Source organism: Musca vetustissima, unplaced genomic scaffold, assembly GCF_032173495.1.
Source record: "Musca vetustissima isolate MV318-11 ecotype Yass unplaced genomic scaffold, APGP_CSIRO_Mvet_v1 utg10401, whole genome shotgun sequence".
Lineage (NCBI taxonomy): Eukaryota > Metazoa > Arthropoda > Insecta > Diptera > Muscidae > Musca > Musca vetustissima.
In genome coordinates this window covers 72,190-141,370 of record NW_026873045.1, presented here as the reverse complement: position 1 = coordinate 141,370, position 69,181 = coordinate 72,190, and the positions used below count along the sequence as shown (strand labels likewise).

The 69,181-nt window shown below is 35.1% G+C and overlaps 1 protein-coding gene across 1 annotated transcript; it reads right to left on the bottom strand.

Moving 5' to 3' along the window:
• Nucleotides 1-8,970: 8,970 nt before the first annotated feature.
• On the bottom strand, nucleotides 8,971-57,038 carry LOC133322268 (uncharacterized; the record flags this gene model as incomplete). Its single annotated transcript, XM_061531283.1, has 2 exons — nucleotides 53,697-57,038; nucleotides 8,971-9,116 (listed from the first exon to the last, which is right to left on the bottom strand). Coding segments are annotated over exons 1-2 (3,488 nt in total), but the record flags the coding sequence as incomplete, so codon positions are not given.
• Nucleotides 57,039-69,181: the final 12,143 nt, after the last annotated feature.

The following is a 69,181-nucleotide window of genomic DNA, read 5'->3' as shown; positions in this document are numbered from 1 at the left end:
AGTAGAATGAAATAAAATGTTAAATATCTGTTTTTACACCTTTCTGTATTTTTTTCATGACATTTTTTTCATAAACAAAGTTATGGCCCTTGGCTATTATAAGAAAAATAACAAGGAGAACAGCGAAAAAAACCTTTTGAAGTTAATGAAAAGTACACAACAATGAAATACATTGTGTGGTAGGTTGGAGGTTGGTAAATTTAAAAATAACCGAAAGTAATTACAGATAAACGTGTATTTTTGTTAAAGAAAACAAGAAAACCACATAACCTCTTTATATTCGAGAAAAACAAAATGTTCGACTATTTTACAAAATCGTTCGACTATTGTGCTAAAAAATTTTCAAATCACACTTTTGCAATCAGAGCTACATTTTCACCTACTAAATTTTCAACATTGCAATTATTTATTAAAAACCAAGTTTAATGTTTGTTTTCACTAATTAGGAAAACATTTATCAAGGCGGCATTGGCATATTTCAAGCATTTTCTTAGATATGGGGGGTGGTCCACATTTGACGCATGGTCCACATTACCAGAAGTTACTCTACTTTGTATAATAATATTTTTTTGAAGAAACTATTCTATGTATACGCGTAAGTTTTAAAGGACTGTCTGAGCTATAACACAGTGACACATTTTTCAACTTTAAAATCTTGAACCAATCGAGACCCCCAAAATCTTGAAGCTTGTGATGGTGGAAGAAAATCCCTAGCTGGGTTTTGCATTATTAGCTAAGGTTTTCTTTTAAATTAATTTTTAAAATATTCGACTAGGGGTGGATTTTAGCACAATTTTCGAATAATACGTACTTATTATTGAGTCTATATCTCGTGAACTATTCGAAATATTGATTTTCTCTCTTAAGCAATATTTTCCCTCTTAATTAGATCTAAAAATTTTCTCTTGAGATAAAGTCTATAAAATAACACCATCATACTGAAAATAGCACAACTGAAAAAATTAAAATTTCGACATACTTTTTCCATGTTTTTTCACACTTATTTCAGAAACTGCTACTGACTCGACCATACAATATATGACAAGAAGATAGCCAATAGCAAATCAAACAACTCTTCTTAAAACCCCGATTTCATTCGTTGACTATGTTTTTTTTTCAATAAATAGGTACAGTTCTATGCTTTTTATACCCTACACAACTATGTTGTCAGGGTATTATAGCTTTTTTATACCCTACACAACTATGTTGTCAGGGTATTATAGCTTTGTGCAGCCCCAAATGTTTGTAACGCCGCGAAATATTGGTCCTAGACCCACCTTTAAGTATACCGATCGTCATATCTCGACTAGCTGAGTCGATCTAGACATGTGTGTCCGTCCGTCCGTCTGTCCATTATAATTTGTAAACACGATACAGGCCACAGTTATGGACCAATCTTCACGAAATTTTGCATGTAGGATGGGTTCTGGGCAATGAAGACCCCTATTGTTTTTGGAAAAGATCGGTTAATATTTAGGGGATGAAATGGACCAAATACTAAATTTTTGTCGGTTTTTCTGGTCGCTCCAGAGGCCGCAATTGTGGCCCAAACACCGCGAATTTTTGCATGGAGAAGGGGATCGGGCCAGAGAATAAGCATGCATGTTTTGATAAAGATCGGCCAATATTTAGCGGGTCAAATGGACCCTGACTTTTGTGTGAAAAATGACAAAATTTGTATTCTATGGCATATATATTTACTCCTGGAGTATGTAGACCCCAGGAGTCCAAGAGGAGTGGTTTTCCTTTAAATTGATACCAAATATAGTGATGTATCTACTCAGATGTGGGAGTTACAGTCAAATATTTACAGGTGCTTACGTATTGAGATATAATTTAGTAACCCATTACCACATTAGAGGGAGAAATATCGCGCTGATGGCTTTGAAATTTTTCATGAAGTTCCAGTTATGGCCAAGAACAACGCCTACAATTTTCGGTGATGATCAGATTAAAATTTTGGGATGAAATGGACCGAAAATTTTTTTGTGTGTTTTAGAGTAGAGTATAATCCGAAAATCACAACCTACCGTGAAGGTAATGTGGACAAGTAAATAGAAGGATTGTACTGAATATTCGAAAAAAGTAAGGAAGAGGTATTGTTAACCTCTAATCGGACAAGAGGGGGCAAATATCACGAAATATTACTCAGACTCGGAATAAACATCCTCAGAAAGTTAGAGTTCGTGGTAGTTGTGTAGGGTATCGCATGGTCGGCTCCGTCCGACTATACTGCTCCGCTCACTGGTTTTCAATAAATAGGTACAAAATTGAAGTAAAAATTAAAATGTTTGGGCCCTTTGAAGACATGTCGCAGCGTAATATGCGGCGGCGGCAACAATATTTTACTTATATTTTTATTAGTGGCTCTGCTGTCATGTCTAATGTGGCATCTTTTACTCCTGACATACGTTTTTCCCAAGCGTGCGAGTAGTGATGGACTTTTGCTTGTGCGTCCCAATGGCACAAAAAGCAATAATACTTTGGCCATCCACCCTTTATGCCTTGCAAAATATTGACAAATTTAAGGTCGCACCTCCAGTTCCTGCGTTTACAATGTGCATATATCGCTGCGACATATCTTCGAAAAAAAAAACCAATGGGCCCAAACATTTTAATTTTTACTTCAATTTTGTACCTATTTATTGAAAAAAAGCATAGCAATTTTTATTTCTATAAACATACAATTGGGAGTGAATTTCTTTTGTTCATTTGGATGAATTTGTGAGGCTATAACTATGTGAAGGAGTCAACGAATGAAATCGGGGTTTTAAGAAGAGTTGTTTGATTTGCTATTGGCTATCTTCTTGTCATATATTGTTTGGTCGAGTCAGTAGCAGTTTCTTAAATAGATGTGAAAAAACATGGAAAAAGTATGTCGAAATTTGAATTTTTTTTCAGTTTTGCTATTTTCAGTATGATGGTGTTGTTTTCTTGACTTTATCTCAAGACAAAATTTTTAGATCTAATTAAGAGGAAAAATATTGCTTAAGAGAGAAAAGCAATATTTCGAATAGTTCACGAGATATAGACTCAATAATAAGTACGTATTATTCGAAAATTGTGCTAAAATCCACCCCTAGTCCAATATTTTAAAAATTAATTTAAAAGAAAACCTTAGCTAATAATGCAAAACCCAGCTAGGGATTTTCTTCCACCATCACAAGCTTCAAGATTTTGGGGGTCTCGATTGGTTCAAGATTTTAGTGCTGCACAGTGTAATTGGGGAATAGTTTACAGAAAAGTTTTCAAAGGACTCTCTGCGCTATAAACAAAAATTTGTTGGAGAAGGACAATTTTTAAATAATTTTTTTAAAGGACTATCTGACATATAAGCTTGATTTTTTTCAACAGGCTTTGAAAGAGGAAGGAGGAAAGCGAGGATTTTTTATGTTTTTTAAAATCTCCCTCAAATAAAAAATTACAGGTTATTAAACCAATGCTCTGCTGAAGCGTTACATATACATTGCAAAAACATGGGTGCGTATTATTAATATGTACAAAGATATATTTGGTCAAACATACGCTCCAATATATAACAATCATTTCAAAGTACAGTGTTAGAAAAAGTTTTTCTTAATATAATATTTCATATGAAATATATTAAAAATTTGTAAGCTTCTTTGAAAAAGCCTCACCACATTTATAAATTAGGTCAGTCTTGCGAAATACAAATATGAAACAAAGCCAGTGAGCGGAGCAGTATATTCGGATGGACCGACCATTAACATTTATAAACAAAGTAACGGTCATAGCTGTGAAACAATTGTCACGATATTCTGCCTATCCGGTTCTGGCCAGTGAAGACACTTAGAGTAACTTCGGGTAATGTGGACCACCATTTTCTTTTTTTGATATTGTGGGCGTAACAACGGTAAAAAATAAAAACAAATTGTTTTCACAGCATGGTAGATTTGTTGGCTAATTATATTCCAGGTCAAAAATTATATATATTTGTCCATAAAAATGTTATTGCATTATATTTCAAAAAACTCTAAACTGCAAATAAAAATAACTTGGCGGGTAATGTGGACCAGTATGTGTGGGTAATGAGGATCAGTAAGTTAAAGGTAGGTTGTGGATTAATTGTGATAAATTTCAATTTATTGCACTCTTGGGTAACAATGAATGCAAAAATATATGGGTCCATGTTTTGGAATAGCCCCCATTTAAGGGTACCACCCCATTTGCGGTATTTTAAAGGTCCTTGCTTCATTATCCAACCGAGGCACCTATAATTTCGGATATCGAGTTTTCAGAGGATAGAATACCTCCTCTCATATTAAATGCGCCCTTGTTTCGAACTCGTCCTCATGAAAATGTCCCACTTTTTTATAGTGGTCCACATTACCCGACATTGAATATTTTTATTTAAAAATAATTATCGGCTTCAAAAATGAATAAAAATTTAAAAATAACCGAAAATAATTACAGATAAACGTGTATTTTTGTTAAAGGAAACAAGAAAACCACATAACCTCTTTATATTCGAGAAAAACAAAATGTTCGACTATTTTACAAAATCGTTCGACTATTGTGCTAAAAAATTTTCAAATCACACTTTTAAAATCAGAGCTACATTTTCACCTACTAAATTTTCAACATTGCAATTATTTATTAAAAACCAAATTTGATGTTTGTTTTCACTAACTAGGAAAACATTTATCAAGGCGGCATTGACATATTTCAAGTATTTTCTTAGATATGGGGGGTGGTCCACATTTGATGCATGGTCCACATTACCAGAAGTTACTCTATTGTGTTTGGTAAAAACGGTCAATATTTGGCTGTTGAAGTCAACAAAGCATTTTATATTTGTTTCTGGTGTCTCTAGAGGTCACAGAATTGTACATGGGGAAAATACTAATGAATAAGCATATTGAGCTTGTCAAATTGACACAGACTTTTGTTTGAAAAAATACAAAATTTGCATTATATGCAAGAAGGGCAGGGACCGGGTGTGGGAGCTATACGTAAATATTTACAGGAGTATATCTATTCTAATAGTATTTAGTATTACCATTAACGCACTAGATTATAGCTATACAATTTTGCATAAAGTCCGGTTTTGTTAAAGTTCGACATGAAATAATACAAAAAAAGATTTTTTCTAAACACACTTTTATAACCCGAACACCAATAAATACGGGAAATGTAGTCAAAGAAAAAATGGCTACTTTGATAATGATCTGTCAGACATTGCCTTGCCTCCTTGGATGTTTGTTATTGTAAATGTTATATATCGGTCTATGTATTGGTCTAGCCCCCCATATAAGGGCAATATTCGGTATTTTGGACACATTTTTCAATCGAGCTGGCTGTAATTTATTATAAAGTTATAAAAAGTTCGGCCGTTAACACAGTTTTTTACTTGTTATATTCTGATAATGTAGTATTATTACAAAACCAGGAGGTGGATATTTCGCAAAATTTTTCACCAACACGGAAATTAGTTTCGCAGAAATTTTAAGTCTTGTTTTAGTTACGTAATGTATCATATGAATAGCCCCGTGCGACTAGAAAAAACATTGGAAAATCAAAACCACCATGTGAAACATACGGAAACTTCAATGTGTCGATGTGAAATCGAGAAAGTACAATTTTTTTTGGAGTGATACTAAAAATTTGGAAGAAATCTTGGAACAAATTAAAAATGCTAAAAAAAGTGCTAGGTGCTAAATCAATTTTTTTCGTGCTAAACGAGTTTAAAAAGTGCTAAATCTAGCACTAAAAGTGCTAAATTGGCAACACTGCTACACAACTACCACTATAACTAAATTTAATTTTTATTTAAAAACTATGTAAAGTGAATAACTGGTTTAATTTGTTTACAACATCTTTGTGTTTTTTTCTTTTTGTTTTGAGTACGCCATAGAATGCAACTTTTTCACACCGACCCTTCATGTAACAGGCATGGTTATTCGTTGATCAAACAAAAACAACAGCTTTGGTATATTTGATCCTACAACCACCGATCATCAGCAGAAACGATAAATGTCATCCTTGAACACCATACAGAACATGCAAATATTCACAATGATGATCAATCCACTGTACTGTTATATGGAGGCTATCATAAAAAGGTGCCACCATTTATAATTCTTGGATATGCCATCCAATGATAATTCAAAATACTAAACTACATAGCGTTATATCATCCCTAAAAAACTGATCAATATTGATAGTTTTTGGTGTACAGATGTTTTACCCAATTATAACCTAAAGTTCTAAGCCGACTATATACATATGTATCCTAACAGACGTCGCATTTTCGACATGAAATTGAACGAACTTAAATATGCGATCTTTATCTATAAGTAGAGCGACTACCATCAATCCCAACATATTCCATTCTGCAACATATTCTAAATTTTGTAAATAGATTTAAATCAAACTTTACACGCGCTATCATATCATATCAATTAGGCACCCATTGAATATTTGGTGTACAATCAACACGAATAAATTGAAATTATATACGGTAGCTATGTTATATCTAAATCTGAACCAATTTCAAGCAAACTTGCCAGAGATTAATTTATATTAATTTCAATTTTAATTTAATTTAATTTCAGTTCAGTGAATTCTCAGGAAACTATACCAATATTCGTGCAAATCGAAAGAAATTTAGGGACTTTGGTGCACCATTTACATAAAATCGGACGAAAATATGTATAGTTATATCTAAATCGGACCCGATTTTCTCGAAACTTGGCACACGTCAAACTAGACTCAAGTCAATACACTATGCAAAATTTTGTGCAAATCGAATGATGCATAGGGACTTTGGTACACCATGTACATGGAATCGGACTAAAATATATATGGGAGCTATATCTAAATCTAGACCGATTTCCACTAACCTTAACACACATCATTCTAGACATACTTTAGTCCGCTGTGCCAAATTTCGTGCAAATCGAAAGATATATAGGGACTTTGGTACACCATTTACATAAAATCGGACGAAAATATATTAGTTGGATATATCTAAATCTGGACCCATTTTCAGAAAACTTAACACACATCATTTTAGAGCTAATTCATTACGCTATGCCAAATTTCGTGCAAATCGAAAGATATATAGGGACTTTGGTGTACCATTTACATAAAATCGGACAAAAATATATATGGGAGTTATATCTAAATCTGAACCGATTTTTCCCAATTTCAATAGGGTTCGTCCTAGGCCCAACAAATGAGCTATGCCAAATTTCATCCAATTCTGATTACAGGCGGACAGACGGACGGACGGGCGGACATGTATAGATCGTCTTAAAAAGTGATTCTATGCATATTCTCAAAAGGAACCATGTGTCTACCTCGTTTCCTTTTGCCTGTTACAAACATATGTACAAAGACATAATACCCTGTACCACAGAGTGGTGAAGGGGATAATGATATAAAATTTGGTGAAGCGATCGGGCTGGAATCCTAAAGTTAGGAAATATGGTTTCAATTAGATTAGTACTCATGTGTACCAAATCATACTAAATTTCGTAAAATTAAGATTTGGGTGAATCTGTAGACATTGAATCATGAAATTTGGAACTAGTTTTGGAATTAAGTTCTACAAGAGTACGAAAGATAGTACATGGTACCAAAAAATTTATTATTTGTGTTGCGATGAGAATTGCTGTGTTGAGACATGGAAGTAGTTTTTGAAATACGTATTATATGATAACAAAAGAACTAAATGGTACTAATATTTTAATTATGCCCAATATTTGAATGTATGTTGATTAGCTTCAGACATGTTTAAATAATTCTCACGTCTGCTAACAAAGTAGCGGGCATATGCTAGTAACAAAATAATTAAATATAAATGGAAGAAACCACATCAATTTATATAAATGATCTGATTCATATAGAGCATCCCTCAAAACCCTCGAAGCTTCAATGTCATATTCTTACAGTCCTTAAGTTCACCAATGTATAAACTCCTTGGCTCATCAGTTCATCGTTATGAAGATTATGTACCTATTTTGACTCACACTCATAATTAAATATCACAATACGAAGTATTTTGGACAATCAAGCTGAGTCCTGCCAGGCTATCAAACCCACCATCATTAAATTGTTGGATGGTAAAACATCTATGGTAAAATTTATTGATACAGATCCTTGTTTTAAAACAGTCTTCATTTGAAAATGTAACCATTTTAGAGTTTTTAAGGTTTTAGTCCAATTTTTTAGAATTGAGAATTGTCTTTAAAAATATTATTATGTATATATCAGAGTTAGAATATTGGATTATTTAAAGAATAATTTTAGGTCCTATCAGAGTTGGAAGAGTGATTTTTTAACAACATTCTTATGGTCTAACGGATTTAAAATAGTAAAGATCTATAACCATTATCATTAAAGATCTATCAGAGTTGGATGGATTAATTATTTAAAGAATATTCATAAGAATGTTAAGAGAGTAAATTTCAAAAGGATACTATCAATGTTAGAAGTATGGCATTACATTATTCTTAAGACTCTCTATCAAGGACTTTTATGTTTTTTCCTTTTCACTTATCTCTGTTAGCCCTCTCATTTAACCCACATTTGTGGCAATAATTAATTCCAAGGCAACGATTTTTTTCTAGTTTTCAATTTTCTTAGAATTTCTTCACAACTCAGCTGGAGTCATTAAATTTCCAAGAATATCTTCCACTATCTTTTATTATTTAATGAAGCAAGTAATGCGATAAGTTAGGTATAAAAACTATTTAGATTTCACAATGGCCTTAACAAACTTACGATAAAACGAAGAGTAAGAAAATCTTTCAAGGATATAAACGAAAGAAATTGCAATGAAATGCCATTTCTTTAAAATTTTTCATTCATTATTTTTCAAAACAAAAACCAGCAGAGAAGACAAATAGTTGGGACCAAATGAGCAAAGTCTTTTCGCTCTCCTTTACTGTACTCAAATAACACTCCAATGGGGACAATCGAATGTCCTTGACTAGTCCAACTTACCTGGTTGTTAGATTTATCTCCTTTGGATTTAAGAGGGCATCGTTTATTTCAACAATTAATATATCTCCCGATTGGATTTCAGCTTCACCCTCCCATGAAACCATCATGGCTGTGCAGTCTTTGTCCGTTTTACAATTCTCGGGTGTCTATAAGAAATAGAAGAAGATGAAAAGAAGGATATGAGTAAGAGCAAAAGGATAACGATATAAATAAGTTGCATATAAAACATTCAGCATCGGGAAAAAAGGTAAAGGAAATTGAAAGCAAATAAAGAAAAATAAAAAAACGATGGCGGAAGTGGGTTATAATACTTAATGCTACTGCTGTTGCTGGATTTTCTTCAAAAGAAATTATTTATGGGGACACATATGTGGCCATGCATATCGAATGGTATCTACGGATTTGGATATTTGTTTTCTTGTTGTTCGTTTTTTTTTTGTTCCTTCTCCTTTGATTTCATTATTCAAATAAGCAGATCCTTGTCATAAATTTCCTCTTAATAAATATTCAATTCTTTGTTGTTGTTTCTTACTCTGATGTTGCCGATATTCCTATAAAAAAACAGCACAACTGAATGAAACAAACCACAACAACCTCAAGAAGGATAAAAGAAATAATGCGAAAACAACTGGATATGCCTTAGGCGAAATATTGAAAAGAAACAAAAAAAAAAAAAAAAACATATCGGCATATTTATCAAATATCCATCAGAAAATGGCAATGTATGTGGGAATATATGCCTTCCCCCACCCCACAACTCTCATTCTACCGTGCCAATAATAGGAAACATAAACAACTGGGAACATAAATCGAAATCCTTGATGACCTCATAACCTTTTTCCTGATTATTTCCTTCCTCACATTATGGCCGTTCGACAAATGTTTTTGTTAGGGATCATGTGTGTTTGCTTTTGTAGTTTGTAAACCGCACACACACATGTATACATATTTATATGTATATGCATTTAATATGTGTAAAAGTAAACATATGAACAATAAATTATTTATATAAAACAAGCTTAGAATTTAATATTTTAAGAAATTGGAGAAATATGTGGTTTATTTGATTTTCGAATAAGTTTTCAGGCCATTCATTGTGAAGAACATTTTAAGCTTCTGAAATATGTAAAATTAAATCTATCCTTCTACTCGTCAATTATAAGCCGTTTTACAGTAACCCAACATAAACATAGATTTCGGAAAATGTACAGCATTACATGTCAAAACCACACATGGTCATAATAAATGCAAACTGACGTAACTACAGAAAAATTCAAAATTTACTTTTTGTTTGATTATTGTTTGAGTATTTAGGCATCTAACGTCAAAAATAGCGACCTAATTAAAGAAATTCAAAAGGACGTAACTACAATATTATTTTTATTAATGCAAACAGACGCAACTACACTCCTGCAAATAACTAAAGCACGCAATATTGAAAAAATAAATTCTGAAGTTTTATTAACCCTTTGTGGCCCAATGTTGCCCACAGGCAACAAAATGTTTCAGTGCTTATATTTAATACACATCTAGTAGATATATATTGTTTGGAACTCATACATCAAGACCTGATTATAGACGACACATATCAAAAGAAAAATCGACAAAAGTTATGAGTTTTCAATAAAGAGAAGAGGGTAAATTTGTGTACAGTACTAATTTATGTATACAGTTCAAATTATTTAAATTGCTTCGTATTTGAATAGTACGAATTCTGCCATCAGAATTATTTTTGATTCTTGTAAAAATGAATGCAGTACTTTTCGGAAACAGTACTATTTACTAATATTTTTTTTCTCAAATTCATACAAATTATTTGTTCTTAAGTCCACTTCGCTTATACTCAATTTTCGTTTAAGGGGACACCCCATTCTCGGGGTAAAATTTTTTGTTGATATAATTCGAATCTACACTGATTAAAGAATGTCTCTACAAAATTTCAAGCGAAAATCTCAAGAACTCTTGAAGATATATCCGATTTATTGTGTCAGCATCAAGTGACGGCTAAAGCGCTTCTCAAAATTTAAACGCGTTTTTCTCTAAACATTTTTTTTTGCGAATGGCGGGCACGATAACTCAAAAACTAATAATCCAATCGGTTCCAAATCTGGGAGTGTATAGCTCTAGTATGAACTAGGATAAAGCCAATCGGTGAAGATCTTCCTTATTTTTTAACTTGGTTTTTGGTAAAAAATCGGCGATTTTCCAAAAATATTTTTTCAAAGGTCCACCATTTTGTTAATTTTTGAGCGAAGTCAATAATCCTAGTTCATACGAGAGCCAGACATGTACTCTTTCTAACACCGTTGGAATTTTCGGATTCCGATCATCCAGTGAGGAGTTATCATGCCCGCCATAAAAATAAGGACTTTTCTTTAATTACAAAAAACAACAACAAAACAATAACAAAAATTTTTTGTAAATTATTTTTCTTCTTTTTTAAATCTTCAAATATATATGTGCAAAGTTACAAACCTTAACAAGCATTGGTATTGATTTACCAGCCCATTGCAATTCTTGAAAAATTAAAATCGAGAATGGGTGGGGTTCCCTTAAAGGCCACATTTTCTGTGCATGCAAATCTAACACTGCATTGAACAAATTTTCATATAGTCCACCCTGTTTATACCCTTTACCACACTGTGGTACAGGGTATTATGTCTTTGTGCATATGTTTGTAACAGGCCAAAATAATCGAGATAGACCCATGGTTCCTTTTGAGAATATGCATAAAATCACTTTCTGAGTCGATTTATGCATGTCCGTCCGTCCGTCTGTCAGTTTCGGACGTGAAAATCGGTTAAGATTTAGATATAGCTCCCATATATAACTTCGTCCGATTCAAAGTAAATGGTATACCAAAGACCCTATGTATCTTTCGATTTGCACGAAATTTTACATAGCCTATTGAATTAGGTCTATAATAATGTGTGATAAGTTTCATGAAAATCGGTTCAGATTTAGATATACCTCCCATATATAGTTTCGCCCGATTTTAGGTAAATGGTGCACCAAAGTCCCTGGAAATCTTTTCATTTGCACGAATTTTGGCAAAGCGCACTGAATTAAGTCTAGAATGATGTGTGCTAAGTTTCGTGAAAATCGGTTCAGATTTAGATATAGCTCCCATATATATTTTCGTCCGATTTTATGTAATTTGTATATATATATATATATATATATTTTTTACACGAATTTTGGTATAGCGTACTGGATTGAGTCTAGGATGATGTTGCTAAGCTTCGTGAAAAGATCCATAGCTAGGTCGATTGACACAACGTACTGAAGTAATATAAATTAGTCTCTGGTTCTATCTCCCTCAAATCGGTTCAGATATAGATATATAACAAAAACGTGACGTCTGTTAGGATACACATGTAGAGTATACCCAAAGTGGTTAAGGGTATCATATAGTCGGCCTAGTCTGTTTACTACTTTCCTTACTGGTTTTATTGAAAAAAATACATATGTTGTGTATACATCAGTATTCAGTTATAGTGCATTAAAGAACTTTAATTTTTCCAAAAGAATATACTATATCTCCCGAATGCAAGGATGTATCGATGTCAAATTTTGTGCATATCCTATTTAGGATAGTTGCATTGAATATGTGAACAGAAATTTGTTCTAAGATTGCGGAACAAATCGGGGAACAAAGGGTTAATGTTATTTCTGGGATGTTTGGTACTGAAAATGAGTTGTATCGGCCAATTTTTTCGGTAGCACCCATATAGCGGTACCCCAAGATTCTGTATTTTGACGATTTTCTTAATTTTTTTAACTAATCACTTATAATTAGGTATTTCTCAATACTCGGCGTTCCATACTCCATAAACCACGTTGTTCAAAGTTCTATCGCTATCGGAGAAATATTTGTATGTCTTTAGTGCAGCATTTACAAAAAATCAGTCGAAATGTGTATGGGAGCTATATCTAAATCTGAACCGAAACTTAGTACGCCTCATTCTAGACTCATTTCAGTACGCTATACACAATTTTGTGCAAATCCAAAGAAATATAGGGGCTTTAATGCATAGTTTATATAAAATCGAAAATATATGTGAGAGCTATGTCTAAATATGAACCGATTTCTACAAAACTCAAGACTCTAGACGCAATTTATTACGTACAAATTTTAGTTTTAATCGTGTTGTAATTATGTCCTTTTGTTTCAGAAAATAGCAAGTCAAAAGGACGTAACTGACATAAAACTTTTAAAAAAATATTTTTTTTTTTTTTTGAATTAATAAATACGGCTCTACAGTGTAGTTAAACTAAAAAAAGGAGTTTTTCAACGGTCCTGAATCCAAAAGTTGCCTAGTTGGCTGACGCTTCTCAAAACAGACAAGCATTCTGAATGCAATCCAGATCTACTCGATCTAGAGCTTATATTTTATATTCTTGGACCTATCCTTATATCAGGCAGAGCCATCCTGATTCTCATGTAGAATTTCATACTCAATTCTTGGTTCAATCAACTGTTTCAGCACCACAATAAAAATTCCGTCTTATTTTACAAGGGGTTTTGTATGACACCTCGTGAGGTCAGTCACCATAGTATCGTTAAATGTAGGGATTTTGCCATATCCTCAATTTTTATTCGTACCGCTTCGACTGTCCTACTGTCCAATCATTTTTGATAACATCAGAAATTATTGGAAGTTTTCAAAGGCAATGGTTGGTGAACTTTCGGAATCCTTGTCATTTCATTTTCCGTGGTTAAGGAGGTGTTCAGTGGTGATGAAATCACTGGTTTTAAATGAAGTCAAATCAATCAGTAGGAAAGTTTACAGAAATGTACACCTTCGGAAAATCTATATTTAACACTAATATATATTTAAACACTACTTTGACCCAAAATGTTTAAAATACACGAAATATTGGTCCCAGACCTTGTAGTATACCGATAGCCACATCTATCCGGGTAAATGTTTCTGGGTAAAATATGGACCTATTAATTTAATTTCAATCAAATCAAACGCGATTTGAAATCTAATCAGTACACTTCTCAAACAGTGATCCTTTGAGACGTATAATAAAAACTTCGCAGAAACCCCAAAATAATAAACTTAAGGTTTCATTTTAATTTCCCATTTACAGTACCGATATCTGGGAGATACTTCAAAACCTGAATCGATATATCTATATAAATTCCAGTTTCGAATTTAAATTTTTAAAGTGTATTATATAATTTACATATGCATGAACCCCATTTACCTTGTATCGATTTAAATTCTTATGAGATAGAAACTATAAATAAGATTTAAGCACACACAACATATTCCTTAAAATATACATAAAATGTATTTTTCAGAGAATACAAGACATACAGTACGTGCTATTTTAGATAACCTGGCAATTTCCATAAGAGTCTTATAAATTGAAATTTGTCATTTCCAGTAAGGAGTTGAAATATTATTTATTAACATGTAAACCTAAATCAATATTTGTCTAAAAATGTGGCCACAAATATGGACAGATGTTTGCACAAACATTGTGTTCTACATTCAGAAAGGTGTTACAGGACACATACTCTAAATAAAATTTAGTGATTTATATTTGTAAAAATAAAAATATTTAAATGTTTGGTCTTCTAAGAGGTGTAATTATAATAATTTATATAACTTGTAATACAATCGAAAATATGAGTAAACTTGAAGAATTCAGATGGACCTATAGATGACCGCAACTTACCATTTGGGTTCTCAGAAGGTAGAAATTTTCCCTGAATCCAATTTTCATAAGGGTTCCTTTATTACAACCCCAGCCCATCATAGGCATAGCTAATTTATTTTGCCTAGGGACGGACCTTATTGAAATTAGGAAAAATCGGTCCAGATTTTTCCTTGTTCAAGTGGTTTTATGATAAGTGGCTAATGCAGTCACAAGATCTGTGTGTGTGCGCTGATAATAAAGAATCAATAGAAGTCCCCACACAAAGATATTGGTCCGCTCATTTGATGTAAACAAATGAACGCAACCCCTTATGCACTGTGGGAATTGATAGCTGATATGTGTATAAGATTGGGCTAAGTTAGATTAGTTTATGTAGTTCTTAAGTCAGACTATTTCATAAATAAATTAGAGTTGAAACTACAATCGAACAATAAGGTTGGTTTCAATATCTCACTCTAACAGCTCCCATATATAGTTTCGTCCAATTTTAAGTAAATGGCGCACCAAAGTCCTTATGTATCTTTCTATTTGCACGAAATATTGCATAGTGCAATAAATTGACAAATAGAATTATGTAGGGTAAGTTTCGTGCAAATCGGCTCAGATTTAAATTTAGCTCCCATATATATATTTCCGTCCGATTTTATGTAAATGGTGCACCAAAGTCCCTATATATCTTTCGATTTGCACGAAATTTGGCAGAGCGTTCTGAATTGAGTCTAGAATTATGTGTGCTAAGTTTCGTAAAAATCGGTTCAGATTTGGATATAGCTACCATATATAGTTTCGTCCGATTTTTAGTAAATGGTGCATTAAAGCTCCAAAGTTTGGCCGATTGACACACAATTTTGTACAACGTACTGAAGTTACTGAATGACATGTCTATAGATTGATTTAAGTCAGTTCACAGTTAGACAAAGATTACATATGTTAGCTTATACAATTTCATGGTCCTCAAAAAATTTGACGTCTATAAGGACTTTACTTCTTTTCTTACTGGTTTATATTAAAATAGTTAATAGTGTTGAGATTTTCCCTACATAGCCGTATTCCACTATATATTCTGAACTTGAATTTGTTTGTGTATACCCTATAAAGTATGACATTCTATGACGTTTTAACCATTTCTGTATACTACTTTCGGAGGGTATCAAATTACAAAAATTAAAAAGTCAACTTCGTAAATGAGTTATGTCCGTCCACATTTAGGCATTGCCGCCATATAATACTAGATTGGCGCATAATAATACCAGATTTCGGCATTTAAAATATATAGCGTAAAGAAAAGGATCAATAACAAAACATGAAACTTAAAGGTCTGGTTTGAAAATGAGATGTCGAATTTATCGGTCCATATTTAGGCATTGCTCATATACTTCTCAATAATATTAATACTATTACCTCTTTAAATATATCCTATGCCTCTAAATTGAAGTATATTGAGGATTTTAGATACTTAGGATCCTAACTGATATTTTGATGAACCACTTTTATCTTAAAATCAATTTGTATGTATCTTCATTGGCTGTAGTCGATATTTTATATATTCAGTTCCAAGAGTATATAAAATAGTCCACTATAGCTTAAAATTTCTTCCCTACAAGTTTGTTCACTTCCATTATTGGCGATAACACATTTTCATACCCAACACTAATAACTTTCAACATTTACTTTATATCAAATTATTGTCATCATCATCCCGAACCCTTCCCACGCCCATCTATAAAAAACAAATGTTTCTTTTTTCATAATTTTTAATTTCATTTTGTACCATTTCCTCGAAGTTTTTTTTCGTCAATTTCCTTATTTGTTTACATTTAATTAAGTATTTTTTATATTCACTTCAAGGGAAAAACAACGAAAAAACATAAGGCACAAGGATGAGTGTCCTTCCAAAGAAAAGAACAAAAACGACAACGGCAACATTTTCATTAACACTCTGCACAGGCCATAATGGGAAAATTGAAACATATCCATTAATAATACAAAACAATATGCTGTTAATATTTTCCCCAGTGTACGATGGTTTTTTTCTTGCAGGTACACAATTTTGTTTTAAAGTTCAACTTGTCAGGTGTTTTTTCTTCTTCTGTTTTTTTTTTTGCTGCGATATATGTATTTATGTGTATGTACGTATCACTGTCATCTCCGTTTGCATTGAAGGTTGCCAAGCATCAATGAAGGATATAAATAAATAATTCTTTTTTTATATTTTTTGTGGAAGAGCAACATCAGGATTTTATGACAACAAATGTGGCAAGAGCAACAACAACAAGAACAAACACATTGTAGTTAAACATAAAAAATATGAAAACTTTAAAAAATGTGTGTCAGTTTGTGGCTATGGTTGTGCTATGACGGTGACAAAATGCCAAGATGGATAAGTAACAAAATTTCGTTGTTAAAAATGACCTGGTGATTTTTTCGCTTTAAGATAAAATATTTATTTTATTTCTAAATAAAATTTAAATTTAGTTCCCTTGGCTTTTCATAATATTTGATATTGATGAGAAACAAAAATAACATTTTGTTTCTTCATAAAATTCAATAGCCCTGACCATGCCTTAGGCACCGAGGAAACATGTGTGAATGAGTACAGATAAACTAATGAATTATTTAATGGATTTACTTCATCTGCAGATGTTTAGGCAGCAATGTAAAAGTTGAGCAAAATATTTCGAAATCGTTAAGCAATTTTATTAAAAGTTTCCTGTGTCGTACAGGAAGAAGAAAATGTTCTCAGAAAAGTTATATAAATTGTATTAAATTAATTTCTATAAATATTGAATTTATTTTTGGCAGATTGTAGCATGGAATATTTTTAAAGGACATCAATAGACAAGGATGTGTAAAAACAAAAATTTCTTTTTTGGGCCTCAATAACCGCGGGTTTTTTAAAGAATATTTTTCATGGACCAACAGGACACTGTGGTGGGTTTTTAAAGAACATTTTTTCAAGGATCAGCAGACCACTAGGGGTTGATATTTTAAATAATATTTTTTCAAGGACCAACAGCCCAATAAGCGTGGATTTTTTAAAGAATATTTTTTCAAGGACCAACAGCCCAATAAGCGTGGATTTTTTAAAGAATATTTTTCAAGGGTCAACAGCCCAATTAGCGTGGATTTTTTAAATAATATTTTTCAAGGACCAATAAGCGTGGATTTTTTAAAGAATATTTTTCAAGGACCGATAAGCGTGGATTTTTTAAAGAATAATTTTCAAGGACCATCACAGTAATAGACCTGGAATTTTTTTAAGAACCGTCAGAGTAATAGTCATGGATTTTTAAAGAATATTTTTCAAGGACCAATAAGCGTGGATTTTTTAAAGAATATTTTTCAAGGACCAATAAGCGTGGATTTTTTAAAGAATATTTTTCAAGGACCAATAAGCGTGGATTTTTTAAAGAATATTTTTCAAGGACCAATAAGCGTGGATTTTTTAAAGAATATTTTTCAAGGACCAGTAGACCACTAGGCCTGAACTCTTCAACGAATATTTTTCAAGGACCAACAGCTCAATAAGCGTGGATTTTTTAAAGAATATTTTTCAAAGGCCCAACAGCCCAATGAGGCGTGGATTTATTAAAGAATATTTTTCAAGGGCCAACTGAGGCGTGGATTTATTAAAGAATATTTTTCAAGGGCCAACTGAGGCGTGGATTTATTAAAGAATATTTTTCAAGGGCCAACTGAGGCGTGGATTTATTAAAGAATATTTTTCAAGGGCCAACTGAGGCGTGGATTTATTAAAGAATATTTTTCAAGGCCAACTATTAAAGAATATTTTTCAAGGGCCAACTGAGGCGTGGATTTATTAAAGAATATTTTTCAAGGGCCAACTGAGGCGTGGATTTATTAAAGAATATTTTTCAAGGGCCAACTGAGGCGTGGATTTATTAAAGAATATTTTTCAAGGGCCAACTGAGGCGTGGATTTATTAAAGAATATTTTTCAAGGGCCAACTGAGGCGTGGATTTATTAAAGAATATTTTTCAAGGGCCAACTGAGGCGTGGATTTATTAAAGAATATTTTTCAAGGGCCAACTGAGGCGTGGATTTATTAAAGAATATTTTTCAAGGGCCAACAGAGGCGTGGATTTATTAAAGAATATTTTTCAAGGGCCAACTGAGGCGTGGATTTATTAAAGAATATTTTTCAAGGGCCAACTGAGGCGTGGATTTATTAAAGAATATTTTTCAAGGGCCAACTGAGGCGTGGATTTATTAAAGAATATTTTTCAAGGGCCAACTGAGGCGTGGATTTATTAAAGAATATTTTTCAAGGGCCAACTGAGGCGTGGATTTATTAAAGAATATTTTTCAAGGGCCAACTGAGGCGTGGATTTATTAAAGAATATTTTTCAAGGGCCAACTGAGGCGTGGATTTATTAAAGAATATTTTTCAAGGGCCAACTGAGGCGTGGATTTATTAAAGAATATTTTTCAAGGGCCAACTGAGGCGTGGATTTATTAAAGAATATTTTTCAAGGGCCAACTGAGGCGTGGATTTATTAAAGAATATTTTTCAAGGGCCAACTGAGGCGTGGATTTATTAAAGAATATTTTTCAAGGGCCAACTGAGGCGTGGATTTATTAAGAATATTTTTCAAGGGCCAACTGAGGCGTGGATTTATTAAAGAATATTTTTCAAGGGCCAACTGAGGCGTGGATTTATTAAAGAATATTTTTCAAGGGCCAACTGAGGCGTGGATTTATTAAAGAATATTTTTCAAGGGCCAACTGAGGCGTGGATTTATTAAAGAATATTTTTCAAGGGCCAACTGAGGCGTGGATTTATTAAAGAATATTTTTCAAGGGCCAACTGAGGCGTGGATTTATTAAAGAATATTTTTCAAGGGCCAACTGAGGCGTGGATTTATTAAAGAATATTTTTCAAGGGCCAACTGAGGCGTGGATTTATTAAAGAATATTTTTCAAGGGCCAACTGAGGCGTGGATTTATTAAAGAATATTTTTCAAGGGCCAACTGAGGCGTGGATTTATTAAAGAATATTTTTCAAGGGCCAACTGAGGCGTGGATTTATTAAAGAATATTTTTCAAGGGCCAACTGAGGCGTGGATTTATTAAAGAATATTTTTCAAAGGCCAACTGAGGCGTGGATTTATTAAAGAATATTTTTCAAGGGCGGAGTGGATTTATTAGCATATTGAAAATTTTTAAAAAAAAAATCAAAATTTTATCAAGGGCCAACTGAAATATCGTGGATTTATTAAATTTTTCCAATATTTTTCAAAGGCCAGCAACGTAAATGACCCAAACTGTGAAAATTGATTTTTAACATTTTATTAGCCCCAAGGGAATGATGCTCCAGTAAAGTTGTAAATTAAATATGGGGGGAGAAAGGATGCGAGGTTGGCTACCATGGAAGGAAGAAGGTGTTCCCAGCGCAGAGTGAAGAAGGTATTCCAGGTGTTTAGTTCAAATAAATAATGAACCAGTAAACACTGTAAACTTAGCAAATGACTTGTTCGTGATAATTCGTGAGTGAATTTTTAAAAACGCAGGAGTTTTACTTCGCGGATAACAATGGTATCAATATTAAATTTACAGCCTGTTTTTGTAAAATTCCAAACGAACGAATTCGAGTGACTTACGACCAAACTCCTTGGTTTTGAAAAATATGTCATTTATTTTTGTTTTGAATCAGAAAATATTTATAAACATAAATAAAGGTTTGGTCGTAAGTCACTCGAATTCGTTCGTTTGGAATTTTACAAAAACAGGCTGTTACTTTTTTTGATAAGAATTAGGAAGGAGGGAATAGTTTTTATGGTTGGCCATTGGGAAGGCGCTAGTTACTTGTACTGAATGGAATATTATAAATAATGAATGTGGACCGTTCGAAACGGTATCAACCTTTCAAAATTAGTTGAATGTTTCCAAAAACGTGGGAAACACAGATCTGTGTTTCTGTTGTAGATGAGAGAGTGGACTGAAATAATGCTACATAGAAAAAGATACACAAGGGGTCTCTCTGAGTTGATGTGAGTCAAATTACCCAAACTTTGTCAATATTCCGAACCTATAATGAAAAATTTCTTCTAAAAATGGTTTTATTTTCTGAAAACCCATGAATAATTTTCTGTGAAGAGGTCCCTAATCCTCTTACAATATAAGATTGTGTATACATTAGTTTGAAAATTCGGCTACGACCTCTTAAAATCTTACGTTGAGCCTTAAAATTTTATGCTATATATAATACTCCGCTTCAGTTGGAAAAATTAACTAATATTGTGGCTATGTCATAGCATGGACCTACATTGACAGTTATCTATTAAGAGACACTTTGGAAAGGATACACTATTTTGCATTCTAGAATCGAACAATCTAATCAGATTTTCACGTTGGATACAAATATGATGTGAAAACGCAATAACGTCAGTCTAGTCTCAATTTGATATGTCCTGCAAAATTTCGTGTCAATCGGACAAACATAGGAGTTTAGTGCACCATTTACATTAAATCAGATGAAAATATATATGGGAGCTATATCTAAAACTGGACCGACTTTCACGAAACTTAACACACATCATCCTAGATTTAATTCAGTAACCTATGCCAAATTTCGAACAAATCGAATGATATACAGGGACTTTGGTGCATCATTTACATTAAATCGGCCGAAAATATATATGAGAGTTATATCTAAATCGGAACCGATTTCACGAAACTCAGCACACATCATTCCAGACTGAAGTCAGTAAGCTATGCTAAATTTTGTGTAAATCGAAAGTACCTAGCTGCACCATTTACATTTAATCGGACGAAAATATAAACAAATAAGCTGTGCCAAATTTCCTGTAATTTGTTTACAATATAACATGGTCAGACAGACAGATAGACGAACGGACATGCACAGATTGCACAGAACGTGATTCTATGTATATTCTCAAAAGGAACCATGTGTCTATCTCGTTTCCTTTTACCTGTTATAAACATATGCACAAAGACATAACACCTTGCACCACAGTTTGGTGAAGGGTATAAAGAGAAAAGAAGAAATGTGCTACCTATAGAGCGATAAGTCTCATTCACATCGCTTATAAAGTGCTATCCAGCGTGCTGTGTGAACGACTGAAGCCTATGACCAATTATATTATTGGACCATACCAATGTGGCTTCAGGCCTGGCAAACCCACCCACGAAAATGACATCGACACATTTCACCTATTCGTCGACTATAAAGCGGCATTTGACAGCCCGTTCAGAGGTGTTTAAAATCAGGGCTTCGTTTGCCATTTCTTTAAAATTAATATGGCTATGCAAGATAACATTAAGTGACACAAGATCAGCAGTTAAAGTCGGAAAGGACCTCTCGGAGCCCTTCAACACCGAACGAGGATTCAGACAAGGTGACAACCTGTCGTGTGACCTGTTTAACATACTGCTGGAAAACGTCATACGAGATGCAAATGTGAACAGAAATTGCACTCTGTACACCAAACAGCATATGTTACTCGCCAACGACATCGAAGCGGTAACAGTGACCTTTGAACGAATTGAAAAGGAGTCTGCCAAAGTGGGACTGGCAGTAAATGGCGAAAGACCAAGCTGATGGTAACAAAGCGCAAGACGTTTAGTAGACTCGGAATAACTGTGAAACTTGAGAACTAAAGCTTCGAGGTAGTGAACGATTTTATATACCTCGGTACCGCCATAAACAATAATTATAACATCAGCTTTGAAATCCACAGGAGTATAGTGTTGGCCAACACTATGGTCTGAGTATCTAACTCAAAAGCAAGGCCACCAGATCATACTCACAATCTACAAGCCGCTGAGTAGAGTGCTGTTGTATGATTCTGAAACATGGGTACTTGCGCAAGCAGATGAGACAGCACTTGGAGTGTTTGAAAAGAAAAATTTTCCGGAAGATCTATGGGCCGATCTGTGTCGACGGTGAATATTGTTGTTGGCTAGGTCATGTTGGGCGAATGGATGAGGATTACTTACTCAAAAGGCATATAAAAGCGAGCCAAGTAATATACTTTTTATTAAAGGTATCTGAAGAAAATACCTAGTAATTTTCTTTAGTGCTATACAGATTTGCTCTTATTTGCAATTTAATTGCAATTACTAAAAATTATAAGCTGAAAACAGGCCCAGAATATTTAAAATGATTTAGGTATATTTAATATTAGCTCTGTGTTTCAGAAATTTTTAGAAATCTAATTTCTTTGCTTACCAAAGTAAATCGTAGGCATTTGTTCGGTTTTCTAAATATCGTTTAATTAACTTTGAATAATTTCAACAAATTATTCATATTTCTGCTGAAATACTCTGACGCCATTATAAAAATCAGCTTCGAACATCTCGAAAACAAATTTCACAAAAAAAAGTGTGCATAAAGTTTTAATTCACATCTTATTTGTTGAAATTATGCAAAGTGGAAAGAACAGCAACTTAATTACACCAAATAAACTACTATTCATAGTTTTAGTTTTTTGTATATTTTTTCATTCACATAAAAATAATTTATTGTTCAAATGCACTAAATGCCAGATTTTTCTTAGTTCTTTTTTTTCTAACTTAATTTAAATTAATTCATTTCGAAAATTGAAATTACTGCACAAATTTGTTCTTTTCAGAATACGAAGTCTTTACTTCCACTAAGATTTAACGTAATTATTATTATTTTTTACTTGATAAAAAAGCCAGAAGAAAACAAAAAAAATCGAAATATATGAAGAAGCATAAAAGAGAAACCCGGAAAAAATAGCATGGTACTCCACACAAAACCAGAAACCAGAATGAATATGAAAGACATAAAACAACCCTTGAAAACACATTCAACAAAATGATGTTAATTAAACATCATTCAACGCTTCAACAATCAAACGAAGGGCTTTTTTAATCTACTTTGTTTGTACTCAATTTTTTTATAGAATTTTCATATTTTTTTTTACCAAGTTGGTTTGTTATGTTGATTCGAATGAAGTTGCTCAGAATATTAGCATTGTTTTCTCCTATTCGAAAACTTGATTCATTAATTAAAAATAAATGGTTTAATTTTTATTAAATTAGCAATCGTATTAAATTTGTTAAACAATAAGATGCATTAGAAAAGAGAAACTAAAAAGGAATATAACATGGATTTCAACCAAGAGCTTTTTTCAAATCACTGTAAAAAACACAAAAAATGTCCCAGAAATATATATAGAGGCCCCGTTTAAATGAAACCTCACCAGACTTTGAGGTTTTGGCTACATTATGGCCACTACTACAATTAGTCATTAAGTAATAATAGAATAATAAGTAAATGATCCGATTTTGAGCTTTCCCCTACTTCGAAAAACCACTCTACCATCGATCACATGGCTATAAAAAGTTTGTCCCTCTTTCGCGGTGCTTTAAACACTTTGAAACAAAGTGTTGCAACAACGTTAGATGTTCAATTCTGAGTGCTACACCACAATTTGTTGGTCTGAAATCTTCGGGAAAATTCGAAGAACGAACAAGAGTTGACAAGCCATTGTGCATGATGGCAGTGCGAGGTCCCACACATGGGCTCGAACAAACGGCTTACTGATCAGCCAATAAGTGGAAGTTGTGGGCCATCCCCAATTTAGCCAAACCAAGCAAAATTATTTTGTTGCAATAGAGTAGGCTACTGTACGGAAATCGTTCATATAAACATTTATGATGTTTTTAAATTAACATTTTACCGGACAACTTTCTGAACTTTAACTAGTTCACTGGCGCCAACTTGCCACCAAATGACTTACTTTTTATTTCCGCACGTCAAAACCAGTAAGGAAAGTTCAAAAGTCGGACGGGACTGACTATATGACAGCCTTCATCACTTTGGTTACATACAAGAGATGTTAATATCTACAATATACTGTAGATCGAATAGACATAGAATCTTTGGAGGACCATTGAGATCCAATCGGGCGAAATTTAATGTGCTATCTAGATAGACGGACAAACTTGGATTCTTCGGTGTACCAGTTTTATGAAATCGAGTAAGGTTATTTATGGGGGCTATATATAAACACATGGACCTTATTGAGCAACAGTTGCATACAACATTTGCTTTTGTTATCACTCTATATTCAATTTAATACCCTCTGCCAAATTTCGTGTAAATCGCACAAACATAGGCTCTTCGGTGCACCATTTACATAAAATCGAACAAATATATATATATATATATATATAAGACATATATCAAAATCTGAACGGATTTCCACAAGCCTTATCAGACATAATTATTTTCTCAATTGCATTCGCTATGCAAAATTTTGCTGAATCAGACAAATATTGGGAGTTTGGTGTATCATTCCCAAAAAATCGGAAGAAACTATATATTGGAACTATATCTATATCTGAACCGATTTTAACAAAACTTCGCAGACATAAGTCCGGACCTAATTCAGTACCCTGTGCAAAATGTTGTCCCATTTAGACAAATATTGGGACGAAACAAATATCGGACGAAACTATATATGGGAGCTACATCTAAATCTGAAACGATTTTAACAAAACTTTGCATACAGTGCGCTGGGCAATCGGACAAATATTGGTAGTTTGATGAATTATTTACCTAAATTCGGACGAAACTATATATGGGAGCTATATCTAAATCTGAACTGATTTCAACAAAACTCGCAGACATCAATCTGAACCTAATTCAGTAGTCTGTGCAAAATTTTGCCCCAATCGGACAAATATTGGGAGTTTGGTGCATCATTCACATAAAATCGGACGTAACTATATATGTGAGCTATATCTAAATCAAAACCGATTCCATTAAAACTTCACATACATAAGTATGGACCTGATTCAGTGCGCTGTACACAATTTTCTCACAATCGGACAAATATTTGGAGTTTGGTGCGCCATTTACCTAAAATCGGACGAAACTCTATATATGAGCTATATCTAAATCGGAACCGATTTCAACAAAACTTCCCTGACATTAAACTGAACCTAATTCAGTACGTTGTGCAAAATTTTGTTTCAATCGGACAAAAATTGGGAGATTTGTGCAGCATTTACCTAAATTCGGATGAAACTATATATGGGAGCTATATCTAAATCTGAACCGATTCCAACAAAATTTCGCATACATCAGTTGGGACCTAATTCAGTACTCTGTGCAAATGTTGCTTCATTCGGACCAATATTGGAAGTTTGGTGCACTTCAATAGGGTTCGCCGTGGACATGCATTAATCGACTCAGAAAGTGATTCTATGCATATTCTCAATAGGAACCTTGGGTCTATCTCGATTATTTTTGCCTATTGAAGAGTTCAAATACCATGCTTAAAAGTTTTTTAATCGAAAGGTTAAAAACGGCTTCGACAATTTAGTTGAGTTCTAAAAAGTGTGTAACTCAAGCTAGAAAATATCGAATAATCTTGTATGGAAATATTCACATTCTCATTAGGCCGGGAATATGTATAGTAACACTATATCTTGGTTGGGAATCAATCGGTCCAAATCATGAGGTGATGTGATCATCGTGTTCTCTCATATATTCATTGTTTGATACGTTGTGTGGGAAGTGGCTCCGTCTTATAAAAACCAAATATCATTGAGATCATGGGTATGAGTTTTGAAGAAATGTGGTCTATGATTTCACTTAAAAAAAACCGAAATGATACTTATTTACATATCCATTGACTTCTTCATTTAATAAAATTCTGTTCGGAACGACGTATAAAAAGTACCATGATATGTACTTTTTATACACTACACAACTACATACAACAATATAATTTATAATATTAATATAGCTTCGTGTGGGCCCAGACCACAGTTATGGACCAATCTTCACGGAATTTCGCACGTATGTTCGGTTTGAGCCAATGAATATCCCTATTGGTTTATGATCGGAACAACACGAAATTTTACACAGAGAAAGGGGAACAAGCATTATAGTTGTGATGAAGATTGGTCAATATTTAGCGTGTAAAAATGACATAATATGTATTATATTGCATATTTATTTATTCCTGGAGGTCATAATCGGTATAATTTAACAGTCCATTCAAAAGGAGAGATTGAATTGTGAATTGATACTAATTATATTGTTGTATATACTCGGATTTGGTAGTTCTACTTAAATTCTTACAGATGTCTACATATACACCCTATATAGAGATGATGGCTAGAAAATTTAGCACGAGCTTCCCGTTGTGGTCAAAGACCACAATTTTCGATGATGATCAGATGATATTTCGGAAATGAAATGGATTAAAAATTTTATTTGTGTCTGTGTTTTTAGTCGCCAAAACTATAATCGAAATATTTTCCATCAGAGGTCATAATGAACGGTCAAATATCGCGAAATATTACACAGGCTTGGAATATGGATACGCAAAATTTTAAAGGTCAATGGTAGTTGTGGAAGATACTATATGGTCGGCCCGTCCGACTATACTGCTCCGCTTACTGGTATTGTAAATTGTCTGCAAGAAGAATTCGAATCTTATATATTGATAGCTGGCTTTGTACGAAGATGACCACTTAGATTGGACTATAAGGAACATAAAAATTCCAAAACTAAACTCTTTTGAACATATTCAGCAAATAAGCTTTATATTCTTCAAGGGGCACATGGAGAGTATATCAATATATTTTTCACAATTCTGTAACACGGAATGCCAAATTACAGCCACTTCAAAATACTAAACAATAGGGGTGCCCCTTCGGTGGCTAAATGCGACTAAAATACTCAAAATATCCTAAACAGGGCCAAACATTTATATGTGACTAAAATATAAAAAAAAGTATATGGAGCTGCGTCAAAATATAGGTTTATATTAAAAAATTTTTGCAACGATGTATTTCACACTCCATTCATTTAAAAAATGTTGCCAAAAGTTAAAAATTCCAGAAATTGATATGATATAAAGAGTCTCCAACGATGAGTTTATACCCCTCAAAATACTCTCAATTAAGCCATGTTAAACCAGTGAGCGGAGCAGTATAGTCGGACGGGGCCGACCATTTGATACCCTACACAATTTCAACGGAAATCTGACTTTCTGTGGTTCTATATTATAAACATGGGCATTATATCGCGATATTTGCACCTTATTGACCGACTAGAGGTCAACAAATACTATTAATATTCAGTACAGCCCTTCTAATTACTTTTCCAGATTTCCATCACCGTGAGTTGTGTTGCGATGCCCGGTTTTCAATTGTGGCCTTAGTATCGATTCGAAAAAAATCGAAAAAAAACACAAATATAAAGTTTTCGGTCCACTTCATCCCAATATTAGTATCTGATCATCACCGAACATTACAGGCGTTGTCCTTGACCATACCTTGATCCTCATGGAAAATCAAAGCGACCAGTGCTATATTTCCGCCCTCTAGTATTTTAATGGGTTACTAAATAATATCTGAATACGTAAGCACCTGTAAATATTTAAGTGTAACTCCCACATCCGAGTACATACGACAATATAGTTGGTACCAATTTAAAGGTCAACCACTCCTCTTGGATATATTATCAATTTCTCGGTTCTATGTCCTGCTGGAATAAATATATACAGCACAGAATACAAATTTTGTCATTTATGACACAAAAGTCACGGTCCATTTGACCCGCTACATATTGACCGATCTTTATCAAAACAGGCATGCTTATTCTTTGGACCGATCCCCTTCTCCATGTAAAAATTCGCCATGTTTGGGCCATAATTGAAGCCTCTAGAGCGACCAGAAAAACGGACAAAAATTAAGTATTTGGTCCATTTCATCCCCTAAATATATCCCGATCTTTACCAAAAACAATAGGGGTATTCATTGGCCAGAACCCATCTTACATGCAAAATTTCGTGAAGATGGGTCAATAACTGTGGCCTGTATCGTGTTTACAAATTATAATGGACAGACGGACGGACACACATGTCTAGATCGACTCAGCTAGTCGAGATATGATCGGTATATTAAAGGTGGGTCTAGGACCAATATTTCGCGGCGTTACAAACTTTTGGGGCTGCACAAAGCTATAATACCCTGACAACGTAGTTGTGTAGGGTATAAATATTGTCCTACATCGAAAGTTTTCTTCAAACGTAACAGAAATTTCAAAAAATTATTAATACATTACTTAAAAAACAACATCGATATTTTATTTATTTTTTCGATTTTAAGAGAGCATATCTGTCCACCTATATCAATATATTTGATATCGGATTAAAGGTCAATCACGCCCTTTATTACACATTCCTCTTTCATACACAAAGTTTCCGGATTATGTGTTTACGGAATGTTTATACAATAGTCTTGGTCCATTTGACACGATAAATATTGATATATTCGCAGGTTTGTCAGAGCCATGCCTCTGGTCCACGTGTAAAATTTCATGATGATCGGGTTATAATTGTTACCTGTAGGCCTACGAAACAAAAACAATGTGTTCGATCCCACAATAGGTATCCGACCACTTCCAAACCCCTTAGACATAGTTTCGATGTATAGTTTTGTCCTATGGTGCACCAAAATCTCATTGGGTGTCCGATTAGGACAGAATTTAGCATAGAGTATTGAAGTATGCGAAGTTTTGTTGAAATCGGTCCTGTTATAGCTCCCGTATATAGTTCCCATATATAGCTCCCATATATAGTTCTGACCACTTTTATGTAAATGGTGCACTAAACGCAAAGTGGTTTCCGATTCAGACAGAATTTTGCACAGAGTATTGAATTAGGTAGAAATTGATGTACGCAGAGCTTCTTGAAATTGGTTCCGATATAGCTCCGATATAGCCCCCATATCTAATTTTGTCCGACTTTATGGTTCACCAAACTGAAATTTGGTACATTGGGTTCTTAATAGGTTCCAAATCTCCCCACAAAATATTTTGAATATAGGTCAATTTTTTCGGGTACCCCCAATTTTTGGTATTTTGGGGTTCTTGAGCGCGTTTTTCAACCGAATTTGCTGCAATTTGGTATTTTGTTGTCGTATATGGTAACAAATCTCCGTACCAAAAATTATTAACATTCGCCCTCTTTTTGGGGTAGTCCCCATATAACCCCCTTTTTATATTAAAATAGTTATCTGATTTGTTGCGCGTTTTGAGTTTGGTTCTAAGACTCTTTTGTAATCATTTCACCTGCGGAAGATAGAGAGATAAAAAATTAGAACGTAAGGTTCGATAATGAACTATAGCCGCATTTAGACCTAGCCCCTGATTAAATTCCAGAAGGAGTGGACCGATATTCCCCATCTTCGAATTTGAACTAAGCTTGGATGAAACAATAAGATTGGCAAAGTTCGGATGAAATCAAAATTTTCTGAAACGGATTTGGTCCAAAGAAACATGGGGTCTGGAACCAATATTTCGATGAGGCACATTTTCACCGTGTAAAGTGTATACACCCTCACGGTGAAAATGTGTATACACGTTTTTAGAAATGTCGGTATAGATCCACTTTTTTGTATGTTCCCTATATTTTCATTTCTAGTACCTGCCAATATAACTATGGTGGAGTTTATCCACTTTTCACTTGTTTTTTATTAAGGATATATTGCAAATAGATTAATCGGTCAAGTTTGTCGATATTTGAAAATCCTATATTACATCTCGGTTGAGTAGTCTGCGATACAACATTTGTACACATTTATTCTGAGTTCACATTTTATTACAAGTCATTTCAAGATTCTTCTCTTTTGTCTTCATTCCATTAAGTACTATCATTTAATATCTGTACTTGACTTACACATCTCATTAAAACGTCATCAACAAGATGTCTAGGTCTTCTTATTCATTCATGTAAGTATCTATGAACGCCCACAGAACAGTATGTGTTTGTGTATGTTCATACCTTTGTATTACACATTTGATTCCGAGAACCAAAATTACGTCTTAAAATATATTTTTAATAATATTTAATCAGAAAATGTCAGTATATTTTCAGAAGACACCAGACAGCTTCAGTCTCAACGACTAATTTAGTTTTATATTTTATAAACTCTGAAAAAATGCAAAATTTAATTTTCTAGCTCTACAAAAATTGCTTAATTTTGATTTTGCTTGCTTTAATTTTTGTAAGCGTCTATTCTAGTATTTGTGACTTAATTGAGCTGGGTGCATTCTTTATTATTTTCTTTTTTGGAAAACTTAAGCATGCCACAAAGACAACCGTTTAGTGGCTAAGCTAGTGGCGGATTTTGTCTGTGAGGCAAACAGAAAAAAAGCTGCAATGGCAAGCAGAAACCACTTACGTTACTGCTCGAAGAACTAGAAGAAGAACAATTTTGAGAGTTAGAACGAAGTACCCATCGATTAAAAGCAAACCAAGAGGTGGGTGTCCAAAAGGGTTTACAGATCTAAATGTTGAAAACACACAGAAAAAAATGAAAAAATAAAATATTCAAATTATCTACAAATAGAAAGGGAGAGAGAGATAGATAGAACTCAATATAGAAAGAGAAAGTAATAAAAAGGAAAACAAATTAAAGAAAACAAAGAAATTAAAAGAAGCCAAGTGAAAATAAATAAAACCAAACAGACGTGCTTTGATATGGAATGCAAGCAGCCAAGCAAGCCGGCTGTAATGAATGGTTAACAAATGCTCGGTTCGGAATAACCTAAGTTGACCATTAAAATTACATTCATTTCTTTAAATTCTTAATGAAGTTTCCTTAATGAAGGTCACGTATTCGGGCCAACGTTGATCCATTTTTGTTACAATCAGTAAAGCGGACATATGTTTTCCTGGGCATTTTCATGGGAAAATCACTTAAGGGGAAAATGCCTGTTTTCCTTCAAATTAGAAAACCCAAAGAAAAGTATTTTTGCATTGGTTTCTGCCGCCTAACAAATCTAAGGTCGAAATAATTTTAGAGTTTTTTCCTTGAGTTGTTTCTTTCTGTGGTTAGTTTTTACATTTTTTGTTACATTGTAAAAAAATACAAATACCCTATATCTTGGGAAAATGTTAAACATACACACACTTACACATAGAGACACACTTTTCAACAAGATATACTACGAAGTAACTAAAACCAACGTCGTGGCTCAGCTTATCCTTATCAAAACTTCATGGCATCCTTTTAACAAAGTTGAGATACAAGAGAATTATAAAAAAACTGGAGCACGTTCTTAGAAAAAGTAAGAATAACAAAACAAGTCTCTTTTGTATAGTTGTGTGGTTTAAAGGTTTTAACCCATACTATGGTATAAAATAACTTTAAGTTGTTCTGTATGTTTATGTACCCAAAAGGGACCATATTAAAAACGAAAAGTGGAATAGCGCGGACTTTTTAAAATATTGTTTGAGGCACCCAAACAGTGTAGATTTTTTAAAGGACATTTTTTAAGCAGGCAAATAGGCGTGGATTTTTTTAAAAAATATATTCTTAAGGTATTGGGATTTTTAAAGACTATTTTTCAGGACGCACTTCAATAGGCGATGGTTTTTTGAAAAAAATAATAAAGTACTTCAGTAGTTGTGGATTCCAGGGACCCTTGCAATCGTGATCTTTTAAAGAATAGTTTTTCTGGGACCAATAGAGAAGTGGATATTGCAAAATTTTTTCAGGGATCCATTAATGGAAGCGTGAATTTTTTACACACTTAGAATATTTGTCACAGACCCATAAAACGAAGCGTGTTTTTATAAGAATATTTTTAGTGACCCATAAACCGATCTTTATAAGAGTATTTTTCAGGGGCCCAACGGAAGCGTGGATTTCATAAGAGTATTTTTTCTGGCAACCAACGGAAGCTTGGATTTTAGAACAGTAATTTGCTGAGACCCAAAGAAAGTGTGAGTTTTGATCAGAAAGCGTGGATTTGGAAAAGTATCTTTCAGGTACCCAACGGAAGCGTGGATATTGAAGAGTAGGGTTCAGGGACCCAGCGGAAGGGTGGATTCTGAAGAGTATTTTTCAGGGACCCAACTGAAGCATGCATTTTAGCGTGGATTTTATAAGAGAATTTTTTATAAAAATAATTTATAAGAATATTTTTACTGATCCGTAAGAGCATTTTCAGGGGCCCAACGGAACCGTGGATTTTATATGAGTCAAGGCAGCCGAGGTAACTTTTCAAGAGTAAAAGACATCCTTGAACTCTTTTTATCTTATATAGGCGAATATTATGAACATTCTTCAGCAGATGGAAGCAGAATCACTTTCTGAGTTGATTTATGCATGTCCGTCTATAGATGTTAAACTGTAAACAAAGTACAGATCGTATTTATGATTCGATTTGGATGAAATTTGACACAAGTCACTTATTTGGCTCAAGGACGAACCCTATTGGAATTGAAGAAAATTGTCTCAAATTTAGATAAAGCGCCCATATATAGTTTCGTCCGATTTTATGTAAATGGTGCACCAACGTCTATAGGGACTTTTTTGTCCTTCGATTTGCACAAAATTTGGCATTGGGTACTGAATTAGGTCCAGAATGATGTGTGCTTAATTTGATGTGTGCTATATTTTCGTCCGATTTTATGTAAATGGTGCACCAACGTCCCTATATATCTTTCGATTTGCACGAAATTTGCCATAGCGTACTGAATTGAGTCTAGAATGATGTGTGCTAAGATTCATAAATATCGGTTCAGATTTAGATATAGGTCCCACAGTCCCTATATTCGATTTGCACACAATTTGGCATAGCGTGCTGAATTGCGTCTAGAATGTTTTGTGTTACGTTTGGAGAAAATCGGTTCAGATTTCGATATAGCTCCCAAATATACATATATAATCGTCGGATTTTACATAAATGGTGCACCAAACTCCTAATGTTTGTCCGATTAACACGAAATTTAGCACAACGTATGAAATTGAGACTTAAGTGACGTTATTGCGTTTTGTTGAAATTGACGCAGATGCAGACATAGCCTCCATATGTATTTCGAACGGGTGTCTGATTTAGATGAAATTTTTTTCATTGCGACGTACCGTTTTCCATAAATTTATCCCATGGTACACAGACGACTCTAAATTTGGCATGAGAATATTCCTTGATATGCAATTGTAAGGATACATATGTAGAATATACGCAAAGTGGTGAAGGGTATCATATAGTCGGCCCACTCCGAATTTACTAATTTCCTTACTGGTTTTTCTTGGAACTTTTTGGGGCTGCCATGTAGAGTTAGATGTTTTTAATAAAAAAGTTTTTGAGACGTGGATTTATTAAAAACTATTTTTTCGGCTTCCAATCAAGCTTGGATTTAAAAAAAATTGCAAGTTCCAAGCAAGCTTGGAATTTAAAAAATATATATTTTTTATAGTGCCTTAATAGTCTTGGAATATTTGTTAGGGTTCTTCAGTAGATGTAGATTCCAGGGACAAATTTTGGATCAAATAAAGGATATCTTTTACGGCACTTCAACAGACGAGGGTACTTAAGTAGGTGTGAATTCCAGGGACCAATTGTAATTGTAGATCATTTAAAGAATATTTTTTTGCGAGGACCAATAATACATCGATTGTGGAGTTTTTTTCAGGGGCCCATTAATGGAAGTGTAAGATTTTTTAAGGGCCGTTTAATAGAAGCGTGGATTTTATAAGAGCTTTTTCAAGGTAACCGCAGGAGCTGTTCAACAGTGGAAGACTTCCTTGAACTTTCTTCAGCAGTAGATCGTGAGACTCTTTTATAAAACAGCCCCTCTATAGAAAAGAACTGCTGAAGTTCTTCTACATAAGAAGACTTCCACGTGCACTTTAATACATAACCCCTTGACCTCTATTTTTTTTGTTTCTTGCGCATTATTACCTTCTTTTGTCATTCTTTAAAGGAAGATCGCCTTTAGACCTTCTATGGAAGAAGACTTCCTGCAAAATATCTCCTTCAGAATACACTCTAAATTCTCTTCCCTCTATAGGATAAAATATTCTGAAGTCCTTCTATAAAATAAGACATCCTTCAGCTATTTAATAAATGACCTCCTTGTGCTTTTTGATAATAGATAGATTTCACGAACTATTTTTTTAAAAGCCCTCCTGCATCACTTCTTTGGGAGAATATTTTCTGACTCTTCCCTAAAACGGAAGAAGACTTCTTGCAGCTTATCTTTAAAATAAGACCTTCTTCCGAACTTCTATAAAAGACTACTACCTTCAACTCTTCTATAGACAAATATCTCTTCATTTCTTTTAAAGAAGACGACATCTTGAATACCTTCTATAAAATAAGACCTCCTTGAACTATTTGACATATGCCCCCTTAAGTGTTTATGTTTCCTTCTGGAAAGATGATACAACGTCTGTCCAATAAACAGAATCTTGTTACTTGTATTAATGCGGTATATGTAATATTTTAACATACAATAAGAATCTAGAAGCCTCTCTTGTATATATCCACAGTGGTGTTGAGTAATCTGTCCCGATCAACTTTTACCTTTTCGTGGTGGTGTACCTTATTTTTTTAGACATTGTTTATTTTATTTAATATATTCTACAAAAATTATCGCATGTAGTATCTAAGGGTTAACAAATGAATAAGACTACATCAGATTTACATGCTAACATTTATCTGGCGTTTGTTTATCCTCTACATTGAATGAATGGCTATAGAGGAACTCTCACTTAAAACCCTCCATAAATTGTAACTACAACCTAGTTACGAAATGTTAAAGAAAATTTCACCGAAAAAGGAACAAAAAAACTATACTACAACAAATGAACTTTTTAGTTGTTTCGCTTTTGTTGCATTTCTTCGAATGCCAGCTTGTTGTGTAAACTATTTAAATTTAAATAAAAACAGACAAGTAAACTAACTTTGTTCAACATCGCAGTCTTCGTTATCGGTAAAAGGGAAAACAACTAAAAGTGACGAGCACTTTGTTGAGAATGACAGAAATCTTATTTTGTATATATTTTGTTTCTTAATGTTGTTTACAGTGAGGTGGGTCGAATGTTTTGTGGAAAATCGAAATAAAATTGAAATTATTAAAGATGATAGGAATCAGAATTTTGTTCTCGGTTCGCAGTTTTGTCTCCATATAGATGAACCGTATGAGATTAGGGCATCCTAGGGAATTTCTTTCGCCAGCATATATTCGATATTGTATGAACACCTGACCGTAAAAAAGTATGGTTCTCATTGTATTCGGCTTAATTTAAAACTCGCAAAACACTTGACGATAAGTGCAAATAAATGTTGAAAAACTGCGTTCGTGATGAGACGTTTATGAGACCGCCAAAAATGACGGATCGTGGATCCTTCAACGGAACAACTGTTTCATCCGAAACAGAAAAGGGTCATGTTTTGCATATCTGTTGCCCTTTTAGACGAATCTTCCGACCTGTAATTGTACCCTCCATCACATGTTGAGTATATATTCAATTTGTAATACCGTTTCCAACACCTCGTTATATTCATACATATACTTGATCAGATAAAAATTCTATAACAGGCGTAAGTAAATCAAATAATTACGCACTGTATTATAGCTGTTATAACATGAGATATGAATTTGACTGCGGATTTATGGTAAACAACAGAATAAAATATCTCGTCTGAAGAGGATGAGCAAATTGCTATAATCCGTATAAAAGCGAAGTTCTTCCACATCAGTCCGACCGATGACAAAGATGAACAGACCAAAGACAAAATTTACGATCGTCTAGAAACAGCATATGACCGCTACCCTGGCCATGACATTAAAATTCTGCTAGGAGATTTTAATGAAAAAAATCGGAAGGGAAAATATCATTGGCCCCAACATCTTCAAATTCAGCCTCCATGAAGAAACTTCCGACAAAGGGCATGAGGTTGATTGTCTTCGCGCAAACAACATGGTTGTTAGCAGCACCAGATTCAAGCATCTCGATATACACAAGGGCATCTGGATTTCTCCCGATATACACAAGGCCACCTGGATTTCTCCCGATCGAATAACGAGAAATCAAATCGATGATGTTGTGATAGGCGGAAGGCATTTATCCTGTATTTTAGACGTTCGATCGATCCGTAGAGGGAATATCGATTCGGACCACTACCTTGTATCAGCCAAGGTTCGTACACGTCTTAATGTAACAGCAAAGGGGCGATCTAACACAAAACGGAAACTGGACGTCGAAATGCTGCAAACATAACAGATACCAGATGCACTCCTTGTCCCGATAATAATATAGAAGCCCAATGGTAAAGAATTGCGGACTCCCTATAAACTGCAGCAAACGTAACACTTGGGTAGCAAAGGCCACTACTAAGAAACCCATGCTACGATCAGCAGTTTCGTAATGCTACTGTTGTGTATAGCATATAAGGCAACCCTGCTAACAACAAGCAATGCGAGAGATTTATCGGAAGAAAGAAAAAGAAAAGAACACAAAAAAAAACGTGAGCAAATCGAGATGCACAGGAGTCAGCATGAAGTTCGGAAATTTTACCAACGAGTAAAACACCAAACCGAAGGCATCGGTGCAGGTACATTCTCCTCTAGAGTTGAAGAAGGCAACCTGGTGACAGACGCACACAACGTGTTGAGGATCTGAAAGGAGCATTTTAAAAAATTGCTTGTATCAAATAGTAGCGGTGAAGAAGATACACCGGAACCAATAAAGGATGTCGGTATAGATGGTAAACCACCTAGCCAAGATGAGTTCAGAAAAGCAATTAATCGGCTGAAGAATTATAAAGCAGCAGGTGCCGATCTGTTACTAGCCTATTCAAGGCGGGTGGTCAGAAGGAAACCTGATGACAGATTTAGATAGCGTATCTGGAAGGAGCATTTTGAAAAGTTGCTGGTATCAAATAGTAGCGGTGAAGATGATACCCTGGAACCAATAAGGAATGACGGTATAGATGGTATACCAACTAGTCAAGATGAGGTCAGAATAGCAACTAATCGTCTGAAAAGTTATAAAGCTGCAGGTGCCGAATGGTGACCAACCGGACTATTTAAGGATGGAGGTCAGATGCCGATCAGGATAATGCACCAATTGATTAGACTAAAGATGAGGTCAGAATAGCAACTAATCGTCTGAAAAGTTATAAAGCTGCAGATGCCGAATGGTTACCAACCGGACTATTCAAGGATGGTGGTCAGATGCTGATCAGGAGAATGCATCAATTGATTAGTACAATTTGGCTAGAGGAATGCCTGCCCAATGTGTGGAACCTCAGCATCCTGTGCCTCAGAATATGTGCCGATTATAGGGGAATTCGTGTTCTTCCCATCACATCTAAAGTGATATCCGCCGTGCTGTGTGAACGACAGAATACAACCGTCAATGATATTATTGAACGCGGCTTCAGGCCTGACAACCCACCATAGACCGAATATTCACACTGCGTCAAATCCAGGAAAAGACCCACCGTAACACTTCGAGGGCTCATACAAGGTGACAGGAAAGAGATGCAAAGATAAACAGGAATGACACTCTGTACACCAAAAAGCACATATTAGTCGCCTAATCCGATGACATCGACGTAATGGGTCGAAAATTGCAGTCTGAAGGAGTCTGCCAAAGCATGCGTACTTGCGCAAGCAGGCGAGGCAGTTTTCAGAGTGTTTTAGAGAAAAATTCTTGGAAGATTAGATACCCTACCATTCGTTATCATGATCTGTCCACGTTTTGGAGTTTTCAGATTTTAGGAAAAATCCCCATTGAAAATTGCTGAAATTTGTATTTGGTGTACATAATGTAATGTTTGTAAAATTATCGGTATGGGTCCACTTTTTGGTAATTGCAACTATCAGTCCAAAGTTCGTCCCGGCCGAACTTAATGCTTTTTATAGCCTTCACCACACTGTGGTACAGGGTATTATGTCTGTGTGCATATGTTTGTAACAGGCAAAAGGAATCGAGATAGACCCGTGGTTCCTTTTGAGAATATGCATAGAATCACTTTCTGAGTCGATTTATGCATATCCGTCCGTTCGCCTGTTGATGTTAAATTGTAAACAAAGTACAGGTCGCATTTATGATCCGATTTGGATCAAATTTGGCACAGCTCACTTATTTGGCCCAAGGACGAACCCTATTGAAATTGGGAAAAATCGGTTCAGATTTAGATATAGCTCCCATATATATTTGCGTCCGATTTAAGGTAAATGGTGTACTAAAGTCCATATATATCTTTCGATTTACACGAAATTTGGTATAGCCTACTGAATTAGGTCTAGAATGATGTGTGCTAAGTTTCGTGGAAACCGGTTTAGATTTGGATATAGCTCCCATATATAGTTTCGCCCGATGTTAGGTAAATGGTGCACCAAAGTCCCTGAAAATTATTCGATTTGCAGGAAATTTGGTGTAGCGTACTGAATTAAGTCTAGAATAATAGATTTTCGGCAAATGGTGCACCAAAGTCCCTTTATATCTTTCGATTTGCACGAAATTTGGTTTAGCGTACTGAATTAAGTTTTGAACGATCTGTGCTAAGTTTCGTAAAAATCTGTTCAGATTTAGATATAGCTCCCATATATATTTTCGTCCGATTTTATGTAATGTAAAAGTTCCTGAAAATCATTCGATTTGCATGAATATTGACATAGCGTACTGAATTAAGTCTAAGATCATGTGTGGTAAGTTTCGTAAAAATCGGTTCAGATTTACCTATAGCTCCCATATATATTTTCGTCCGATTTAAGGTAATTGGTGCACCAAAGACCATATATTTTTCTTTCGATTTGCACGAATTTTGATATAGCGTACTAATTTAACTCGAGAATGATGGTTGTTAAGTTTCGTGAAAATCGGTTCAGATTTGCATACACCTCCTATATATATTCGTCTGTTAGGATACATACGTAGAATGTACCCAAAGTGGTGAAGGGTATCATATAGTCGGTCCAGTCCGACTTTACTACTTTCCTTACTGGTTTCACTTGTTGATTCTCATTTAGTAGAAAATCTCTCTATCTCTAAAAATAAAACTTCCAAATATATAATTCCGTCCTACCTCTCTTAAATGATATAACAAAAACCCGAAGGATATATACTTTCCGATAAATTTGACTCCCATATCAAAATTATTATACGTTACAATGTGATGCTTAAAGCGTTCAATGGTTATACCCAAAGCCGAGCCAGTCCGATTTTGATGCATTCTTTCCAGTATTCATATAACTTCTTATGGCAGAAGACCTTCAAAAAGTTTCAAACCTACCATTCACTTGTCTATTTTCTATGCTCTAAATCACCGACCACCCTCTGTGTTCCATTTCGAAGCCAATACCAATGTAATTTAAGCAAATAAAACTATCACATAGCACAGATATACATATGTATTTCAAAAATTTACGGTCAGTTTGTTCTAAATATTAAGGAAAATTTAAATTGCTTTTTCTACTATAAATGAAATTTTCTCATTTAGCACTCAACATTTTTTGTTGTTGTTCTTTTTTTTTGCTATTTTCACCCGAAAGCATTTTGTTATTGTTGTTGTTCATTATTTAACTTTATGGTTAGTTTAGAAGAGCAATTTCGAGCTGAAATGCTCTACATATCTAACATTCTGTGAGCATGAAATAAAAATGATAATACTTAGAAATTCTGTACATAGTATACGTGTGTGTGTGTGAACGAATGAGTGTAGAGTTCCATTAGACCACATTGTAAAAATTATTTTGGCCAAATATAACCTTGGGGTAAAATTTACATAAAAACCTCATGGGATGTATGCTTGTGTGTAAGTAATATAGGTTGATGTTGATGTCGATGGTGTTGTTGTTGCTGCTGCTGTTGTTATATTTGATATTAGTTGGGATTTCTATTAGATGTGTTATAAAATACATAGATACACATGTGTAATGTTGATGACTACCCAGTGAACAATTTTGGGAGAGTGATGAAAAAGAGAGGAAATTTAGGTCAATTTTCTAAAATGTTAACAATTACTCAAATATGAAATTAAAACCCAAATTTTATATTTTAATAATAAAAAAAATGATCTAAAAATGCTTCTAAAGATCAAAATTAAAAAAATTAAGAAGTGCTTAAATCTGAGGTCAAACACCCACCCATATGGTGGCGTATTGTTCCGTGGCTTTAAGGGGTCATTTTCGGCAAATTTTTGAAGAATTAGACTTCGAAAATCATGAGAAGTTCTCTACTGAACACAACAGGTAGCCGAGGCCTACTCCGCTCAACTTACCCATCTGCTTGAAGAAAGCACTTCTTTTCCCGCTAATAGTATAGAAGCAATATGACAAGGAATTGCCCACTCCCTACAAACTGCAGCAAAAGCAACACTTGGGTGCCAAAAACCACCACCATGGAACCCATAGTACGATCAGGAGTGTCGTAATGCTACTGATGTGAAAAACGCAGCGTATAGGGCAACCCTACAGACAGTAGCAACACGTAACGTGATGGAGAATTATCGGGAGAAAAGGAGAGAGGAGAAACGTGTTTTCAGAAAAAAGAAGAAATAACAAGAAAAACGTGAGCGTGAGCAAATCGAGATGTACAGGAGTCAGAATGAACTCCGGAAATTTTACTAACGAGTAAAACACCAAACCGAAGGCTTTGGTGCAGGCAAATCCTTCTGTAGAGATGAAGAAGGAAACCTGGTGACAGATACAGACAGCGTGTTGAGGATCTGGAAGGAGGATTTCGAAAAGCTACTGGTATCAAATAGTGGTGATGACGAAGATACCCCAGAATAAGAGATGATGGTATAGAGTGTATACCACCTAGCCAAGATGAGGTCATAAAAGCAATTAATCGGCTCAAGAACAACAAAGCAGCAGGAGCCGATGGGTTACCAGCCGAACTATTCAAGACTGGTGGCCAGATGCTGGTCATAAGCATGCACCATCTGATTAGCACAATTTGGCTAGATGAATGCATGCCCAATGATTGGAATCTCAGCATCCTGTGTCCCGTGCACAAAAAAGGAGACAAGACGATATGTGCCAACTATAGAGGAATAAGTCTCCTTCCCATCGCATATAAAGTGATATCCAGTGTGCTGTGTGAACGATTGAAGTCAATGGTCAATGACATCATCGGACCATACCAATGTGGCTCCAGACCTGGCAAATCCACCATTGACCAGATTTTCACTCTGCACCAAATCCTGGAAAAGACCCACGAAAAACACATCGACCCATACCACATATTTGTCGACTATAATGCCGCATTCGACAGCCCTATCCGTTCAGAGGTGTTTAAAGCCATGTCTGCGTTCGGCATTCCTGCAAAATTAATACGGCTATGCAGGTAACTTTAAGTGGCACAACGTCAGCAGTTAAAGTAGGAAAGGACCTATCGGAGCCCTTCAATACCGAACGAGGATTCAGACAAGGTGACAGTTTGTAGTGTGAACTTTTTAAAATCCTACTGGAAAAGGCCATACGAGACGCAAAGGTGAACAGAAATGGCACTCTGTACACCAAACAACACATGTTACTCGCCTACGCCGATGACATCGATATAATGGGTCGAACATTGCGAGCGGTAACAGCCACCTTTGAACAAATTGAAAAGAAGTCTGCCAAAGTGGGTCTGGCAGTAAACCGCGAGAAGACCAAGCTGATGGTATCAACGCGCAAGACGTCCAGTAGACTCGGACCAACTGTGGAACTTGAGAACTACAGCTTCGAGGTAGTTAAATGCTTTATATACCTTGGTACCGCCATAAATAAAACGAATGACATCAGTTTTGAAATTCGGAGAAGGATTGTGATGGCCAACAGATGCTACTATGGTCTAAGTAAGCAGTTTAGAAACAAGGCCACCTCCCGCCAGACCAAACTCACACTTTACAAGACGCTGATACTACCCGTGCTATTATATGGATCAGAAGCATGGGTACTTGCGCAAGCCGATGAGGCAGCTCTTGGGGTGTTTGAGAGAAAAATTCTCCGAAAGATCTACTGGCCGATCTGCGTCGACGGTGAATATCGGCGTCGAATGAACCACGAGCTTTAAAATTTATACGCGGACATCGACATAGTCAGTCGTATTGAGCTGCAGCGACTACGGTGGCTAGGTCATGTTGTGCGGATGAATGAAAATGCCCCAGCTCAAAAGGCATATAAAAATGAGCCTACTGATGGTTCCCGTAGAAGGTGAAGGCCACGAATTAGATGAAAAGACCAAGTATAAAACAACATCTTGGAACGTGGTCTTCCAAATTGGTGGACTTGCGCACTAAACCGACGCGCTTGGAAATCTTTTTTAAGCTCGGCTTATGGAACAAACGTTCTGTAACAAGCCAGCTAAGTAAGTAAGTTCCCTACTGAACTCCAATTATTCTACAAATTGTCTTTCTCATATTTAAACTTATAAAACACATGTTTCTGTCCCGAAAATGTTCACTGGGTTCCCACATTAGTTTAAATGTATTACAAACAAGCCATCGTAACATAACCTAAATACAGACTAATGTTATTCTCAATTCAAAAGATTTTCAAGTTTTTTTTTGTTTTTTGGCAAAATGAAAACGTGTGTTTTTGGCTGATAAAAAATACCGCCCGTAATACAAATTGAATAAAATTGCCAAGTTTATTGCCATGTTTTATAACTAAATTTGCTTAGCTTGAACAGATATTACAATTTCTTGGCAATGTCTTTATAAGTAAGTGAATGTGTTTATAAATTCAAAGGAGATACGAAGCAACAAGAACAACAATAATGATAAATTGGACACACAAAATGTTAACCTTAGATTTTGCAAAGAAAACTTTTAAATTAATGAATTTCAGTTTTTTGTGTCTTTTTTTCAATAGCTAAGAAGAAAACGAATAGTAAATGGGAGATATAAGGTATGCAACAAATGTTGGGTTTTCAAAAATGTATGTTAGTATTTAATTCAAATATATAAATATTCAGGAATGTTATTTCAAATAAAACCAGTATGTCTGACGGGCCGACTATATGATGATAACCTTCACCACTGCGATAAATTCGTTTATGCATTCATGCATCCTATCAGGCGATGCATTTTTGAAGGACCAGTGGCTTTAAATTGAACCAATCAAATATGACATTTTGATCTATATATGAACCGACTTAAGTCAAACGACACATACACCATTCTGCAACCTATGCTACATTTCATTTCAAAGATATTAAGATTTTTTGTGTGCAATAGGACAAAATAGGCAATATTTTGGTACTATTTACTTCAAATCGAACGAAAATATATACATCAGATATAGCTAAATCTGAGCCAATTTCCACGAAACAGTCCACACATTAGATTATACTAATTTCTGTATATAGGTGCTATATCTCAAAAATGAACAGATTTTCACGAAACCATCAATACCCAGTGCCAAATTTTGTGTCACTCAGCAAAAATTTGGGCCTTACATAAAATCTGACGAAAATATATATGGGAGCTATATCTAAACCTGAACCGATTTCAGTAAAAATTTCCTCACAGAAACGTTGTGCAAAATTTCGTATCAAACAGCCCAACATTGGTTCTTTGATGCATCATTTACTTAAAATCGGACAGATAAATATGTATATGGAGATTATATCAAAATTCGTGATTGGATCAAATAAGTGAGATCCAAATACACAAGCAAACTAGACTCAATTCAGTACGCTATTTGAAATTTCGTGCAAATCGAAATATATACAGGGTTTTTGGTACACCATTTACATTAAATCGGACGAAAATATATACGGCAGCTATATCAAAATCTTAACCGATTTTCACGAAACACACATCATTCTAGACTTAATATAGTACACTGTACCAAATTTCGTGCAAATAGAAAGATGGATAGGAACTTTCGTGCACCAATTACTCAAAATCGGACGAAAATATATATGAGAGCTATATCTAAGTCTGAACCGATTTCCACGAAACTTAGCACATATCATTCTAGATTCAATTCAATACGCTATGCCAAATTTCATGCAAATCGAAGGATAGTCCTTATATATCCTTCGATTGGTGCACCATTTACATTAAATCGAACGACACTATATATGGGCGCTATATTTAAATCTGTATCAATTTTCACGAAACGTAGCACACATCACTCTAGTCTTAATTCCGTACGCTGTGCTAAATTTCGTGCAAATCGAAGGATATATAAGGTCTTTGGTGCACCATTTACATAAAATCGGACGAAGATATATATGGGTGCTATATCTAAATCTGAACCGATTTTCCCCAATTTCAATAGGGTCCTTAGGCCAAAAAAAGAGCTGTACCAAATTTCATCCAAATTGCTTTATAAACGATACCTTTATTTTGTTTACAATTTAACACCAACAGACGGACGGACGGACGGACATGCAAAAATCGGCTCAGAAAGTGATTCTATTCTATATATTCTCAAAAGGACCCATGTGTCTATCTCGTTTCCTTTTACATGTTACAAACATATGCACAAAGATGTAATACCCTGTACCACAGTGTGGTATATGGGACCTATATTTAAATGTGAACTGATTTTCAGGAAACTTAGCACACATCATTAAGTACGCTGTGACAAATTTCATCAAAATCGGACGGACGGGCATGCATAAATCGACACAGAAAGTGATTATATACATATTCTCGAAATGAACTATGGGTCTATCTCGTTTCCTTTTCCCTGTTATATATGAACAGAGTGTGGTGAAGGGTATAAAAAAGGGACTACCCTCAAAAGAGGGCGAATATAAATAATTTTTGGGAGGAAGATTTGTTACCAAATACGACTACAAAATACCACGTTACACATAATTCGCTTAAAAAATATGCTCAAAATATATTTAAAAGTTGGGGTACCGTACAAGAATAAGTGGACCCATCTTTATATTTTTTAGTGGAGGAATATGGTGCCCAATAAGTAACCAATGTACCAAATTTCAGCGAATTCGGTTAAAACGCGTCCAAGCGCCCCAAAGTACCGAAAATGAGAGCTATGCTTAAACGTGGACCGATATTGAAGTTGGCCTGCCTGCAGGCAAAATACAACTCTATGCAAAATGTTGGTGATCTATCTCAATTCGTTTAGAGGCCAGAGTAATTTCAACATAGAATTTTACGCTGTTCAATATATGTGCGTTATAGCGTCGGAAATGATTATTTCGATGATTTACAGATGGAAAAAACACACTTCATATACCCTCTATACTATGTGTGTCAAGAGATCTCCTGTTAAAGACATTTCTACCAAATATGTTGGAATGTGTTGTGGCTAAAACCTAAGAGTGTGTGAAGTATCTGCTGTCTATGTATGGTCCAAGACGAGTTAATGGCTTATGGAAGCATGTGGAATATGTTATGCAGAAATCTTATACAACAAACTAAAGGGTACAATCGTTAGAACCCTATGAGACCTGTTGAATGTCCATTTCAAGGGTATATCTATGGTATTGTGAAAATTGTGAAGAGTGCTCTGCTTGCTTAAGGGCTATAGAAGATTATTTGCCTCTGAAAGTCTGACGAAGACCTTTGTCGTTGAATATACACGAATAATTAAGTGTATATATAAGTAATTAACAGTTTTCCACAGAAGTGGCTAAAGGTTGGCATCACATTTCTTGATTAATAAAACACTTCTCTCCACAAATATTTCAATACTGAAGATGAAGAGTAGCTGAGTTTTTCCAACTTGAGTATCTGTAATTTGATAGTTAATTTTCTCAAAGCATAGTGCCCATATAAAGGCCCCTACCGATTTAAAGAATTTAAATTTAAGGGGACCCCCCATTCTCGGGGTCAATTTTTTGTTTTGATTTAATTCGAATCTACACTAATTCAAGAATGTCCCGACAAAATTTCTTTAAACGCGTTTTTCTCTTTTGCGATGGCGGGCACGATAACTCAAAAACTAATAACCCAATCGATTCCAATTTTTACACGTTTCTCTGTGAGCGTGTAGCTATCGTATGAACTTGGATAAAGCCAATCGGTGAAGATGTTTCTTATTTTGTAACTTAATTTTTGGTCAAAAATCGACGATTTTCCAAAAATATTTTTTTAAAGGTCCGCCATTTTGTTAACTTTAGAGCGAAGTCAATAATCCTAGTTCATACGAGAGCCAGACATGTACTCGTTGAAATTTTCGGATTCCGATGTTCCAGTGACGAGTTATCATGCCCGCCAACAAAAATAAGGACTTTTCTTTAATCACAAAAAACAACAACAAAAAATGTTTGTAAATTATTTTTCTTCCTTTTTATACCCTCCACCACACTGTGGTACAGGGTATTATGTCTTTGTGCATATGTTTGTAACAGGCAAAAGGAAACGAGATAGACACATGGTTCCTTTTGAGAATATGCATAGAATCACTTTCTAAGTCGATTTATGCATGTCCGCCCGTCTGTCTGTCTGTCCATTTTAAATTGTAAACGTAGTACAGGTCGCATTTATGATCCGAATTGGATGAAATTTGGCATAGGTCACTTATTCGACCCAAGGACGAACCCTATTGAAATTGGGAAAAAATCGGTTCAGATTTAGATATAGCTCCCATATATATATTTAACCGATTTAATGCAAACGGTCCCTATATATCTTTCGATTTGAACGAAATTTGGCACAGCCTAATCATTTAGGTTTAGAATGATGTCCGCCAAGTTTCGTGAAAATAGGTCCAGATTTAGATATAGCTCCCATATATAGTTTCGTCCGATTTCATGTAAATGGTGCCCAAAGTCCCTATATATCTTTTGATTTGCACGAAATTTGGCATAACGTACTGAATTAAGCCTAGAGTGATGCCTGCCAAGTTTGGAGAAAATCGGTCCAGATTTAGATATAGCTCCAATATATAGTTTCGTCCGATTTGATGTAAATGGTCCACCAAAGTCCCTATATATCCTTCGATTTGCACGAAATTTGGCATAACGTACTGAATCGAGCCTAGAGTGATGTCGGTCAAGTTTCGTGAAAATCGGTCAATGTTTAGATATAGCTCCCATATATATTTTCATCCGATTTAATGTAAATTTAGTCCAGAATGATGGGTGCCAAGTTTCGTGAAAATCGGTTGAGATTTAGATATAGCTCCCGTTTGAAGTCGATTTACATACTTTTGGCCCATTGTTACAAACGAAAGATATGTTTATGGATAGATCTAGGTAGACTCACATTTAGATAAATATCATCAGCTGTATAATATACCCATAGTGGTGATATAGTCGGCCCCGTCCGACTTTACTTCTTTCCTTACTGGTTAAATCTTCAAATATATATGTGCAAAGTTACAAACCTAAACAAGCATTGGTATTCATTTACCAGCCCATTTAAAATCTGAAAAATAAGAAATCGAGAATTGGGGGGGGGGTCCCTTAAGGGCTACAGAAGATTATTTGCCTCTGAAATTCTGACGAAGATCTTTTCCGATGAATATACACGAATAATTAAGTGTATACATAAGTAATTCAAAGTTTTCCACAGAAGTGGCTAAAGATTGGCATCACATTTCCTGATTAATAAAATACTTCTCTCCACAAATATTTCAATACTGATCCGTGGTTTTATGTTATATTAAAGTTGAAGAGTAGCTTAGCTTTTCCAACTTGAGTATCTGTAATTTGATAGTTAATTTTCTCAAAGAATTTAATTTTAAAGAAGAAATTTGTGTATCCTGAAATCCTATTACACTTATGGAATACCCGTAATTGTATATCATTGCCCACAGTTCTATCTACCTCTGGAAACCTCATACTTGATAATGTTTTCTTAGTTTTGGCAACTTTCGAAATTCACTTCAAATGTGTAACAAGTACTGACCCAGTAAACTACACAAATTACAAGATTTTTGCAAAGCTACTTTCATTTTTATTTTGTAATAAAACAACAACAACAAAATCCCCTTCACAGCAGCAGCAATCAGGGAATAAAAACCACAAATGTAATATTTCATTTTCTTTACCCGCAATCATGGTTTGGAACATTTCCAAACAAATGAACAGATAAAGAGAATCAAAAAACAACATTTGCCATCATTATTAGGCCTTGATTAAAAAATGTTACGTCTCCTTTCAATTTCCCTTTGTATTTTATTTTCACTTTCTTTTTGCTGATTTTTCCACCCATAGTCCGTTTAAATGTCGTTTGTTGTTCGACATTCATCGCTTTACACTTTATACAAACACATGTTAGGAGATGAATGGTACATATTTAAGATAATTTAGATTAAATGTGATATTAGCCCCATTTAAGAAATGATACTAAGGGACGAAAAATAAAAATCAAAACAAACGATTCACTTTCATCTTCCTTAGCTGTTGTTTAAGAAGGACGTCACAGAGTGTTGTAACAAAAAAGAGAAAGATTGAGCTAGGGGAGAAATGACAACTTAAAAGAGAACAGAATAATGTGCTAGCAGTAATCGTAAAAGATTTGCTTCAAAATTGCAATGGCTGGTAATTGTGAAAGGAAGAAAAAAAAAAACAAATGTGGAACAATTCAAGTGGTCGAAAATAGATGAAATTTTGGGTGGATAAAATGTTGCCAAAAGGGTGACTCTAGAATGGATTAAATATTTTTTGTTTCCCTAAAAATGCAGTGGAAATATTCTTCCTGTCTTTCAAAGTCCATCTAAATTCCAACTAAAAATGTCCGATGGTCAATAAAAAAAGCAGCATAGTTGGACGAGACTGACGATATGATATCCTTCACAAATACCACTGAACCTGAACTTTCTGAGGAGCTAAATTCACAGCCTGGATAAATTTTGCGATATTTGCATTCCCTTGTGTGGTAATTGAAATTAAATATCATATCAGAATATATTTGCAATTTTGCATCAAACACTCGAAACTTTTACGAATCCTATATTTCCGGCAAAGATGATCCATTTGACCAAAAAACTGCTCTACTTCTCAAGGCCTTCAAATCATAATATAGAATTTCAATATACCACAGATTAGGCAGGACCATTATGTGAGGGCTGGTCCTATATGGAACATTTTCTAGAAGCTTCGTCAAAAATCATCTCATTTTCAAAATATTCTCCAAAGAATACATTACGGACACTGTGGTGGAAAATCGCGGATAAGACCTTCACAATATCGAAAATGGGAGAGACACTTATGTCGAGAATATAATAACGCTTTATCTTATATTGAAAATGTTCTCCGGACATGTTTATTTTCCCGACGGGTAACTTACATGGGGCTAGTCAAAATCTGGACCGATGTCGACAATTTTCTCCAAATATGTGTTAGCCCTTCAAACCACAGGTCTTCAATTGTCTTAGAAAATCATTCTTAAACCATCCAAGGCCTTCGATTGTCTTTGAAAAAAATATTTTTCAAAAATCCAGTTTAACAATTGTCCTTGAAAAATATTCTTAAAAAAACCCAGGGCATAAATTTTTAAAAAAGATTGAAAAAATATTATTAAACCAGGAAGAAAAGTCGGACTGGGCGGCCTATATGATACCCTTCACCACTTTAGGTATATTGCGCATATGTATCCTTACATTTGCATGTCAATGTTCCCTTAGAAGGAACATACGCATGTCCTTCTGCAACCTATGATAAATTTAATGTCATTCGGGCAGATTTACGCAGACGACTTTCTGCGTAGCATGGGACAAATTTATGAAAAACGTTTTATAGCAAAATTGATACACGCTATTCGGTACGCCGCACTGATAAAAATGTTATTTCAATCAGACACTCGTTCGAAATACATGTGGAACCTATGGCTGTAACTGGACCAATCTCAATTTGATACATTGTTGAAAATTTCGAAAATATATATGGGAGCTATATCTAAATCTGAACCTATTTTCACAAAACTTAATACTCATCATTCTAGACTCAATTTAATACGCTATGCCAAATTTCGTGTCAATCGAAGGATATATAGGGACTTTAGTGCACTATTTACTCAAATCGGACGAACTATATATAGGAGCTATATCTAAATTCTAGACTCAATTCAATACGCTATGCCAAATTTCGTGCACATCGAAGGATATGCAGGGACTATGGTGCACTATTTACCTAAAATCGGACAAAAATATATTTGGGAGCTATATCTAAATCTGAACCGATTTCAACAAAACTTGGCATGTATCAACCTAGACCTAGTTCAGTACTCTGTGCAAAATTTTGTCTCAATCGGAAATTATTGGGAGTTTGGTGCACCATTTACCTAAAATCGAACGAAACTATATATTGGAGCTATATCGAAATCTGAACCGATTTTCTCAAATTTCAATAGGGTTCGTCCTTGGGCCAAATAAGTGGCAGGTGTCATTTCATTCAAATCGGATCATAACTGGGACCTATACTTTGTTCACAAAAATTCATGGACGGACGGACAGACAGACGGACATACATAAATCGACTCAGAAAGTGATTCTATGCATATTCTCAAAACGAACCATGGGTCTTTCTCGATTCCTGTTGCCAGTTACAAGCATATGTACATAGACATAATACTCTGTACCGCAGTGGGGTTAAGGGTATAGAAATCCAGGCTTTAGATCAGTGAAGGTAAAAATACTTGCATTGGTATTTGTATGTTATTCTCCCGCCTATGCCAAACAAACGGCAAATCTAAACTGAGAGAGAATACGTGTGGTTTGTTGTCACGAAAACGTAAAGGGCTGAGCAACACTGCAACACTTTAGGTAGTCCTTTAAAAATGATTCTTTAATAATAATCAAAAATATTCTTTAAAAAATCCATTCCTTGTGTGGAATATTTTCAAAAATATTCTTAAACCAGTGAGCGGAGCAGTATAGTCGGATGGGGCCGACCATAGGATACCATACACAACTTCCATGAAAATATAACTTTCTGTGGTTCTATATTCTGAGATTGGGCAATATTTCGATATTTGCATACTTTTGATTGGCTAGAGGTCAGCAAATGTTACTAATAATCAGTACAGCCCCTCTAATTACTTGTCCAGATTCCCTTCACCGTGGGTTGTGTTGTGATGTTCGGCTTTCGACTCGGAAAGTACAAATAATTAAGTTTTCGGTCCACTTCATCCGAAAAATTATTATCTGATCATCACGTAACAGTTTAGGCGTTGGCCTTGACCATAACTGGAATTTCATGGAACATTTCAAAGCGATCAGCTCTATATTTCCGCCCTCTAATGTTAATCGATTACTAAATAATATATGAATACGTAAGCACCTGTACATATTTAAGTGTAACACCCGCATCCGAGTACCTACGACAATATAATTGGCATCAATTTAAAGGCCAGCCACTCCTCTTGGATATACTATCAACCTCTCGGGTCTATGTCCTTCAGGAGTAAATATATACGCCATAGAATACAAATGTTGTCATTTTTCACACAAAAGTTAGGGTCCATTTGACCCGCTAAATATTGACCGATCTCTATATAAAACCAGTAAGGAAAGTAGTAAAGTCGGACGGGGCCGACTATATGATACCCTTCACCACTATGGGTATATTAAACAGGACTATTAACATGAAATTGGATGAAATATAATATGTTATATTTATCTAAATGTGAATCTACCTAGATCTGTCCATAAAGAATGTAAATCGACTTCAAACAAATATAAATAGGTCATCCGTTGGGCTATGCCTGTACTTCTAGAAAACGCAACTACGTAATTCTATGCTCAATTTTGTACGTTGTGCAAAATTTGATGTCAATCTGACTATCATGAGGAGTTTGATGCCCAATTTACTTGAAATCGGGCGAAAATATATATGGAAGCTCTATCCAAATATTAAGCGATTTCAAACACACTTGTCACAGGTGCGTAAATTACTTATAATCAGTCTATAAGGCAGACACACTCTAGGCTCAATTCAGTACGTTATGCCAAATTTCGTGCAAATCGAAAGATATATAGGGACTTTGGGGCACCATTTACATAAAATCGGACGAAACTATATATGGGAGCTATATAGAAATCTGGACCGATTTTCTTGAAACTTGGCAGACATCACTCTAGGCTTAATTCAGTACGTTATGCCAAATTTTGTGCAAATCGAAGAATATATAGGGACTTTGGGGCACCATTTACATGAAATCGGACGAAACTATATATGGGAGCTATATCTAAATCTGGACCGATTTTCACGAAATTTGGCAGGCATCATTCTAGACCTAAATGATTAGGCTGTACCAAATTTCGTGCAAATAGAAGGATATATAGGGACCGTTTACATTAAATCGGTTAAATATATATATGGGAGCTATATCTAAATCTGAACCGATTTTTCCCAATTTCAATAGGGTTCGTCCTTGGGCCGAATAAGTGACCTATTGCAAATTTCATTCAAATCGGATCATAAATGCGACCTGTACTTTGTTCACAAAAATACATGGACAGACAGACGGACAGACGGACGGACGGACATGCATAAATCGACTTAAAAAGTGATTCTATGCATATTCTCAAAAGGAACCATGTGTCTATCTCGTTTCCTTTTGCCTGTTACAAACATATGCACAAAGACATAATACCCTGTACCACAGTGTGGTGAAGGTATAAACAGGCATGCTTATTCTTTGGCCCGATCCCCGTCCTCTGGAGCGACCAGAAAAACCGACAACAATAAAGTTTTTGGTCCATTTCTGGTCTTCATTGACCAGAACCCATCCTACATGCAAAATTTCGTGAAGATTGGTCCATAACTGTGGCCGGTATCGTGTTTACAAATTATAATGGACAGACGGACGGACGGACACATGTCTAGATCGATTCAGATAGTCGAGATATGACGATCGGTATACTTAAAGGTGGGTCTAGGACCAATATTTCGTGACGTTACAACAACATAGTTGTGTAGGGTATAAAAATCCACGCATGATCTTAAAAAATTCAAAATTTGTGTTTTTGTAAAAAAAAAACTATTCCACTCCAATATCCTGGCCTCAGGATTGCTTATTTTCCGATTTAATCTTGCGATGAACATGAAAACGAATGTGAGCATAAAGTAGAAAGAAGAAATTGCATGCAAGAATTACACCATCAATGCCAAAGAAGTAGGAGAAAAAAAGGAAAAAAAAGAAAAGCGGAAAATCAAAGGCAAAATAAATACAATATGTAGTGCAATGGCGGGGTGAGGGAGGTGACACATAAAGCAACAAAGAAACGTATGTTTGTTTGTGTAAGTAATATATTAAACCCCTGCAGTTCATCTATTCTAGAATGTGAAACATAGCAGGCTATATGGTTCTGCCCTGCACTGAATCTCTTTCGCTCTCCGGTACTTACCATTATGGGTAGCAGCAATTCATGCGTTTCGTTGCCACGCCACAAATGTGAATCCTGCGGTACATTGGGTATTTCACATTCGAGCGAATTGATTTTCTCTTGCAAACGACTTAGAATCCTAGGTCGTACAATTGGTTTTGTTGCGGATTTTGTGGGATTTGTTGAATGGGATGATACCGACGATGTAGGCCTCCATGTGGGTGGTGGATAGACATAGGAGGGTACCATATAGGATTGCGGATCGGATGATGATGCGGGTGGTGGTGCTGAAGAAGTGCTGGAGTAGGATTTTCCTGATGTTGAGGATGGTGCTAAGATTTGTGATGAAGCAGCATCACCAGCAGCAGAAGGCAATGCTGAAGATGTTAAATTATTTGATCTTGCTTCCTGTGGTTTGGAACTGGTCAAAGTAGTTGGATTAGTTGTAAGCAGTTGAGTACTTGTCGTTGTGGGTGATGCTGATTGTGCTGCTGTGTCGGTGTTAGTTTTATGGTCAGGTGTTACTGTAGAGGATTTGTAAGTTTCGGTTCTTTGAGAACCATCACCCTCACCATTGTTGTTGTTATTGTTGTTGGGTATTATGGTTTTTATCAACAATTTGGCTTTTTTCAATTCTTTGTGAAACTTTTTCGTTGTTGTAGAGGTGGTGGTAGCGGTGAGTAATTCAGCATTAATTCTGGTGGTAGTGGAGCCTATATTCGTACTCATGGTGGTGGGAGGTGTGTCCAACGAGTCACTCTTGTTGTGCTGGTGCTGCTGCACTGTGACTCTCTTTATGGCCAAACTTTTCTGTGGCTGTTCATGAATCTCTTCTAGTTTGGCTATTTTTGGAGAATGCAAAACCGCAAAACTATTCAAAGTCATGGATGAGGCACCCCTACCAGCCTGAGGAGTTATGTCGTCTTCTTTTAACAGGTTCATGGAGTCAGGATGGGAATGTGACTCAGATTGTTGTTGTTGTTGCTGCTGCATCTGCTTGTTTTTATGTTGCAACATTTCATTGTAGAGCTCTTTGCTGTTGTAGAATTTCGTTGTGGAAAATTCCGGTTGTTGTCGTGGCACATGCATGGCATTTAGGTCGTGGCCGGGGGCTCCCTGTGAAATTCCTGCTCCCACTCCAGAGGTTGCAGATAATTCCTGGGCTAGAGGGGGATTTAAGTGCTGCTTGGGTTCATTTAAATTACTGCTAAATTTCGTATTGGCAAAATCGAAGTGTTGCATGGCATGATTGGCATCACTGGCAATGCGATGCATGGGAAAATCGAAACTTTTCTTAACGCGGCGCTCAATAAATTGTACGGGTCTCATAATGACCACATTGGGGGTAGGACCCCCAGCTGCAGTTGATACCTCCCTGGAACGATGGGTATTGGGTGGCGATTTTTCATGATTTACCATAAGTGTGGCAAAGGGTTTGTGGGTCGGTGTGGCCACAGGTTCTGCGGCCTTGGCTGTTGTGGTTTCCTCATTTTCCTCTTGTTTCCCATTGATATCGGTGGCAAATTCCTTTAAACGAAATTTCTCTTCAATTTCCGTAATGACCCCATCCTCCTCTTGTAAAACCTTGCCAGTGAAATCCACTGCCACCGGTGTGGCAGGATGCAGATAAGGACTCCAATTGATATTATGTTCATAGGGAGATTGATAGACTTTTTTGGGTTCCATTCTCAGTTTCGGCCCCACTGGATGTTCAAAATCCTCCACTTCGTTAGGCATTAGATTTTGTTTCCATTCTTGTTCTTCATTGAGATTTTTGGGGGTGAAAATTGTTCGCTCTGCTAGAAGTTTGTTGTTGGTTTCTTGGATCAAAGGTTTGAAATCATTGAGGGCAAGTTGTTCGGAATTTGTAGCAAATTCGTGGTTATCTGGATGAGGAGGCAGGGGTCGGGAGGTAATGGCCTCCTCGAAAATGTGCAGTTTTTCGGATTCCTCAATGCCAGTTGAGGGTGGAGAAATGGGGCTGGAGCTCTTCATATCATCATCTGCATGTGATGTGGTGGAGCTGGTATGAGTAGGCTGAGGCCGGGAGGTACTGTCTTCCTCGAAAATGTGTAATTTTTCATTTTCCTCAATGCCAGGGGAAGGAGAAGAGGAGGAGGAGGAGGTGGAAGTGGGATTACTGGTCTGCACATCTAAAATTTCCAAATTGGAGCTCCTTTGCTTCTCATCTAAAATTTCCCAATTGGAAGTGGGACTTCCTGTCTTCTCATCTGAATTTGCAGTACTAGAGCTAGGGCTTCTCCTACTATCCTTATTTAAATCGGTAGTGTTGGAGCTGGGTTCACTCTTCTTCTCATCTAAGTCTACAGAATTGGAGCTAAGAATCCTCCTACTCTCCTCATCTAAATTTGTAGAGCTGGAGCTGGAAATATCCCCATTTAAAATTCCCTGTTGTTGCTGCGGAATCGAAGTTGCCTGAAAATTACCGGAGATACTAGTGTCGATTTTAAATTGCTGGCTATCTGTGGCAATTTCCGTTGCATCTTCAGCAGCGTGAATTGTTGTAAAGGGAATATTTGTTGTGACAAACTTTTTCATATCCTCATGCTTTGGCTTCTTCTCTACCCTCTCCTCATCCACCTCCCCCTTGTTATCTGTTGCTGTCGCTTTTAATGTAATCACATTGTTCGGTGTATTCGCTGTCGTTGTTTGTGCATTTCCGTTTACTTGTTGCTGCTGCACTTCCGTTTCCTTTAGCATAGACACTTCCGTTGTTAATGTCTGTTGCTCTTTATGTGACTCATGTTGTTGTTCTGTTTGTTGTTGTAACTCCTTGTTGTTGATTATAGTTTGTTGTCCTGTCATTGTCATGATTTGTTGCTGGTCTTTTACACCATCCACAACAGAAGCATCCGAACTTTCCAAAGATTCTTTGTTTGTTGCCTCCATCCGTTCGGCAGCAATCTCGCTTGGCTGGTCTATTGTTGGTGTTAGTTTTTCCAACGTTATTGTTGTTGTTGTTGGTTTTTCACTTTCATTGACAATCGTTGTTGCTGGAGCATTTGAAGATGCCAGTGTGGGGGTCTGGGTCTCAGCAAAACGATTTTCTAAAGGTGTTGAGGGTATTGATGCCTCTGTAGAGCTGCTGGAGATAAACGGCTTGGCTTCTACCGAATCATGACTGGTTATTGTTGTAAAATGCAAATCATTTTCAATTCGCTTTCCCTTAACATCCAAAGGCACACTCGAAGAAGGTGTTGCCCCTGGTCTTACATCCTCCACAAGTTGACTCTTTTCTGTTGCTGTTGTTGTTGTTGTTGTTACTTTTGCAATATTTAATGCCCCAGTAATTTGGCTTGTCAGCAAGCCAAACAGCATTAATGTTATCCAATTGTTCGACATTTTTATATTTCTTTTCATTTTCATTTTTGTTTGTGAAAATTATTTAATTAATTTCATAAATTGCTCAGTTTGCTGCGACTTTGGTATTTTTATTTTTGAGGCTTATTAATTTTTTTTATTTATTTCTATATATCACTTGCCTTTTATTTCAAAAAATTGAAATTTCCCTTTTCACCACACAAAACTTTGTAATTTTTCAAAATTGTTGTTGGCATTTTATTTTATGCGCTTTTGTTGTTGTGATTTTTATGGTCATTGTGTTTTTGGTTACAATTCCATGTTTGTGGGCTTCTGTAAAGAAAAAACAAAAATAACAAAAAATGGCCGGTTATTAATATCCATAAATTATTAATAATTAATTTTCATAATTATAATTGTTTGTTTGTATGTATGTATGTTTGTGTGTGTCTGCGTTACATTTTAAATGACTTTTAATTAATTGCATTGTTCGTGTGGCTTTCATTTAAATCATTTCGTCCACATTGAAATAATTGTTCATTTTGTAATGGAACATAATTTCAATTGGTTGTTGGAGGGCTACTGTTGGTTAGTGGTGTTGTTTTGTACGTTTCATTTCGAGGGGAGAACATTTGCCATGACGTTCAACAAATAGCGAATATTTGACAAATTTAACGTTGAAATTAAATGATACCATCAATATTTTTTATTACCAATTAATGTTTAGTTTAAGACTTAAGACTTCTTTGGTGGATTTTCGTCTCATCCCTTCGTTTAAGGCAAAAATCCATTAATTTCTCGCACAAATTCATCAAATCTATTTGTAAACCACTGAGCTGATTAATATAGTCGGACGGGGCCGGCCATATAATATCCTAAACAGCTACCACTGAACTCTAAGTTTCGGAGCCTGGGCAATATTTCACGGAATTTGCACTCTCTTGACCGATTACAGGTCAACAGCTCCTCTGAGGCATTTTTTGCGAATCATGTTTTCCTGGAGCAAAATCTGCACAAAATTGCTTTGTCTATTTGACCCGCTAAATATTGATTAGTTGGCCAGATCGCCTTCCCCATGGAGTATATGTGATGTTCAGCTTGTCATTGCGGTGCCTAGAGAGACTAGATTAACTGACATAAATAAAGTTTTTATTCCATTTCATCACCGAAAATCGGATCCTCATGCAAAATTTCCACGCCATTAGCTGGAAATTGTTATCCTCATATCTAGACTAACTGAATGTGAGGCCGCCTGTCCATTATAATGGGTAAACACTGCAAGGGTCAAAGTTATGGACCAATCGTCACCAAATTTTACTTGTGGGACCAGTTCTGGCCAAAGAAGATCTCTATTGTTTTTTTTTTTTTACAATGATTCATTAATACTTAACTAGAGGCTACAATTATAACCCGAACATCATGGTATTTAACACCGAAAAATGAATCTGTCCGAGGATTAAGCATGGCTCTTTTCATGATAATGGTCAAATGGACACAGAATTTTGTGTGATCGGAATATACATACGCAGAAAATTTGAGTTCCGTGGTAGTTGTGTAGGGTATCGTATGGTCGGCCCCGTTCGACTATACTGCTCCGCTAACTGGTTAGTATTACAATTATTTTACTTGATGTTCCGTCTATGGTCAAAGACAACTCATATAGTTTTCAGAGGTGATCAGATGATATTGAGGGGCTGAAATGGACCGAACACTATATTTTTCTTCTGTCTTAGTCGCTCTAGATGCCACAATTATAAATCGAATATCTTAAACATTACATGGGACCGCTACTCCGGTTCAAAATAACCCAGATTTTTGTGTGTAAAATGATATAATTGGTATTTTATTGCGTAAATGTTCCATTGGGGGATAAATGGTTCGGAAAAGTTACCACTACACTATGGCTGATGGTTTGGGGAAATACTCCAGATAGTTTCGATTCGTTCATTCTTGTGACCGCAATTATTCCAATAAATGGGAATCCAAAATATAAAATTAAAACCAACTTGGTTGAAAAATAACCGGAAACTAGTCCAATATGGGTCATTTTTGGTAAATAGATTTTATATACAATCCCAAAATACCAAATTACAGGGGCGTAAAGGGGCGGTGCCCGCCCATTTTTCACAAATCTGATAATATTATTCTCCATATTTGGTGAAGCTAGCTTGTCAAGAAATATTTTACGTCGCTAAAATCGCGATTAAGTCATAGTGCAGTGTATGAAATGTTAGGGTCCACATATTTATTAGTACCATTATTCCATTGGACTTAATTTTAACACTGCTGTCATAAATTAAAAAAAAAAATAAATAAATAAAAAGTGGATTTTATTCGGCCGTGCCAAACTTTATATATATAAATGTGAAAAAAACTCTAGATGTGAAGAGAATCGGGAGGGATCGTTATATAGGAGGTATTACAAATAGTGCTCAAAAGCTATTTTGTAATCCGCAGGACACCAGAGCAACTAAATTATAAACCCTCTAGGATCGTTGTTATACTGCCCGACTTCGAAAGTAGAGAACCCAGATTGATATATATTTTTCAAGAGGATTTTGGATCTTACAATGCACCAGAAATATTGAAAAAGGAAATATGCACTTCATCTATTGTTGAGTACAGTCATATTTGGTCAACTTAAAAACGTGTTCCAAATAACAACATTTCACACCTAAATTGACATAAATAGTTGTGCTTATTGCCTATACTAACATGTTCATAAATAAATTATATCCTGCCATCCTATAAGTGGTGCATAATCTTGTACCATTTGTTATACCCTTAACCACACTGTGCTACAGGGTATTATGTCTTTGTGCATATGTTTGTAACAGGCACAAGGAAACGAGATATACGCACGGTTCCTTTTGAGAATATGCATAGAATCATTTTCTGAGTCGATTTATGCATGCCCGTCCGTCCGTCTGTAGATGTTAAATTTGGCGTAGTGTACTGAATTGAGTCTAGAATAATGTATGTCAAGTATCGAGAAAATCCGGTCAGATTTAGACATAGATCCCATATATATTTTCGTCCGATTTCAGGTAAATGGTGCATCAAAGTCCCTGAAAATATTTTCATTTGCACGAATTTTGGCATAGTGTACTGAATTAAGTCTAGAATGATGTGTGCAAAGTTTCGTGAAAATCGGTTTTGATTTAGATATAGCTCCCATATATATTTTCATCCGATATTAGGTAATTGGTTCACCAAAGTCCCCATATATCTTTCTATTTGCACGAATTTTGATATAGGGTACTTAATTAAGTCTAGAACCAAAAAATATCAAAGCGATCAGTGCTATATTTCCATCTTCTAGTGTGGTAATGGGTTACTAAATAATATATGAATACGTAACCACCTGTATATATTTAAGTGTAGCTCCAACATCCGAGTACATACGACAATATATTTGGTATCAATTTAAAGGTCAACCACTCCTCTTGGATATACTGTTAACTTTTCGGGTCTATGTCATTTAGATGTAAATATTAACGCCATAGAATACAAATTTTGACATTTTCACACAAAAGTCAGGGTACATTTGACCCGCTAAATATTGACCCATCTTTTTGAAAATAGGCATGCTTATTCTTTGGCCCGATCCCCTTCTCCCTGTGAAATTTTGCGATGTTCTGGCCATAATTGCTGCCTCTGGAGCGACTAGAAAATCGGACAAAAATAATGTATTTGGTCCATTTCATACCCTTAATATTAACCGATCCTTTCCAAAAATAGGGGTCTTCATTGGCCACAACCCATCCTACATGGAAAATTTCGTGAAGATTGGTCCATAACTGTGGACTGTTTCGTGCTTACAAATTATAGTGGACACACGGACGGACGGATGGATACACATGTCTAGATCGACTCAGCTAGTCGAGATATGACGATCGGTATACTTAAAGTAGGTCTAGGACCAATATTTCACGGCGTTACAAGCTCTTGGGGCTGCACAAAGCTATAATACCCTGACAACATAGTTGTGTAGGGTATAATGACAACATAGTTGTATAGGGTATAAAATTTGTACATATCAATCGAATGATAAATATTAGAGCAAAAATGATTTTTAGGAAAATAGTGGACATAATTTTTATTTAAAATTTTATAAACCGCAATTACGGTAGATTCGCCCGAAAAACACTTTTTTGGAAAATAAGAAAATTATTTTTTTTAAGATATTGATTATTGTCATTCAGGCGAATTAATTACATACTATTCTGGTATCACAGATACTGGTAGACTACAAGTGGAATATAACTGGCACCAATTCTCATAAAATCTACACCAGAATCCAATCCAATTATTTTTAATTTCCTAATTATAGATTTCATATTAAGTGAGAGACAAACAAAATAGTAATTTTTCGGGAAAATTCTTCCACAATCGTCTGTATCATCATGTAGAGAGATTTCATCGTCTTCCTCCTGTAATACAGATCTAAATCCTTCCATTAAAGTCAGTTCTTATTTTACGACAAATTTCCTGGAATTATCTTCAGTCGCATAAGTAGCCCTTAAGGAATGCCATCACCATAACATTTCAAATGAAATTACAGCAAGTGCTGGCTGGGGATAACATTTCGAATCAGTTACAAAGTCAATATTTATTTTTGTGTGTACAACAACTAAAGCAGACTTCGTTATTAGCATAATAGGTTTTGTATTTATTCATTTCTTTTTCAATTGAAAATCAAACTTATTACAGTAAGTTTTCAATTTTAAATTATTTGTATTTGTCTTTCGTCAATTGTTTGAAGATTTTTCGAAGAAAAACAAATGAAAATGAAAATAAAACATCTTAAGTGTTTATTTAGTTAAATATTAAAATTCCCTTCAAGTGTCGTTTAGGCAAATATTTATTCAAGTGAAAATTAAATGCCTTTGACTTGAAGATTGAAATCAATTTAAATGTTTAAGATTATTTCCGTACCAACCAAAAAAAGGAAGAATAAATAAATGATGACAGTATTTATCTATTGGTGTGTGTATGTATTGGTGTGGGTGCACGTGTGTGTGTGTACTTGCAGTATTGTTCCTTTTTATGGTTCACTGAGGATTTACGAAAACAAATAAAAATCCCCTAATGCAAATACACTAAAAAAATAATACTTCCATTGTAGCATTGGGCTAAAGTGTAGGAAAACACTTGCCAATGTTTATGCTTTTCGTTTATCCTTAGAAAATTGATTTTTATCGTTAAGGACAATGGCGGAAAAACAAAACAAAAACTGATGGATATATGTTTGCTTGTGTGTGTGTGTGTTTTTATGCCGAAAATGGAACAAAGCCCTAGAACAAAACAAAACCCATGTCGGAGATTTAGAAAACAAATTCTTTTGTTATGTGAATTTCCAAAGAAACGAGTAATCGATAGAATTTTGCAGTGCACATGACTGGCTTTACCAGTAATTACTGAGTTCGATGTGTGTATATTCAACAGAAAGTTTAATAAACTCGTAACGGAAGAAGAAAAAACTAAGAAATATTGGAAAGCAAAAAATATTTTTTCTAAATATAAGAGTTGATGGTTCTTCCTGCAGAAATTTTTATTTCTATGGATAAGCCAAATTGTTGCCCAGAAAATATTTAAAAACAGCCCCACAGAACAGTTGAAAATCTACTTCATCGAAGAGTTGAAGGACATCCCCATCGAACAGCTTAAAAACTACCCAATCACGACTATTTCAAGACTATCAGAACATAAACGTGAATTTTTAACAAATTGTTCTCCTTCCATGAAAGAGACTTTTTATAAAGAAGACCCTATGTTGAATTTTTCTCCATGACAATACCATTAGAAGCGCTCTGAGTCATTTCCATAGAAGAGCAGAAAGTCTTCTTAATAGAAAAAACACTTCGGTGGGGAAATGAGCATAAGCTCATCCAAATGTCGAAAATGTAACAGTGTCGTTGATTAAAAAAGATCCACTCCTAGGAAGAGCTCGAAAAAAACATTCTTTAAAAAATTCACACCTTGGAAAACATCGAAAAAATAATCATTAAAAATGGAAAAAAAATATTCTTTAAAACATCTACGCGTATTAAGGACTCGAAAATATACTCTTTAAAAAATCTACGACTTTTAAGGCCTCGGAAAAAATATTCTTAACCAGTAAGGAAAATAGTAAAGTCAGACTGGGCCGACTATATGCTATCCTTCACTACTTCTGGTATATTCTACATATGTATCCTAACAGACGTAGCGTGTTTGTTATATATCTATATCTGAACAGATTTCAGGGAAACTTGCCAGAGACTAGTTTATATTACTTCGTGCAAATCGAAAGATATGTAGGGACATTGGTACACAATTTACCTTAAATCGGACAAAGCTATATATGGGAGCTATATCTAAATCTTAACCGATTCTCTCGAAACTTAACATACATCATTCTAGATCTTATTTTACTACGCTGTGCCGATCTTCATGCAAATCGAATGATATATAGGGACTTTAGTGGACTATTTACCTAAAATCGGGGAAAACTATATATGAGAGCTATATCTAAATCTGAACGGATTTTCACGAAACATTGCAAATCATTCTATATTTAATTCAGTACGCTATGCCAAATTTCGTGCAAATCGAAAGTTGTTTAGGGACTTTGGTGCACCATTTACCTTACATCGGACGAAAATATATATGGGAGCTATATATAAATCTGGACTGAAACTTGGCACACTTCATTCTAGGTCTAATTCAGTACGCTGTGCAGAATTTCGTGCAAATCGAAAGTTGTTTAGGGACTTTGGTGCACCATTTACCTTAAATCGGACGAAAATATATATGGGAGCTCTATCTAAATCTCAACCGATTTTTCCCAATTTCAATAGGGTTCGTCCTTGGGCCAAACAAATGAGTTGTGCCAAATTTCATCCAATTCGGATCATAAATGCGACCTGTACTTTGTTTACAATTTAACATGAACAGACGGACGGACATGCATAAACCGACTCAGAAAGTGATTCTGTGCAAATTCTCAAAGAAGGCCTCGAAAAAATATTGTTTAAAAGTTATTTGCCTAGGAAGGCCTCGAAAAAATATTGCTTAAAAAATCTAAGCTTAGGAAGGCCTCGCAATAATATTGTTTAAAAGATATATGCCTAGGAAGGCCTCGAAAAAATCTAAACCAGGGAAGGCCTCGCAATAACATTGTTTAAAAGATATATGCCTAGGAAGGCATCGAAAAAAGCTACGCCTAAAAGGCCTCGAAAAAAGCTACGCCTAAAAGGCCTCGAAAAAATCTACGCATAGGAAGGCCTCGAAAAAATATTGCTTAAAAACCTAAGCTTAGGAAGGCCTCACAATAATATTGTTTAAATGATATATGCCTAGGAAGGCCTCGAAAAAATCTACGCCTAGGAAGGCTTGGAAAAAATATTGTTTAAAAAAATTCTTTGAAAATTATACGCCTTGGAAGGCCTTAAAAATATAAGATTTGAACAAACATGCGCCTAGGAAGACCTCAAAAAATACTCTTTACAAAACGTACAGCACAGAAGGCCTCGAAAAACAAATTTCTTTAATAAATTCAAGCTTTATTGGGTACTTGGATAAAATAAATCCACACCTATTTTGTTACATTAGAAAATAGTCTTTTATAGATCCACGCCTGTTTTTGTATTTGAAAAAATTTTTATTAAAAATTCAGGCCTTGAATAGCCCTTGAAAAATATTAAAAAAAATAAAAAAATTCACGCCATGAATAGTCGTCGAAAAAATATTCTTTAAAAATCCACGACTTGTACAGTCCTTGATAATACATTCTTTTAATAATCTAGTCCTTGAAAAATATTTTGTTTGAAATTCTCTCCCCTCCTCCTTTTTTAATCAACAAGCAAATATGTTAGAAACATCCTTCAAATGCACTATTTAATCTATGTTTGACACACAAAGCAAACTCAACTGACATGTGAACAATGCAAATAAAGTTAAATGTTGTAATTAAGTTATCAATCGTATCTGAAGTGTCATTAAATAAATATTATAACTAAATTAAATTTGCAACATTAAATTTTATTCGCAAATCACATAACAGTTTTGGCATCTTTCAAAAATTTAATACAAACCGGATAAAGACAGTCATATATTACATTAACTCCACCTCCCGAACGAGCAGACTTCCTGTAATATTGCATGTGTAAATATGCTAATGTATAACTGTATACAACCCCACTCCCATGCTGAGAGTGTGTGTGTGTGTTCACAATGTTAATTGTAATGATTACTTGTGCATGAAACCCTGCAATTATTTATGACCTATTGTCTCGTTGCACATAAATCAAATCGAAACTTCACACATACTTTGTGTGCATTGTCCAGAAACGGAATAAGAGGAGGTGTTTATCGTGTGTGTGGGGATGTATAGTTTTGGGTAGCATGGTAAGTATAGATGACAGTTTTAGAGCATTGCTAAATATCTGATATATGATATGGTAAACAATGGTGTGATGTTGGTTATCGTGTGTCTGTCTGGGGTTAATATTTATTGGAAATTGCAAAAAGTCTTTGAAAAATTTTATTTAGAAAGTCTTTGAAAAATATTATATAAAAATCCACGGAAATATATTAAAACCAGTAAAGAAAGTAGTAAATTGTGTCTATTTTATTGTAAATTAGTAATGAAAGTTCAAAAGTTGGACATGCCGACTATGTTATACCCTTCACCACATTGTAAATATACAGATATGATTGTACATACAAGATCTTGTTGGCAGAACAGACATAGCATATATATGGGAACATTAAATTAAATAAAACCAGTAAGGAAAGTAGTAAAGTCGGACGGGCCCGACTATATGACACCCTTCACTACTTTGGGTACATTCTACATATCGACGGCTCCGAACCATAGTATGCTAAGTCTGAAAAGTGAGTTTTTCAGTAGAAGCTTTCAAAGTATGGAAGTTTCTTTTATCGTACATGCCATGCTAAGTACATTTTTGCTTATAACTTTGGTTTGGATTGACCGATGATTACCAAAATTTCAGTGAATTTAAATTAAGGACCGTAGTATCCAAAAACGTAAAGAACTTTAAAACATGCTAAGTCGACTTAGCATACTATGGTTCGGAGGCGTCGATATGTCTCCTAACAGACTTCGCTTTTTGCGAAAGAACATTGACATGCAATTGAACAAACTTGAATATGTGATCTGGAACCTATGCTAAATTTCATTTCATTCGGGCAAATTTAAAGTCGTCTGCGTACAATGGGACAAATTTATGTAATTCGATTTTATTTACATAAATGAAATCTCAATTATATACCCGTTTGTAATATATATGGAAGCTGTGCCGGCATCTGCACCAATTAAAAGAGCTATAACGTCATTCCAGTCTAAATTTGATACGTATCGAGTCAACCGGTGCAACATTTACCTAAAATTCCACGAAAATACAAATGGGAGCTATATCTACATCTGAACCGATTTCAACAAAATTGTGTGTAAATCGTACACACGTTGGGTATTTAATGCACACTTTACATAAAATCGAAGGAAACTAAAAATGAGAGCTATATCTAAATCAGTACCGATTTTCACTAATTTTAAAATACATCATTCTAGACGCATCTGACGAAAATATATATGGGAACTATATCTAAATCTGAGCCGATTTTTACGAAGATCATCATTCTAGACTCAATTCAGTACGCTTTGTCAAATTTCGCGCAAATCGAAAGATATATAGGGACTTTGGTGCACCATTTACATAAAATCGGAAAAAACTATATATGGTAGTTATATCGAAAATCGAAAGACATATGGGACTTTGGTGGGCCATTTCTTTTAAATCGGACGAAAATATATATGGTAGTTATATAGTCGGACGGGGCCGACCATACGATACCCTACACAACTACCACGGAACTCTAACTTCCTGCGGATGTTTATTCCGATTAGAGGTCAACAGCACTTCTTCCTTACACTGACATATTTCCCGAATATTACTATTCATATTCAGTATTGTCCTTCTAATTAATTGTCCAGATTCCCTTCGCCGTGGGTTGTGTTGAGATCTTCCGTTAATTATTGGCAGCGACTCAAAAAAAAAAAAAAAACCAGTAAGGAAAGTAGTAAAGTCGGGCGGGGCCGACTATACGATACCCTCCACCCCTTTGGGTATATTCAACAGATGGAATCGTAACAGACGTCGCATTTTTGAAGGACCATATACATGTGATTCTGCAACCTATACTAAATTTTGATCAGATATAAAGTTTCTTCTTACAATATGACAAAATTATGTAAATAAATTTAAAGCAAAATATCGAAATCTAAATCGACTTCATCGAAACTTGTCACATGTTAGGTTACACTTATTTCAGTATGTTTTTACATTCGGCCATATTTTGAGTTCCTCATTTACTTATAAATCCAAATCTCGTGCAAATGGAAGGATATATAGGGATTTTGGTGCATCATTTACATAAAATCGGACGAAAATATATATGGGACCTATATCTAAACCTGAACCGTTTTTCACGAAATTTAAACCAGTAAGGAAAGTAGTAAAGTCGGACGGGGCCGACTATATGATACCCTTCACCACTATGGATATATTAAACAGGACTATTAACATGAAATTGGATGAAATAAAATATGTGATATTTATCTAAATGTGAATCTACCTATATATCCATAAGTTATATAAATCGACTTCAATCAAATATAAATAGGTTATCTGTTGGGCTATGTCTGTACTTCTAGAAAACGCAACTACGTTATTCTATGCTCAATTTTGTACGTTGTGCAAAATTCAACCTGACTAGCATGAAGAGTTTGATGTCCAATTTACTTAAAATCGGGCGAAAATATATGTGGAAGCTCTATCCAAGGTTATATAGGGACTTTGGTGCACCATTTACATGAAATCGGACGAAACTATATCTGAATCTGGGCCGATTTTCTCGAAACTGGGCAGACATCATTCTAGGCTCAATTCAGTACGTTATGCCAAATTTCCTGCAAATCGAAAGATATATAGGGACTTTGGGGCACCATTAACATGAAATCGGACGAAACTATATATGGGAGCTATATCTAAATCTGGACCGATTTTCGCGAAACTGGGCAGACATCATTCTAGCCTCAATTCAGTACGTTATGCCAAATTTCATGCAAATCGAAAGATATATAATGACTTTGGTACACCATTTACCTTAAATCGGAGGAAGATATATACGGGAGCTATATCTAAATCTGAACCGATTTTCACGAAACTTTGCACACATCATTCTAGACTTAATTCAGAGCGCTATGCCAAATTTCTTGCAAATCGAAAGATATATAGGGACTTTGGTGCACCATTTACATTAAATCGGACGAAAATATATATGAAGTTATATCTAAAGTTTCAGAAAACTTAACACACATCATTATACACTCATTTCAGTACCCTATGCCATATTTCGTGAAAATCGAAAGACATACAGGGACTTTGGCGGACCATTTCTTTTAAATCGGACGAATATATATATATATATATATATATGGGAGCTATATCTAAATCTGAACCGATTTTCACGAAACTTAACACACATAATTCTAGGCTCAATTCAGTACGCCATGCCAAATTTAGTGCAAATCGAAAAATATATAGGGACTTTCGTGAACAATTTATTTTAAATCGGACGAAAATATATATGGGAGCTGTACCTAAATCTGAACCGATTTACACGAAACTTAACATACGTCATTCTAGGCTTAATTAAGTACGTTGTGCCAAATTTCGTGTAAATAAAAAGGTATTTAGGGACTTTGGTGCACCATTTACCTTAAGTCGGAAGAAAGTATAAATCGGAGCTATATCTAAATCGTAACCGATTTTTCCAAATTTCAATAAGGTTCGTCCTTGGGGCAAATAAATGAGCTGTTAAAAATTTCACCAAATTCGAATCATAAATGCTACCTGTAATTTGTTTACAATTTGACATGATTAGACAGACGGACGGACATCCATAAATCGACCTAGAAAGTGATTCTATGCATATTCTCAAAAGCAATCATGTGTCTATCACGTTTCCTTTTGCCTGTTACAAACATATGCACAAAGACATAATATCCTGTACCATAGTGTGGTGAAAGGTATAAAAATCGACGCCTTGTATAGTCCTTGAAAAAATAATATTTAAAAATCCAGGCCTTGGATAGTTGGTCCTTGAAAAAATATTAT